Source organism: Bolinopsis microptera, chromosome 2 (assembly GCF_026151205.1).
Source record: "Bolinopsis microptera isolate Bmic1 chromosome 2, MBARI_Bmic_1.0, whole genome shotgun sequence".
Classification (NCBI taxonomy): Eukaryota; Metazoa; Ctenophora; class Tentaculata; order Lobata; family Bolinopsidae; genus Bolinopsis; species Bolinopsis microptera.
Window position 1 is genome coordinate 4,970,427 of NC_087073.1, and position 59,934 is coordinate 5,030,360.

General features: G+C 38.8%; 7 protein-coding genes across 11 annotated transcripts; 5 read left to right on the forward strand and 2 right to left on the reverse strand.

Annotated features, from left to right (window-relative positions):
- The first annotated feature begins 2,400 nt into the window (after nucleotides 1–2,400).
- LOC134826685 (peptidyl-prolyl cis-trans isomerase G-like) lies at nucleotides 2,401–14,388 on the forward strand. Of its 5 annotated transcripts, none has more exons than XM_063839157.1 (20): nucleotides 2,401–2,564; nucleotides 2,755–2,859; nucleotides 3,076–3,208; nucleotides 3,364–3,393; nucleotides 7,694–7,920; nucleotides 8,196–8,376; nucleotides 8,526–8,693; nucleotides 8,804–8,935; nucleotides 9,361–9,397; nucleotides 9,515–9,634; nucleotides 9,850–9,939; nucleotides 10,063–10,136; nucleotides 10,360–10,488; nucleotides 10,620–11,060; nucleotides 11,185–11,469; nucleotides 11,719–11,774; nucleotides 12,704–12,754; nucleotides 13,039–13,095; nucleotides 13,270–13,398; nucleotides 13,725–14,388. In XM_063839157.1, the coding sequence occupies exons 1-20, from the start codon at nucleotides 2,402–2,404 to the stop codon at nucleotides 13,778–13,780; spliced, it is 2,664 nt and encodes an 887-aa protein (XP_063695227.1). In that variant the 5' UTR covers nucleotide 2,401; the 3' UTR covers nucleotides 13,781–14,388. The 5 variants fall into 5 exon arrangements, with proteins under 5 accessions (XP_063695227.1, XP_063695229.1, XP_063695230.1 ...); XM_063839159.1 differs by having other exon boundaries at nucleotides 2,402–2,558; XM_063839160.1 differs by lacking the exon at nucleotides 13,039–13,095 and having other exon boundaries at nucleotides 2,402–2,558.
- A 6,705-nt stretch (nucleotides 14,389–21,093) lies between these two features.
- Nucleotides 21,094–22,573, reverse strand: LOC134811818 (uncharacterized). Its single transcript, XM_063818909.1, has 3 exons — nucleotides 22,469–22,573; nucleotides 21,548–21,753; nucleotides 21,094–21,433 (listed from the first exon to the last, which is right to left on the reverse strand). The coding sequence occupies exons 2-3, from the start codon at nucleotides 21,748–21,750 to the stop codon at nucleotides 21,262–21,264; spliced, it is 375 nt and encodes a 124-aa protein (XP_063674979.1). The 5' UTR covers nucleotides 21,751–21,753; nucleotides 22,469–22,573; the 3' UTR covers nucleotides 21,094–21,261.
- A 2,423-nt stretch (nucleotides 22,574–24,996) lies between these two features.
- LOC134811375 (uncharacterized) lies at nucleotides 24,997–26,339 on the reverse strand. The gene is made up of 4 exons (XM_063818168.1): nucleotides 26,215–26,339; nucleotides 25,795–26,027; nucleotides 25,512–25,595; nucleotides 24,997–25,352 (listed from the first exon to the last, which is right to left on the reverse strand). Exons 1-4 carry the CDS (start codon nucleotides 26,298–26,300, stop codon nucleotides 25,087–25,089), a joined length of 669 nt encoding a protein of 222 aa, XP_063674238.1. The 5' UTR covers nucleotides 26,301–26,339; the 3' UTR covers nucleotides 24,997–25,086.
- Nucleotides 26,340–33,232: 6,893 nt separating this feature from the next.
- On the forward strand, nucleotides 33,233–34,899 carry LOC134811072 (uncharacterized). Its single transcript, XM_063817785.1, has 4 exons — nucleotides 33,233–33,508; nucleotides 33,697–33,929; nucleotides 34,122–34,201; nucleotides 34,368–34,899. The coding sequence occupies exons 1-4, from the start codon at nucleotides 33,423–33,425 to the stop codon at nucleotides 34,632–34,634; spliced, it is 666 nt and encodes a 221-aa protein (XP_063673855.1). The 5' UTR covers nucleotides 33,233–33,422; the 3' UTR covers nucleotides 34,635–34,899.
- Nucleotides 34,900–34,959: 60 nt separating this feature from the next.
- LOC134826716 (mucin-2-like) lies at nucleotides 34,960–37,605 on the forward strand. The gene is made up of 3 exons (XM_063839206.1): nucleotides 34,960–34,970; nucleotides 35,441–35,787; nucleotides 35,909–37,605. Exons 1-3 carry the CDS (start codon nucleotides 34,960–34,962, stop codon nucleotides 37,603–37,605), a joined length of 2,055 nt encoding a protein of 684 aa, XP_063695276.1.
- Nucleotides 37,606–51,978: 14,373 nt separating this feature from the next.
- On the forward strand, nucleotides 51,979–57,338 carry LOC134826717 (zinc finger protein ZFMSA12A-like). The gene is made up of 4 exons (XM_063839207.1): nucleotides 51,979–51,988; nucleotides 55,739–55,965; nucleotides 56,719–56,830; nucleotides 57,145–57,338. The coding sequence occupies exons 1-4, from the start codon at nucleotides 51,979–51,981 to the stop codon at nucleotides 57,336–57,338; spliced, it is 543 nt and encodes a 180-aa protein (XP_063695277.1).
- Nucleotides 53,476–59,176, forward strand: LOC134826560 (zinc finger protein 629-like). The gene is made up of 6 exons (XM_063838972.1): nucleotides 53,476–53,662; nucleotides 55,739–55,965; nucleotides 56,719–56,830; nucleotides 57,145–57,334; nucleotides 57,518–57,610; nucleotides 57,780–59,176. Exons 5-6 carry the CDS (start codon nucleotides 57,529–57,531, stop codon nucleotides 58,790–58,792), a joined length of 1,095 nt encoding a protein of 364 aa, XP_063695042.1. The 5' UTR covers nucleotides 53,476–53,662; nucleotides 55,739–55,965; nucleotides 56,719–56,830; nucleotides 57,145–57,334; nucleotides 57,518–57,528; the 3' UTR covers nucleotides 58,793–59,176.
- The last annotated feature ends 758 nt before the right edge of the window (nucleotides 59,177–59,934 follow it).

Genomic DNA, 59,934 nt, shown 5'->3' on the forward strand with positions numbered 1-59,934 from the left:
ATATCATCATAATTCTAAAAGCAGAGGACACCATCCAGTTGCCCAAAACTTTTGGCTATGGTCCCAATACTATAAAACCTTAGATATGGCCTCAATGTGGTTAAAACATGTTTATTTTGGACCTTCGGTCAACAGAAGCACAAATTAACCATTATTCAGCAACCTCCGAACTTTTGGTGCCTTATTTTGCTTTGATATTTGATTATGAGACAAAGCTGAAGGATAACAAGTGATTTTAATGATGATGCAACAGAATGTGTGGCCGTATGGCGGTTAAAACGACCAAAAACACTGATTTTAGACCTTGATTAACCATGCTGGACGCAACAAAGGACTCAGCAATGTTTCTGGTCATATAAATGAGCTGGTAGTTATATCTAAATAGTGCAGCATGGCCAGCTAAAGCTTTACAAAGCTAATATGTGCTCTAAAAATGGTTAATTAGTGCAAATATAGGGTATTTTTGAGACATTTTAACCACCTTAGCTGCACATTGATCGGAATGCATGAACTTCGGGTCAATTATGCATTTGCCAACAAATATGCACTCAATTGGATAGCAAACCATTATCTGAAGTTCAAATTGTGGTTAATTTTCATTTTAATAGATGCCTTGTTCAACAGCCTAGCAAGTCATATAGCCCTTTTAACCACTTTTACGACAACATTTCTTGATAACTTTTATCAAAACCCTTCAAATGTCCTTTGTTGACCAGAAAAAGTTGACTAAAATCATTAATAATGTTTTGATTGGTGGTTAACAAAAATTTTTGACGTTTTACATATTTTTAAATTTAAATTTGTTTTCCTTAATGAGTGTGCTTCGTAGCAGATCCAACCTGAATCGTGTTCTGACATGATTCCTGACCTGACTCCAGATATTGTGAAGATTAGTGGGACAAGGCTTTCTCTGACTGAAGTAGTCCCTCATAGAAATCTTTCTTCTCCTTCTCACCCTCACTATAGATCTTATTTAGTGGCTTTTAGGTATTTGAGTCACAATTAGGATGTGTGACCCCTTAAGAATGCCCTTTCAAAGGACAAAGGGTGCATACAGCCAAACTGTTGCAACGTCAAGACAGGCTTCATCAGTGGCGTAACAAAGGGCCCCCCTGATCCCGTCATCTTAGGGGGGCGCCAAATCGTTGTTTGAATGTGGGACAATTTTGAAAAACTTAACTCAAGTTCTAGTAAAACTGGACAAATTAGTTTTAGAGGATACGCCGGTAAAATCTCTCAAAAGGGTGTTTCAGGAGCTAAACATGCAGTTTTGCTATGCTAGTACCTTAGACCTTAGTTGAATTTTTCAAAATTGTTTCTTCTTTCTTTTCTTTCATTTTTCGCCCTACTACTTGAATTGTGTATTCTAAAACTGTATGTATGTACATCAAAGCAGTATTATAATACTTCTTTCCTTTAGAAGGTAGACTGGAAAAAAATAACTACCAAATCATCCTGCATCTACTTAAAAGAATTTCGAACAACAACTTCACTAAGATCGTCAGTTTCTGGTTGGGCATCCGTGTTTAACTGTGTAGAATTATTGGTCACCTGACTTGATAAGCTGATTTTTGATGGTCATACCATACTAGCATTGTGTGTTCAGGGTAGAAAGATCCTGCTAAAGAGGATTCTGTGATATAACAGGCCTCTTCTTTTCATTTGTTGGTGATGTGAGAACAAGCTCTACTTCATCGCAATACGACACACTAATGGGGTAAACCAGATACTTGGCATGTTATTTGAGAGGCTACATATACTGGGATCTAACGTGCAATTTCGTCTCCCCCAAGGAGCCTGGTATAGAGAATTACTATACAGAAATTTTACTTTACGATTTAACACGAAGACAAGTCTAGCAAAAATAATTACCATTTATATTGGGTTCCTTTTCTTTCTGAAGAAACCCTTCAAGTTCAAAGTTCAAACCCTTTTGTAACCATTGATACAAAGGCCACAATCTTTTGCCAGCACTCCAATATCCACCTTGAAGCTGCATTTTATATCCTTGAACTACACAATATAAATTAAAGCATATTTTAGTGTAGACTTTTTGTCACAACAGGACTGCAACCTATAGTAGCAACTATAAACAGAACCCCTAATGTCTGCGCTAACACTTTTCTTCTAGTCCTAATATGAGCCTTGTCTCTAAAAACTTAACTGACCTAGCGTTTCGGTGTGTGCAAAAGCTTTCAGGCACGCGAATTCCTTGCCCCGTTAGTTACCTGTCCTTCCAAAACCAAACTAGCAGTCAAGGACAAAAAGTCATACACCAAATGGGCATTATATTTTATGAATTGTTTTACATCTTTTTATTCTGTAAAATGTGCTAAAATTAAATTTCTTGTTTCATTGAATTTCTTGTTTCATTGAGTGGTAAAATTGTATCACTTACCTAATGGAATTTCTTAAAACTAGGGACAGGATGCCTACCAAGCTCCCTCGATGTTTCTTCACAGTCAATATAGACGGCATGCCACTAGGCACCGTCATATTCGAACTGTGTGCTGACATATGCCCAAAGACCTGCGAGAACTTCATGTGCCTTTGTACAGGTGATCGTGAGTTTAGATTTTATAATTTTCAGAGATGACCGTATCCATCGTAAAAACGTTCCATGAAAGCCCAGCAGTTTTGTATTAACTATTTCCCTATTTTAAATCGGTAATCGGTAACTTGTAAAGTTTGGCTTCTGTCTATAATTGTATCAATTAGTACACAATTTCTATATTTATAATCTTTATTTTTCAGGAGAAAAAGGGCATGGCAGTCAAGGAAAACCACTTTCTTACAAAGGCTCCAGTTTTCATAGAATTGTAAAAAACTTCATGATCCAGGGAGGCGATTTCACTCATGGTAAAAACAGGAAAATTAGTTGACAACTTATTGTTGAAACAATTATCGAAAACAAATTTGTTAAAACAATTATCTGAAAACTAATTACCGTTATGAGACAGTATTCGACAATTATTGTAATCATACAAATTGAGATAATCATGTTAATTATACATATATAATGGTATAATTTTCAATTAACATTATTCCCGACCAGTAATTAAGTCTCTATTCCAGGCACTGGAGTTGGTGGAGAGAGTATTTTTGGAGGTGTTTTTCCTGACGAAAACTTCATCTTGAAGCACGATCAGAAGTATTTGTTGTCCATGGCAAATAGGGGCCCTAACACTAACGGATCCCAATTCTTCATGTTAGTTATCTTTTTAAGTGTTGTAATCCACTGTTTTACTACTTGTTACTTTTAAGTTTATTCATTTGAATTGATTAAATTATAATCAGTTGTAAACATTACACTTACTGTATATTTTTATTTTAATTAGAGTTTTTAACTTCTCTGCTCTTCAGAACGACCGCTGTCTGCCCTCATCTAGACAAGTGAGCGACAATTTTAATTAAATACAAAATATAATTATGTTTCAACACATGATATAGTAAATAATAAAACTGTGTACCTAAAATATTATGTTACGGTAATGAATTCAAACCAAAAATCTTGTGAGTAATGAACTGGAGTGGCTGGATGTATAACGACCAACTGTTGTTCAAAAAGCAGAACCTAAAAACGAATTGAAGATTAGTTTTCAATTCATTCATCAATGTGATATCAAATTGATATGTTCGCTCCTGTCTTTGTTATCTTTAACACCGTTTGTTCTGGTTTGGGACTTGGAAATTTCACAAGTTGAAAGATGTGGTATATACTCAGCTTACTTATAGGTTGACTCATATTTTTTGGCCAATTTTATCTAATGTCAATGAACGTAAATTTGGCCGAAGTAAGGAAAATTTAACTCTCTTTACCAAAGTTTAATTTTCACTGAAATGTACATTAAAGAAAAGGTGTTTCACTATGATTGAAAATGTTTTCCAATTTTCGTTTGATTGTTTTGCCACAATCTGGAGTTAACATTCCAACGCATTAACACACAGTTTGAGCGGCCTTTCATGATTCGACACCACGCTCATTCCGCAAAAGCATTTTAATTGCGGTGATTTATTAATTTTATCATTGTGATTAAAATGATCTAGCTTTTTGCATTGGGCTCCCGAAACTTAGAATAGAATCTCGAACACCAACAGACCAAGTATAGGGTAAACTATCCTAATTTCACGCGGTGTTCGAGCTGAAGTAATTTTAGAGTGACCATTAGATCCTCAGAACTTACAACCGTCCAATGATAGCCCACATGAGAGTTGAGACAATGAAATCCACCCTAATAAGGTGCACTATGGCACATGCATAATTTTCAAAATAATATATGTGTTAAACGGAACGCGCGAAATTCATTATGAAGCCGAAAGCAAATACAGTTCAGCACGCTTTGCTTGCGCGCGCCATGCATTGCGCTGCATTATATTTATTAAATTACATATTGCATTGCGCTGAGCTGCATCGAATCCATCATTATGCATCGTTATATGCATGTATGAGTTCGCTGTTTTTATGCGCTGCATATCACTGCATACACACGTGCAATTACATGCACTTATACATGCATAAACTGTAGATCTACTGTGCGTCTGCGCAGGTTATTCGCAAATTTTTGTTATATCGATTTGGCATCTGCAATCTCGGAGCAAACGGGTGACGGGGTGACTAGAGGCATTTTCTAAAGCCGCTTTCAGAAATTCTGTTTCCATGTTAAGTAGTCTAGTCTACCCTTATTTCTTCATAATTTGAGATAGTTTGAATTTTCAACTTTGAAAGTAAATCAATAGACAATATCATTACAATTGCTACATTTAAAAGCTTCATATCTCCACGAATACTTCTGAAAATATCTAGTTTAATATTTGCATGTTGATTATATCATTTATCCAATGAAACATGATAATTGCAGTCCAAAAGCACGAGTGTGTAAGTGATAATTAGATATAGGATAATCTTGAACTCAATCAATGTGTAAGGGGCCATCTACTTAGGACGTCCGCCAAAATAGCAGATTTCCAGACCACCCCCCCCCCTCTCCCTGTCCGGGTGTGTCCGAATTTTCAAAACCATCCCCCCCCCCCCCCCCCCCCCCAGACGTCCGGATTTCCAGCTACTTTTAAAAGTACAAATAAAACCAACTCAAATTCATTGTTAATAAAATGTGTAGTTACTTAAAATAGACAATAAAACATTTAGTGTCGAACAAGTTTAGCACAGTTACACTTAGGTACATTTAAATACTCGTTCAAAATACAGGGATCTAAACTTACAGAGTAATTAGTGTCAAAGAGTTGTAATAAATGGGACTTTTTCGTTAATTCTGCCAAAATTTCCGGACGTCCGGATTTTCAGAAACCACCCCTGTCCGGATTTGTCCGAAATTCCAAAACCACCCCTCCTCCCTATTTGCCGGAGTCCGGACGTCCTAAGTAGATGTCCCCTAACACCTCCAGGCTCCATCACAAGAACAATCTAAACAATTTATTCCCTTTGAATAAATATTACATGTAATTACATATCTATTTCAACTCCAACACAAATTGAACAGCGTGTATATAATCAAACAGACACACGATTTCCCGATAAGATAGAGTTTTCTTAAAATTAAATTCACATATAAACGTTCCTGCTGGCTATGTCTTATTTATTGTGTCACGGTTGCATCGTTATCTTCCGCAATTCCACTTAAAATGACACATACGCTAGTCCTTGTTCTTCCCAACTTTGTCCGCAGAGGTCCTAGGATCAATTTTTCAACGAACTCTCCAAAGCTCTTTAACGATATCATGTAGATAAAGAAGTTAGACATGCCGTTGAGGAAGGGAATGAAGAAGGCAAACCTGGTATAAAACACGAAGAAGAATCCTTGTGTGTTCCTGTTCATATTCGGGTAGAATTTTGTAATAATGGTCTGGTTTAGTGCGTGAGGTCCGAAGGAGAGGAGGTAAGCTAATCCTATGTAGATAGAAGTAAAAGCGCCTTGCACCGTAACAGTTCCTCTCTTCCTGTGAATGAAAATCAGCAGAGCAATCGTGGTGACGAAGACGATGAAGCTAGGGATAACTATAATGCAAGCCACGAGCAGAGGGTGAACCCACCTCCAAACAGGAGCTCTGTGGAAAAAGTGACATCTGTATAACCTGTAATCGAACGTGACACTGGTTTTGTCAACGCAAAGCTGTACTATGGGAATAATACAGGCAATGACCCAAATTACAACAGCAATACAGTTAGCCGCCCTTTTACTCCAGTCAATGGACCAAAAAGGAAAAGCAAGGCACGCCAGCTTACTCATGTGCAGGGCACAGATGAGAAGCAAAGCTGAAGTGAACACCAGAGGGTAGAGATAGTGTTGAATGTAGCAGAACATGTCACCGAATACCCATTTGTCTGCAATCAGAGACACAAGAGTAGGTAGGATGGTGCTGAGTGCCATCAGGATGTCACTCACCGCAATGTTCTGTATCAGAGTCACACTCACTTTATCCAGTGTTATTGCTTTGTACCGGACGGTGGCCAGCAGAATGAACAAGTTCCCGATCAGATTAACAGTGAGAGCTAGGGAGGACCAAGTGATTAGTACATACCTTTCAGCTTTAGTCTTACAGGCGTAAAGAGTGTGGTTCGAGAGAGAAGTGGCTATCACTTATATCGGTTGATCTCAGCAAAAATAATAGTAAATAATGGTGATTTCAGCCATTTTTATACGGTGCCAATATCCATCGTTCGTAAAGATATTTAATTTGTCTGAAAATGAATTTATAGTAGTTCTGCCGAACAATTTGCGTAACATAATGACAAATTAGATAGATTTCAGTCTACTCAAATCAGTCAAAATTGCTCAAAGTATAATAGGTTTGGGTACCCCCAGTTTGAAGTAAATTAGTCAAATCACTAATAGGATGAAAAATGCTCTTAACAATTTATATTAAATGTGCTTTATCGAGTCTCTGACCTATATTTTGATGGAAGAGACTGTAACGCGTTACATGACACGGTCTCTGGTCATAGCTTATAGAATATAGATCATATTACATAACGTGATGCGTGACGCGAGTAAAACCCCGATTTACCGCGGAGTTTGGGAAAAGTTCCGAAAAGGAAATGGCCGCGGTAAATCGAGGTTTGCGGCAAATCGGGGTGCAGTATATCGGGGTTTTACTGTAGTAGGGTGTAGTATGGAGAATGTTCTAGTAAATCAGAAATTACAAATATTGGGAGTATTAACCAAATGTATTCACTCAAACTTCTTGAACAGATGATTCCATAGTTTTCTTCATAGCTTTTGACAGCTCAGAGGCGTTAATCTGAGAGTTGGGGTTGCTGCTGTGAAAACTGCACCGGGAGGAAACGAAACTGCAGTTTACTTATAGTTGCCTAGCTCTTTAGGTTTTGCCCTTACCAATGCTACAAATACAGCTACTACTTAGATCTATAATTAATTGTGTTTCATTTGTTCGCAATCTGACCACTTTTGTATAATAATATACAGTTTCAATTCTGCTTGGTTTCGCTTCTGTTTTTTTGTAAGTTTATATATACGTGTTGTATATGCAATTTTTAGTTTAATCTTCAGAAGGAGTAGTTTCTTGAGCAAATAACAGATGTTCAAATGAGTTCAGTTTTTGGTTCTTAGATTACCGGCGTAGAAAGAGCAAAGAAGTGGCAGATCATATCTTTTAAAACTTTTTCCGGATAAAACAAATAATCTTTCAAGCTATGTTTAATACTTTTTCCTTTCAGCTCACATGTAGTGTTCGGTCACGTGATCGAAGGAGAAAGGTATTTGGACCAGATAGAGCTAATGGGGGTAGATACGGAGCACAAACCGTTTGCAGATATCCGTATAGCAGACTGTGGAATGGTTTCAGGATACGGTAGAGAGGAGAGTCCTGTATCTCTGCCAGTAGTGGTGGTGCCTGCCCCGGTTGCTCTACCGATCCCGTCACTTGCACCTCCAGTTGCTACTGGTTTGTTTGTTTAGTAGCGATTTCGGTTTTGTTTTAAATAAGCTATGCAATGGTGATCTTATGAAATATAACCTGTTTGGGGGCCAGTAACACGGTCGTTTAAGTGCCCCCACCCCCCCCCCCCTGTTCAACTATTGAACAGAGTAACAGATCTTGCCGTAATCAAAACACGAATTAACGCCAACTTCGTAACCTAAACTATCTATCAAATGCCTTTTATTTAATTAAGTGGATATCGAGATATTCGCTAGAAATTTACGTTAAATATTTTTCAGTCGCTCCGTCCATTCCTTTGCTGCACGAAGCAACTCCTGCTGCAATAGAGGTTGTTAAAGACGATAAGAAGAAGAAGAAAAAGAAGAAGAAGAAGAAAAGTTCGAGTGATGAAAGCGATAGCTCGAGCAGTGGCAGTGATAGTTCCGATAGTGATGATAGTTCAGATGACTCCAGTGATAGGTTGAATTTCATGTCGTAAATAGATGAAAACAATAATTATTCTTTTCTTTGTTGTTCTGGATTCTCAAATTTCGAGATATTACTGCTCAATTGTGAAACTTCCAAATCCTATTTTTAAAATAATTATTGATGATCAATATTATTTTCAGTGATAGTGGTAATAAAAAACTCAAGACGAAGAAAAAGAAATTGCTTCGAATTAAAAAGAAGTTGGATAAAATGGCCAAGAAAAAGAAGCTGAAGAAGTCACGCGCGAAAAAGTTAAAACGAGTTGAAGAGAAGATAAAGAAGATTGACAAAATCTTGACTGGGGAAAAGTATGTCACCGACTGACGCGGACAGATTAGCTGTGATAAACGCTTTGCGTTATTATAATATGTTCCAACTTTTCTTCTATCAATTTTATTAAACTAATTTAACTTTCTAGGCTGACGTCAGAGAACGATTCAGAACAGGAAGAAATGAAGAAATCGTATCTTTATCGCAGTAGTTTAACTCCTCCTCCGAGGAAGATTAAGAAACCAAAGAAAGAAAAAGTGGAAAAGAAAAAAGAGGAGAAGTAATTAGAATTACTTGTTTCATGTTGTTAGAATAGGTCATTGATATTTGGCCTATCAAACTTGATTAAGTTCCATGCAGCATGGCTGACGGTTGTTGCAAATTTAATGCCTTAATAGAGAAGTTCACCTGTCAGAATGTTTTTGTTATGATTTTATGGGGTGTTATCGCCATTTTCAATTTTATCCGAGAAATTCTAGATGTATTCTATAGTAATATAACGATGACCCTCTCCACACCTCGCCGTGTGAATAGAATGAAATACTGTCGATCAATTGCTTTCGAGTTTATTACGTGCACCTATAAGTATATAGTGTATATCAGCTATTAAGAAGTTTTGGTTGCGTTTCTATTAGGAAAAGTCTCTGAATCGGTTGATTCTAACTTATACTTTCAAACATACAACTCAATTCCACATTTTTTCAGGTTTTTGGACGACGAATTCTTTGCAAAGCGTGGAAAGGTAAATTAAACTCTTTTGGCCTTGTATACAAATAATGTAGCAACTCTCGTTAAAACTAGACACGTGGTTTTAGTTCTGTTAACAGTTCTGAGTTGTGCTCATATTCCATTTTTCCAGGTAGCTGGAGCGTTTATGGCTCCCATTAGTCAGCTACACGGTCTGGGAGTTGAAGAGTTCTCCCAGACTGGCCCTACTGATAACATCACTGCCATCGTTAACAGAACTAAAACCAACGTGGTAGGAACCGATCTAATCACTACTAATTATGTACTTACTAATTGAGAAGAATGGAAATTTATCATTGACCGTGTAACTGATTTGTCGTTTTGTGTGGCAGGAGATCTTTAACTGTTAGATTCATACAATCCCGTACAATTTTATTATATTCAACAATCATGTATTCTGGGAATTAGAGAAGATAACACACCATGTAGCCCGGTTTTTGTTTACAGGGTCCCGGGGTTGGAGGTCTTGCGAAGGCGAAGAAACTCGGTGTGAACCAAGTAGTTATACCGACTCCCAAAGCCGGAAACATTATTGTGGTTCGTTATTTTCACTCCTCGGTTATATTGCCTGATTCATCTCGTTTATTCACCTTTACTAATATAATATAACTGTGCTGTCACCTGTAATCGACTAGATGTTAATATTCATTTACATTTTAGAATCCTGCTGAAGATCAGACAGATGAAGTCAAGCCAGCAAAAAAGAAAACTTCGAAGAAAAAGGCATCCAAAAAGTATGTAAAAGCACTGAATCTGATAAGATAACTATCAGTTAAAAGGGGCCGGGGTCTTCCTGAAAATTATCTCAACATTGACTTAAGATTGATTAATTGCTAGCAATTACATTACAATTAGATCTTGTCAATCTTCGCCACGACGATCTCAAAGCAAGGCGGTAACCCAACGGGGAATGCCCCAAGCTCACAATTCTACTAGTTCTAAGAATCTGTCCCTCAGAACAGAGAATTCGTCCTCTGAAAGCTCCGATCCAAGCTCATCAGAATCAGAATCACAGTCTAGCGAGGAGGAGAAACCTAAAAAGAAAAAGAAGAAAATAACCCCGAAAGAGGAGATTAAACCTAAACGGTATTTTACTCAATGATTTAAAAGATTAGGGAACAACCTCGATAAGTTATTTTATCTGATAATACGTATAGAATCATTTATAGCTGAAATATTACTTTTATTTTTTCGATCGCTTAAATAAAATGTTTTAGAACTTCGTCAAAAGCGAGAAAATCGAGTTCTAAGTCCAGAAAGAAAGAAGAAACACCTCCACCTCCCGTTAAAAAGATACGCAAAGTTAGCCCTGTTAAAGTGAAAGCCAAATCAGTCAGTAAATCTCCGAGCGCATCAAGTAGTCAATCCAGGTCAAACACAAGGTCGAAGAGCCGATCAAAGTCACCATCTCCGGCAAAACATGATAGGAAGCCGAGAGGTTCTGGACGGCAGAGGAAAGATCGAGATCGCAAGAAGAGATCAAGGAGTAGGAGCAGGAGCAAAAGTAAGAGCAGGAGCAGGAGCAGAAGCAGGAGTAGAAGCAGAGACAGGAGGAGAAGGAGGTCTCCATCAGGATCCAGACGAAGACATGATGGTGGGCGCAGCAAGAGACGGTCTAGGTCCAGGAGTTCCAGCTCCAGCGGATCAGATGATGACAAGTAAATTTAACATTCTTGGGGTAGTTCATTGAATAAAGGTCTTTTTTATTGTGAATCAACTATACCTTATTCTAAAACTTTTAATTCAGTAACTTTTAAATTGGTAATTTTGCTTCGTCTTCAGATATTCGGGGATTATGCGGTCACGTGGCCGAGGACAAGGCCGAGGACAGGGCCGTGGACAAGGTCGAGGACAGGGCCGAGGACAGTGGAGGGGTCGCGGTAGAGGAGGCGGGGGCTATAACCCTAACTACCGGAAGTGGGATTCAAATTACAAACCCAAGCCCCGTTTGTACAACTCAGGGAATTCACACTCAGGGTTCGCTCCCCGAAGTGTTTGGGACAAGAGTAAGAAGGATGATGACAGGAGATCTAGGAGTCCTAGCCGAAATGATGCCGACAGTAAAATGTATGATTTGAATTATTCTTTACTGCATCACAAAAATTATGTCAATAATTTAAGCATGTGTAATTTTTATTGATGTGTGAAAATTCGATTGGTTTCTATTCTTTCACAATTAGAGATATCAACTTTTGCATTAAATCTTAAATCAAATTTTTATTGTTTTTGACTCGTACGGCAATATTTCTTGGACACGAGTTTATTGTTTATAAAGGCCCTTCCATGGCTGTTATTAACGACAGTACCATTCATCAGGAGTTCAGATCAGAATGAGAGAAGGAATGAGGACAGAAAGCAAGGAGATAACCAAAGTAAGATCCTGCCTGTAGATGACAGTTGCATTTGCTTTGGTTGAATCTTTGAATTTGTTGTATTTTATTAGGGTCCCCACTTCCCATAGGATATCAATAATTTAAAACTAACACACCTAAATCAGATAGCCCTTCTTACGAATGCAGTCAGGTTATTTTATACAGATTGTATCGAGATATCATGTGGTACCTGGTTGCAACTCATAGAAACTAGGCAAAATAGAGTCATACTCTATTGGCCTGCAACTTCGGCAGAGCTATTGATTCCAACCTTCTGAAGAACGTCTTGAAGAATGAGAGAAGCCAAACATTGCGAACGGAGATTGACGTAGTTTTGTTATGTGTTTTAATATCCGCTTTGTTTTTTATTTTGATGATCCATTTTGTTTATAATATCATTCTGTAAAAAGATCTCATCCAAATTTTCACGCCTCAAAGTGTATTAATGTGTTTTTATATCGGCCCAAAAATGTCTTATATTGTACAAATATATATCTCATGATGGGCTTTCTAAACTTTGATATTATCACATAAAAAGTTAAAAATAATTGTTGACAATCTGAGAGTAGAGTGTAGACGGCTATAATTATAAAAACTGAGAATCACTCAGTCACTTCAAAGTTTTACCTTCGTGATCACCGTCACATTCGTGATAAATAATAACCAATTCGGAAATTGACGGCATCTTACACTCATAGATTTAGTTGGCTCATTTTTTATTCAGGTTCTATTCGAGAAAGGGTCCGGCTCAACGTTGTCAATAATTTCATTGGATGTTTAACAAAATGTTTTTAAAAATGTTAAATTGTCCGATTTTCCCCCCAAAATTGACAAGAATTTCCTTAATTTTGTTGATATTATATTATTTATAAACACATTATTGGAACGAATTTGATTTAAAGCACCAAATTAACACCTTTCCATTTCAGCCTCCTACATGGACGATGCTTCTATTCGGAAACCTGTCAGATCTAAAGCAGGTTCGTGGTCTCGGTTTAGGTTGCTATCTGGCGGACGGCGGTTATTATTTGTTTTTAGGTGTGATTCGTCACGTGTCTACGAGCCTATCAATGTTTTCGCGTGTATCAGGCTTTGCATCTGGTTAAATACCTTATCAATATGACTTGTTCACGTTACAGGCTACTGGCCCCGTCTTTGAGTAATCTCCATCTCCACTATGCGCTTCAATTAAATATGGCCCTATTCATTGTAATCTCACTAATTAGCCTAATCAGCATGTACTAATTAGCCTGCCCGTTTGTAGATGACGGGGTGGAAGTATCATGGAACAAGTATAAGAGTGTTCGTCTTGCTCACGCAGGTGAATTGTTACCTTCATATTATCTTGAATCTAGTGGAGATGGAGTTTAAATTTAAGAAAGCATCGGCATTAAATAAATCACTTAAAATTGTTGAAATTAATAGGTTTAATAGCTTACATTTAAAGCTTACATTTACATTATAGCACACATCTCTAACTTATCTCCGTTGCCAGGCATGAGGAGCAAATGGTCAGAAGATGAGGAAGACAAGGTTAAAATATCAGCGGGAAATGGAGCTAAGAAACGTTCTGATAGCAACACCCAGGAGTTCCCTTATCCAAACGCTGTTGAACCGAAAGACGGTAAAAATTGTTATTTTTATATGCTTGTTGAGATTTATTTGCATGTTTGTAAAAATCAGTTTTGCGCTTTGAATCAAGTCTGTAGTACGAGCATTCATGAAAAGGCCAAGCATTGTATTCGTTAAACCGCAAGCTCTCCATGAAGAAGTTTGTAACTGTATTTTTATTCCAATTATTTATAACAGTTATTGCTTACTAGCATAGTTAAACTGTAGACTGTAGACGCCTGTCAAATTAATGTTATCGGCAGCAATAAACGTCGGTAATGGCGGGAAAGTAAGAAATTTGTTTTGACACGTGACGTCCTACATTCATAATCTTTTCAGGAAAATCAGATGCCTTACTGACAGAGTATAACAGTCCTAAAATAGATTTCTCTTGACGAAGAATTCAGTTCTAAGGATTTCATCACAAGAGCAAGACTCGACCAACAGTGGAATGCGTCACAGACTTTTTATTTATTTCTATTTCGTCGGAAGCTGAACAATTTGTGGAATGTCACGAATTTTTGACAGAATTTATTGTTTGAAGCTGCGAGAACATATTTGTAACATCCACAATTCCACACTTAATACACATTAAATAGGAGACTTCTGCTCCGATTGTTTTGCGCCGTTAAAGTTAAACTTCAATCAACGATTGATTTTCGCTTGTTTTGGTTAAAAGGGGATAGTTGTAACTTCTTCTTACTTTGACCGTTGATTTAAAAGGGTATCTTATTAATTTATACATGTTTAACTAAATTATTACTATAGCTACCAACACCAAGACATCGTCGTGTTTTTGAATTTTGTGTTCACGTTAACCCCTGCCGTTACTACATATAAATATAATATGCGTATGAGTAATGAGATTCGATGAATTTTAGTGGATTTCGATCCATTGAGACGTTTACTCTTTAATTATCTCCTTCGCACCACTCCTATAGTATTACCTTGAATGATAATTGTAATTTGGAAGCGAGATTTTTCATTTTATCAAACTTTTTAATTCTCGATTTTCTTTTGTCAATGTCTTATCGTGGGAGCTGTTCACTTTAATTCACACCGTTAAGGATTTGGCACGAAAAAACGAACTTTTACAGTTTCATTCCTTGTGAAATGTGAAGAACTCAATTTAAAAAACGTTTACAAATGCTGTAAGTAAACTATTAAGAGACAATAAAGAATCAAATTTACAAAAACTGACCGCATTTTGCGTTCTTCGACTTAAACTTAAAGTCATACATAGAACTAGACGAATCATGTGATAGACGTTTAAAAAGTTCTACAAATTGGTCAATTTCTATTGCTGTAAAAGTACACGTGTGCTGTAATAGTACACGTGTGCTTCAACAGTCGTACAGTGCATGTGTGACGATAATTGGCGGGTTTTAAAACATGAGATGAAGATGTTGAGAGGCATAAAAACTATAAACGCTGTTGGCCCATAAAAACTCATGCTTCATAGTCATTAAAAATTCACGAAAGCTATGGCAATTTTTGTCCAAGTTTTACAACTGTCCCATTTATCGTCAATAATATCAGTATCACTGATAATACCCCTCCATACTCGAGCGTGCTAAATCACTCTACAGTCGATCTTCGAAATTGTTCTAAAAGGGTCCCCGACAGTTGAAACCAACTTCAATAGATTTATTTTCGGACGCTGATTCCGAATCACCCCCCATGACTAAGGGTTAAAATGCTCCCCTGACGAGATATTAGCGAAAAACTGTTTTGATCACGTGATATGACCGTATAAGGAAGTTAGTCTAATTTCTCGATAGGGTTAGGGTTTCAGCATATGCTTTTGTTAAGGTCAAGGATTGGGTTAGGGTTAGGGTTGGGATCAGATTAAAGGGTTAGGGTTTCGAATACTAATAGTCGTTCAGGACCAGCTAGAGAACGGGTTGAAAAAGTCAGGTGACAGTCGAGTGTAGAGTGATTAATCATCATCCCTCCATACTGCCTCTGGCAAGCCAAAGTTCGTATACCAGTAGCAATAGTATAGTATAGCCACGATCACTGATTGTCGGTATTTCCTGTAGGATTATTCGGGACAACTACAACATTCCCGGCATAACCTGTGTGCATATTCAATCTTATTCTGTCATAAGTACATTATCAGGTGCTAAAGTTCAAATGTTGGGTAATTGGTGGCCTGGAGGATGTTTCAGTTTATCCACCTTCATGAAAAGTTTACAAACCCTTTGTTCCACCATGATATCCCTGGCAGTATTTGCCATACTCAACCGTCTGTGTTCCTCAGGGTAAGGTTCAGTGACCGTGTTATTTCTGTTTTGTCTCAGGACGGACCAGAACCCGTTCTTTATAACACTGGTGTTGATACGATGTGAGGACCTGGGGTGACGGCCCGCTGACCTACTCATCTTGCTTGAGGAAATGTCGCCTCTCTTGTCGGACACTGTGCTGCAACTGCTGGCTCCAGCTGACCCTGGCTTTGGTCTGAGTTTCCCTGAAAAGGGTCTGTACAGTTCCTCCTCTTCGGACTCTGAGTCGGAGTGCAGTGAGTTTGATTCTATGGACATTTTGTTGAGCCGTTTGCCAAGCCATGCGTCCTTGATGTGAGGTGATTTCCTGAGTTTTGTTGGCCTGGGTCGCTTGTTCCTCATGTCATTGTCAGCCGAACTCTGGAGTGCACTGGACGGAGCTGACCGGATCCTGAAATGAAGTTTTGTTAAAAACTTGGAAAGCTTTGGGAAAAGGGGTTCATGAAATTGTGTCTTAAGCATGAGCAGAAGTCAAATAAAATTGAAATAAATCTGGCATTTAAAACCTTCTTAATTGTCTAATATTAATTTCGACACATTTTCCATAAATATAATTTACACTACTAAATATTACTCATTATTGCAAAATTTATCAACGGCAGCTATAGAAATACTCCAGAACAACCGGACTTTTGAATTTGGTAGTTTTTTATAGTATAAACATAGCCTGCAAGTGGAAATAATGTTCCACTAAACGAAGTATTTTGTAACCCGCTTAAAAATTCCGTTGACTGAAACAGAGATAATCCGTAATACTTGGCTGTTAGAGATGATAAAAATGCGAACCATTGGCATATTATGCACTAATTGCAGTTGCACTTGCTGAACCCTCGAGAATACGTATATTCAGCTTCAGAATTCAGAGCCCAAAAGTGCACAATTTATGATTTATAAAATCTACGTACAAGTTTTTTTGTATTATTTCCAAATTTCCAAGCATCCTAATAGAGCAAACAATTTGTTTTTGATGGCACAATAAAAAATCAAACGCTTATTAATTCAGCAACAACGAATAAACGAGGCTAACACTTACAGCTAATAATCCATAAAAGTGTGCTTCAACAATAAAGATAACATAAAAAGAGTAAAAGTTCGTTTCACGTTTCCATACAATTTAAAATTGATAAAATACGATCGTCCACATAGTATTTCACTTTTATTTCACGCACGTATCTCACAGAGATTTATAAAAAACGTAAATATTACGTTTCTCTCTCCTTAGTTACCTGGTAATTGCTCTACATTTGGTCATCGCTGATTGGTTGACGTTTCTAGTTCCTTCTGGAGACAGCTTTCTCTGCTCATCGTGCAGAACACTCGTGGTTTTGTAGTCTAGGATAAAACCCATAGCCTCTTTGTATCTGATAACAAAGGGGCGTTTAAATTTATGTCCACTGATCACAGAAAAGGGGTCTGGAAGTGGTTGGGAAAAGGAAAATGTTAAGTATCGGGACAGTAGACCCTTGAAACTTTATGTCTGTAAATGGTAAAAAAGTAAATTTCCAGTTTTGAAATTGAGGGATCATTTACTTTACTCGCCTTCTGTCAAGATGATTCATCTCCTTATCATTCTCTTTAGGATTCCTTGTCTTGATGAACTCTTTCTCTCGGTTAATCGAAATCTGTACTCGTTTGTTCTAAGAAAATTGTACAATTTATAAGTCTGTCACTGGTTTAAAAAAATCTAATCTCCATCTTGATTAGAGAATCAACCTGTTAATTCCCAAAATGATCCCATCCACAAACCCATTAAAAGCTAACCCCTTACTTGGTTATTGAGGTAGGTAAGTTTTCTTTCCAGAAGTTTTTCCTCCTTCCTGTTGCTGAACCTCGCTCCTCGCCTGCTATCATCTAACTCTCTGAGTCTCACGCCTGTTCCTGACCTGTGGTCTACCACTGTGCCGTGTGAAGACATCCTGGTAACAACAACTATGCAGTGTAATATTGGTATGGTGGTATCAATGGGACCTGATATTAAATACACATAATATTAATATGTAATAGAACTTTGACCACATTAAGTTATATGTTTAAGTTGGAGCCGTAGTATGTGACCACTAAAAATTGCACATGCGCTGATCTGAGCATGTTTTGAAAATTCAAAGCTATGACCGATCAAAGCGGATGTAATGATAAAATAATCTGACCAGCAACGGTTTTTAATGGAGCTGTCGAAGAAAACATCATTTAAAACCTATATATTTTAAACCTTGAAGTATGAGTCAACAGATTTTGCTTCAAGTTCATAAGCAACATTATAAAATACCGCAAATTCAGGTGTCGAGGTATCATCAAAGTGTGTAATTGATATCACAGCAGCTGCAAGGATTGCATCACAACAAAATTAGCAATTCATTAGAATTGTGCTACTGTCAACTATATATTATATATGTTTCCTTTTGCATTTGACCTCATAAAATTTGCAATTGACAACAATAAATGTTATGCAGAAATTGCATAACATCATATTCATGTTATGCTGACTAAAAGTAAACGGAATCTGATGACGTTATTTGTGTGTTGTGATGACATTGACAAAGCAAACGGCAAATAATTGCAAGAAATCGCAGAGGACACAACACAAAGTCAGAAAGATCATTTCCACAGAAAGAGTCGTGATCCCTCGTAAAACCACCGCATCTGTGACCACCAACAATTTTAATCTTTCATTGCTTTAAATTCATGGCACCTCAAGAACGCATAGTGGTCAAAAGATTGGATATTCATATTGCTATCAACGTTTATGGCGGTCAACTATAAAACGGCAGAACGAATAATTTTAGTAGGCACATCATTTAAATTATAGACAAAAATCGTTTAACTTTTGTTTACTGTCTGGCTCGACAAAGCAATTGAAAGTGGATCAAAGTTCGGCGGTAATATTATCAAAACTAAACTATCCCTCCTTTTTTATAAAACAATCCCTCCTTGTTACTCCTAACCTAGTTCACAGAATTTAAATTCGTCGGAAAACAGCCAAACCATTTTCGTGACTAATAATAATGCGGAGCAATACGTCTGAATACGATCTGAGGTTTTGCATTAGATTGACTCAGCAATTTCTGGTTGACTAAATCGGCAACATGACCGCTGAGTTACGACCGCTGAGTTGGTAAACTCAGACAACCACAGACCACTCACAAGCTGGTCACTGACACTACTGCGTCATGGAAACGAACTTGCAGAGTGCTGTCTGTTTGGTTACCATGGCGATATGTTAAGTAACCATGGTGGTCATACTAATAGGTCCTTGCTAAATGTTTATTTTTCCCGTAAAAACTTTCATTAGTTGATTGGATGGAGGGACTGTGTTTACTATAACTAAGCCAGTTTGTAACGTCACCACCACAATCGTCACCTAGTTTTGTTACTATAGAGATACAGAAACTGATTAAATTTTTGAGGATTTCACACGGTACGTCATAGACATAACAACGAGTCTTGGTTATAATCATATGGACCAAGTTGCACCGTGCTTCGCTTCATTGTATCTCACAATTTGACGACTATTGGTTGCGTCATCAGTATGATTTTATACTCAGGATTAGCGGTACGACGTATTTACTTTAAGTTAAATATATTTAAGTATTATTCATGGCCATGCCGAAGACATAAGTAAGGACTAAGAATGACGAAGAGTCAGGAGGCCCAACTGCATACCAACCTTGGAATTATAAATATAAGTATAACATCGCAGTGCCAGTTGATCAGTATACAAAATTACTAGAGAAGTCCTAGTCCCTGACTAATTGTAATTCAAGTCAACTCCTCAAATAGGACTACAGTCTGATGCTGATATTATATCTCTAATTATTTTATGTGAACATTTTAAGATTTACTTTAGTACAGTTAGATCAGAGTAAATAATATCTGAATTCTGACATGACTCATTCTATGTTTTTGTTTTTAAGTCGTTCCATAAATATTGTTGGTGAAACTTAAAAGGATAAACAACTTTTTCTGTTATAAAACATATGCTTGTTATATCAAGACTAAACAAATTCAGTTAAAACTAAAATGACGTGATCGTTTATTTCACACCCGAAATTCACAAACATCCGAGCTAAAAACAAACACGTAACAAAGCATGAAAGTACAGCATGAAAGTACACCTGAACTGTGAAGCTACCACTACCAGCAATTAGCAAACTTCTTGTTCGTCATTTAAAAAATCATTAAAATATTTTAAACGTTGCACGTGCCAGGTCTCAAGCATCTCAGAAAAGAAAGACGACTAGTAAAACGTGCTTCAACTGCAGACTCCTCAAGCTTCTACGTCACGTGACCTCTTCTAGAGTGTTGAGCCGCCTTTCATATCAACAGAGCATAATAATCCAAAATGGTAACATGTTATTTCGTGAATTTCGTCGTGCGCCTCATCGTATAGGTTGGAATCAAATGAAAACTTGAAACTGCAGTGGATGATTTTGTTTAATTTATCAAGGTGTGTTATTTTTAATAATCAATGATATTATCTAAAGTCAAACACCAGATTCAATGTCTGTGATGTCGAGTGAACATTGCATGTAACAAGCACTGCATTGAAATAACTATATTTAACTGTGAACAATTATATAAAACTAGCAGGAACCTGTCTAACCCTAAACTACTAAAGTGCAGTGGTACCAAGAGACAACAATATTTATTTATTTTGCGATTTTGATACCACTTTGGGGTTTAAATTTTGGGACCTAACGTTTTTGTTCCTTGGTAAGTTTTCATTTCTTCATAGTTAGCACCTAAAGTCCTACTTTCCAGGTAGTTGGGGGGCTGGTTGTGATCGCCTACATTGGCATCATCAGGCTTTATTTACATAAACATTCAACATTCAACATCACTATCACTATATTCAAAGGTAACAATATAAAAGTAGATCTAGATGACCGACGCGACAACAGAGTTTGGTACAATGCATTATTTAGCCAAACGTGTTTGTACAATTGAAGAGACGACGAGATTAACGAGAAGGTATATTATTGATTATAGATCAGGGCCACCGTAAGCAGGCAGCAACCAATACAATCGACCCCCTCCACAACTACCACAGACGTGAGCCACAAGACGTGGCTGCTGAAGTATTGATTACTAACTGCGCGCAGCACACGTGCACTTACTAGTAGTCTGTTCACGTGACTCAACTGATTTGTAATTCTACTAATTTCATGTCACCTGACCAGCTACTTTGTTATAGTTATACTTATAGAAACGCCACGTTTACTTGTTACTAGCTGTCATCCCCGATATGTGTATGTGCATATTGTGCAGAGCTATTGAAAATTCTTCAATCTTCATGAGTAACCTTTATTTTTGGCGAAAGTTTGGCAACTGAAAAGTGATAGACAAGAATGAAAAGGTTGTTAAACTTTAAATTAAATGCAATATTAATGAATTTCAAAATTAAATATTCGTGAATTGAAACTTTTCGCAATTCAGTGGCCATCACCTCTCCTCATTTTTCTTCTCTTCCCTCAATTATTCTGATTCTTAACTCTCATAATTATGCCTTCTGGACGAGTAGAACTTGAAGGTGATAGGCCACATGTCATTATTTTTGTCGTAGAGTTAGCAGTTTTTTTTCAAACTTTTGGTAGTCATGACACCGACATGGACATATCCATACCCCTCTGTCCGAACTTGTCGCTGAAGATGTTCTGAAACTCGATGTCAATATCTTCTCTGTCACTCTTAGTCTTGATCTTTCTTGGTCTTCTTTGCCTCGGGACGACGCGTTTCTTCTTTCCTTTCTTCCCTTTCTTGTTGTCCCTGCAAATCCGTTGGTTCACATTTCAGGGTAAGGGGTACCAAACTCCTAAGATATTCTAACGAATTCAAAGCAAATAAGAAGAAAAAATGTACCACTTTTTTGCATCTACTCACTTGCAAACACAGTAAATTCCGATAAAGATGAGGATGAATGCCCCCAGAAGAATGTAATACACGTAATGAGTAAGAATATTTCGGATAACTTGTTGATCCGTTAACTGCTCGGTAACTGTTTTCTGGCTGATGGTGACGATATCTTTATTAGGTGGTTCGGCTGCTAACTCCTCGTATTCTTGGAGTGACCGGTATATTCTCATGGTCTGAGGATAGCTTCTGGTTAAAGTGATGCAAGATGGTGGATTTGGAATGTTTTATATTTATCAAACTAAAAGTAAATCTTAAAATCCTGTGAATGTTCGTTTATTGTTGATAGTTAAGGTAACCGGTCAGAATCGCCAAGCCGGCAATAAACTTTGAAGTTTCATGCTCCATTACTTTTTGAAAATCACCGATCCAAAATGTGAAAATGCACAGCTGCCTTCTGGATAAATAAACTGACCGTCGAAAACTCAAAAAAACAGGATTTACCAAAAGAAACAGCTAATTTAATAACTATGGAATGAGAAGTAACATGACTCAAGAAACGTAAAACTAGAGAGTAGACTAGAAGGAAGAGAATTTGTCGCTGAAGCGATAAAAGTGCTTCCTATAGATATATTAATATTATACACGAATACAACACGCCTGAAATTAGAGATGATCTCGTTGTAGGAAAGTAAACACGCGTCTAAGTAATTGTTAAGGTTGCAAAAATGCAGCAAAATATTCATAGGTTAATGATAATGCATGTTCTAGATTTATAAGTCACGGTGACTAATCGGCTGCTAATTTAAAACAGGAACTTCAAATCTTAAAGAAAGGTGTAAGACTGAGATGCATAATTTTTTACAATTCTGAATTCCTCAATTAGGACTATAGCACACTACGAAACCTTCAGGATCACACACAAAATGAACAATAGAAGTAATAGCATACCTAAACGGACTGGAGAGCTCTCCCTCTCTCTCTCTCTCTCTCTCTCTCTCTCTCTTTACACCGTACAATGTAATGCTATAAGAACTCCAGCTGCTAGATCTAAGGGAGGATCATGTTACATACGAACCCGCTGTCACGAACACACACATATATATGATACTCCATTATTAGTTATTACACCCCTAACAATGGTTGTGATAGGATCCTGTTTCAGCTGCTGTCTCTCGCCCGTCCAATTCCATTTCTGATCGACCACGTCTCATCTGATCAGGACATTGGCAAAACGAGACTCCTTATTGTTCCTGAAACGGGATCTATATGTTAGTGTGATCATGTTGCTAAAAGTAAAACGGGTTCTAATTCTATGAATAACTCATAAAAAACGGGTCCTTTGTACAATATTGCACTCTTGGTCTTCTTCATGACTAATGTGAACAGTAACACTTTTCGGGATCACTGTGCTTGAAGTGCACCCTAGTGCTCACACTGTGCTCAGTGCACACTGTACACTATACCTACAGTAATTACAGGTACCGGATATTTTGCCCCTTTACATTACGAATATCTTAATCTTTTATCTTACAGTGCACATTTGCTGACAATATACGCAGCGACCGGTATGTTTCCACAGTATTAAGCGACATCGCAGCTGTATGTAATACCTTGTCCGTTCAAAACAGCATCAACCGTCAGAACTGACATTTTACTGTTACTGGCAAGATCGAAAGTACCCTCGACAATCTTAAAGTCGTACCTCCTGACCAGACTAACTGTGCCATTTGCACTTGTATTGGTTCGTCAAGAGTTCTATATAATTTATAGCCCCAAGTAAATTTAGCTGCACTTGGATACTTGTAAGGACGGTAACCGTGATCTGATGTTAAATATCCGTACCGTTACACTGTGTCGATTCTCCGTATTTGTTTGAGGCTCCACTCTAGCTAAAACTAAAACTAAACGAAGAAGGAAAAACACATTTTCAAGCAAACAAGGTAGGGATATTATACAGGGCCTGTAGACCAGTTACGACACGAGAGTTTTACGAGGTCTGAGTTCTGACTCTGAGTCACTGACTTGACGACAGTCCAATTGTTTTAAGAGTGATTCATGGTGAAGCTTTAAGAATTGCATTAAACTTTAATCACAATATTAATCATGCAGTTTCAATCACAACGACCGGAATCCGGATTCGGTCTTATTCTAGGAATATTTTTGGGTTATCGTGTCATGCGCGAATTGGAGTATGGACCATGGAATGATAACTACAGTTGCAGCTAATTGAACAATTAAGAGACAGTACTTTTAGGGACGTCGGGGTAAATATACCGACATAATGGTAAATATATTAACGGCTGTTCGGAACGGTGCCAGTAAATATCACCTTTAGCGGGGTGTTAGTTTTTTAGAACTTTATGGCCATGGTTTAAATTATTTTGAAACCTGATCAGAAGGACCGAGATGAAATAAAACGTGTGACTGCAAATCAATACCGTTGGGAATACAGAAAAAAAAATTCTTAATAATAGAATAGAAATGTTTTTGGTCGTCATAAACAGAAACAGTACTCAAATTAAAGTAAAAAAGCGTTCTTCTTTGGAGGTTAATAGAAATATAATTGACTGGAGCTGGTTGAGTCTTGTAACGAATCTCAGTTCAGTAACGGACTGAATAAATATCAAAGCAACCCTAGTTTTAAAGCACTCCAGCTAGTCCGTGGAAACCTGAACATCTTCACCGCCCAAAACTTGGGACTTTTGTTATCAACTTATAGTGTTTTATCTTAATTGCCTTAAGTTTTTTTGATAACATGCATAAAACGTAGTACCAAAAACGTTACATTAACCTTTAACAGCTAACTCATTTCCAACGTTGGTGATGTATAAAGGTTTAATAAACTTGTAAACAACGTTACAAACCCAAGGCCAACGTTGCAAAGTGTAAATTCCAACCTTAATACAACGTTTATCCAACGAGCTTTGCCGGCTGGGAATTGCAGGTGCAAAATTAGGGGGCTAATGGACGATGGCTTGCGAAGTGCAAAAAATATGAATTATGCATTAGTCCGACTGACTATTACATGAACTTGAATTAAACTTAAGCCTCTTCAGGGAGAATAGCCTTGGCGAAGGTTCACACTAGTACCTCGCATGTTGGATATAAAGAAGCAATCTCACGACTTGAAAAGTTGAGTCCAGAAAATTGTCTTGTCCTGGTGGGTGATTTATCAATAACGATAGCACAGCTGTTAGTGTTATCTAAATTAATATTTATTTAATATTGCTCCGTTTCCACACAGTCTACATATGTTTCACTTTTTATTCAATCCTTTATCGATTAAGATAAGAAATAAAACTCGGAAAGTTTCTAAGTTGTTCCTACAGGAAACAAACAAAATTTAATATCCATTATTTTATAATTATAAACCATTTTAAATTATTTTTAATCATTCAATGTTTGAAAATTCATAAATTTATCAAACCGTGTGCCAAATAAATCCCGAAACCGCAGGCTTTAAAATGAAATTTAACGTTCGGTTTAATAAATAAACAGATCTTAAAGAAGTCGGAAAATCGTAAACGTCCCATTAATAGACATTATGTTCATCTGTGAAAATGTTTCTATCCATGAAATCCATTCATGACTCCAATCACAAAGTCGTCATCATCAGCGTAACACATCATGTCACCCCCGCCGAAGGGTCTCACAAAACCACCAACTGCCCTCTTTCCCGGGTATCCTGCTTCCCATTTGTCGATCCTGTAGTGTATGGTGAAGTACTTGTCTACGGAAGCCTCTTTCGTAGGGAACTGGATAGCTCCGAAAAGCTCTGGGCAGCTTGATGATGCGTGGCTTTCGATATTCCAAGTGACTGCGAAGGAGCCTACTACCCTGAAATATAATTTCATTTTAAGAGACGATTGTATTTGTACATGTAATGAATCGAAGTTCTGTCAACGAATAATTAGGTGATAAAAATGTGTAAAAATTGAGATGAAAAGAACGGTTAATTACAGGACCATTGGACCAATTTGAGACCCAATACTTACTCCGATGTTGAGATGAAAGACGCTCTTAGTAAAACGTTGGCTTCCACATCCAGGGACATCTATGTAGAAATCTTCAGCACCTTAGAGTTAGAGGGGCCGAGAGTTTCATGTCAGTCATTATATTTATTATAAAATCTTCGTTTATTTTGGAAGATGGAATGCAGGAGCAAGGTCTACGAATAAATGTAATTTAAAAAAATAGATAGATATTTAATAAATGAAAAAACCTGCTACTTCAAGTAGCATGTTTTCAATTTTGCAGATATTTTAACGTATTACCTCGAAGTGCACTGACGTGAAGTCCACCGGGTGCAACCTGGAAGAGGTTTGTTATTCCAATGTATACTGAATCAGCCAAGAAGAACTGGAGGTTCCCCTGTAAGAACATGCCCGTATACTGGGGTGTGCTCCCCCAGGCAATGTTCATGGTCGGTTGGAAGTTCTCCCCCATGCGGTACGCCAGATCGGAACGGTGCCAGTAAATACCATCTTTGTTGGCAGTGTCGGTGAAGCTGAAGATTTTATATTTAGTTTTTTATGTGTTAGCTCGCGTAATCTTAAAATTTGGCACACCAAAATAAACTTGGTACTCAAAATAAAATTAACACTGTTAATAGTGGAAAATTTTGTTAATCGCTTTATTGATATTATTTTAAAATTTCGTCGCCCTAAAGAAAAAGAAGCTACTTTGCACTGGACCTAGGTGTGAACCAGCTGGTTGAAGCTTGAGAGATCCCCAGGAGCAATGTCACCAGAGCTATCAGTCGAATACAACTTATTGCCATGGTTTAGATTATTTTGAAACCTGATCAGAAGGACCGAGGTGAGATAAGACGTGTGGTTACAATAACGTTGGGAATAAAGAACTAAATCTTAATAATCGAATAGAAATGTTTTTGCGGTCGTTATAAACAGCAAAAGTACTTAAATTAAAGAAAAAAAGCGTCCTCTTTTTTAGGTTAATAGAAATATTGTTGATTGGAGCTGGTTGAGTCTTGTAACAAATCTCAGCTCAGTAACGGACTGAATAAATATCAGAGCAACCTTAGTTTTAAAGCACTCCAGCTAGTCCGTGGAAACCTGTGTGGTACATCTTCACCGCCCAAAATTTGGTACTTTCTTCGTCGACTAGTGTGTTATCTTAATTACATTGCAGGTGAGAAATTAGGGAGGCTAATGGACAATGGCGTGCAAAATGCAGATAATACATAATTATGGTTACATTAGTCCCACTATGACATGAACTTAAATTAAACTTCAACTCCTTCAGGGAGAATAGCCTTTGCAAAGGTTTTATTCGCAGTACCTCGTTTGTTGGTTATAAAGAAGCAATCTCACGAGTGGAGTCCAGAAAATTCGTTTAAAATATAATTGTTTTTCCCTGATGGAAACAGCTGTTATCTTTATTAACTTAACAAATTCTGCGCAGGTAATTAAAATTATAGCACTGCAAAAATATTTTTACCAAGATGAATTAATTCCGAAATTTGAAATGGCATTATTTCAAATATTATGTTATACGTATTCAACGATCTCAATTTAAAATTCGAACAATTATCTTCGGATATTTGTATTACAATAATTAGGCATGAATTTCCAAACATCGCGATCGGTTAAAATTTCCTGCTCAACATCTCAGCAATTATTGTAATGTAAATTGGCACTCTCATCGTCCAAAATAATTATCTAAACATCTGCGGTCGTAAAATAATTGAAATTTAATCACCGAAATCGACCCTTCCTTGCATTTTGTCTCTACAGCTCAAGCTTTACTATTTACTGTCTATACTAGTATGCTAATTATCTCAAGATGTGTGTTTGTGTATTCGTTCGTTCGCGTGTAATTTCTGAACGGCTTAATGAAGAAAACAGTAAGAGTTACGGGGCTGGTTTTTTCGGTATAGTGCCAACAAAACTCTGACCAAGCCAATTGATTGAGGTTTTTTAAATCAGCCGGTGGTAAGTGGTTTAATTGATCATTTTGTGACCCAAATGTGATACTAAAGTGTCTCACGCACTCTCGCTCTCTCCCACTCTAGGCTCTCTCTGCCCCCCCCCCCCCCCCCCCATACATAACAGATTTGCGATAAAATTATGTAATTTGTCAGTGGACCTCAAGATTGGCTATCAAATATTACTATAAGATATACAGGGTGAGTTGAAAATAGTGTGTGGAAAGTAAATGGCTCTAATTTTTTTGACAAATGAAATTTCCACTTAATTTTTGCATATTTAGGTAATGAAAATATATACTTTTTATAATAATACAATTAAAATACTTAATAATTAATAATTTGCTCAACCCATCGTCCTTTATTAGTAGGACATATTGATAACGTGTAAGACAATTGTCTATAGCCGACTTGACTGTATTATGGGGGCAGGGGGGTCTTCATGGAAATTTTCTCAAAATCTACTTTTTAGTCAGTTGTTTCTGATAGAGGGGAGTTATATCTATCAGATGCTTTTGATGCCGTGGAAAAATATCGTTCCTAGCCGAAATTATTGCCGGTCAAAGGTCAGCGCGTGTGTGGTAATTGTATTGCGCGAGCGATTTTTGATCGCGTGCCCTGAAAATCGAGTCTAAAAATCTATTTTCTCCTACATTTTTTGAGCAATCACCCTGAAACTTTCAGTATATGTTCTAAGGATCATTTAGAAGAGATGAGCCAGACAGAATTTTGAGATAGGCCTTTAAAAAAATTTTATTCGATTTTGAAAATCTTGGACCTCGTTTTTTGATGATTTTTTGAGGTCCACGATTTTCAAAATCGAATAAAAATTTTTAAAAGACCTATCTCAAAATTTTGTCTTGCTCATCTCTTTTAAATGATCCCTAGAACATATCCTGAAAGTTTCAGGGTGATTGCTTTAAAAATGTAGGAGAATATAGATTTTTAGACTCGATTTTCAGGGCACACGATTTGAGAACCCCATTAGGACGAATTTAAGATTTTTTGGAAAACTGCCAAAAATCAACCAAATTATGAGTTAGAATCAAATGAGAGGCAAAAATGAAATATGTAAAGTTTATGAACTGATAGCAATTCACCTTTCAAAATTTGCTCCTTCATAAAAAAAATGATCGATTTTTACTTTCCACACACTATTTTCAACTCACCCTGTATTTGGTTTATCAGCTCTGTATAAGTTGATGAATAATAATCTTAACCATAATTTGTGGTGTCTTTAAGCTCTATGATAAACTCTTGCTACCTCCGAGTAGTGACTAGGGACAGTGTTTTCAGTGTGTATTATATTGTGCTATGGAGTTCTCAAATTCTACATAATTCTCAGATTCGTGTGAACAATGAGCATGTTCAGAGAACATGGATCTATTTCAAATAATGGGTCAAATCACGGCAGTTTCTGTGTGCAATTTGAGTCACGTGCCATCATTCAGCAGTCACGTGTTTCTCATTATGTCACGTGACTCTTAGCTGGAAAGGAATGCAGTGAGGCGAGGTTGTATGTACAATGGGTTCAATAATCAATATCTCCAAATAAGTGATAATGGAGGAATTTTAATTTCTTTGCTCTCTAATGTAAGTCTTTAGGGCACCGAATTATTTGTGACACTCGCTAAATGACTTGTCGAATTATCGAACGCTATTAGTCCTCAGAAACCCTATTAAAGAAGCTAAAACTACGTTGTTTAATCGGTTCTACAGTTAATTGTCTGCAATCTGTCGTTATACGAGCAGTGGGTTACCCAGGTGGTAGTTCAGAAAGATATAGCGTCTAAACCATCAATAATCAATATACCATGATTACGTACCCGTATTTGGTACATTGATCAAAAGCCACCCTACCACCAGCCAAATGATTGGTAGAATGTAACTATTGTTTTGGTGCAGTTGGTGCAAGTTTATTTAATGATAAATTAATCAATTTTAATAGCACTAAAGATTTAGCACGAACGATTTACTTAAGTATTATTGAAAATAAATGAGTTTCAGAAATTACTTTAGATTAAAGTTAAGTCTAACAATATAATAGTGTCACTATTCTCTCATAATATCCTGACCAACTCATTCACACTGTTCAGATGTTTCTCCATACTGCTCACAGTACTTTTCCTAATGACAGAGGAGAAGCGCTCTAGCCTTCATAAATCGTAAAAGTCTATTTTCTAAGATTGAAAGACATACGAAATCAGCCAAGTTGACGCCCCCAAAATTAGAAAACTCCGATGTTGGATATTTCGGGAGGTCAGGGCAGCAGTGAAGCTTGAAAATTTGGGGTCTAGGTCTGATGCTGGTAGTCAAATGATTCGTATCATTCGATAAGTGATGGGATTATGTGAGGTGTTAGTGCTATCCGCACGTACTACTCGTCCATTAACAGTACTCCTAGGTCGTGTGGCTGGCGACACCAGGCCGGCTACAACACCTCCAGCCACTCTGTGCTGGCTCCAACCATCCTCCCCTGGCTCCTCCCCTGGCTCCTGCCATCTCTACTCAGTAGCCAGGGATGCTCGGACACGACACACTCCAGTGAGGTGGACCATATGTCTACTTGAGCCAATAAGAGTAGATCTCCAACGAGAAACAGCCAATAAGAACAGAGGTAGGGGGACAGATGACCAATAGGAACCAGTTGCTGTTTGAGAATAGGTGCATGCTGGGAACTTTACTGGGCCGCTGTTATTCAACTGTTTCACACAAATCAAATCAAGTGTAATCATTAATGAAATCGAAGTATTAGCCTTAAATATGATTTGGAGCACGTTCTATTGCGATTGGAGCTTTTCCAGGCCTCGAGCCGGAGTTCTCTAGTTGGTATTAACTTTATCAGATTCGTTAGCGTTATTATATTTGGCACAATTCGTTAGACATGTTGGTGCCGGCAAGTGATTAACAACCGAGTTTTTGCTGGTTAACTAGCAGCCTCAAATGTGGAATGACATTGAATAGAGAGGATTATTGGATCAGCCAGGAGAGAAGTGAGGAAATGAATGTGCTTGAAATATGCTGTTTGATTGATTGGTTTATCTTTGAACCTACTGAGTTATGATGACGACATGGCTTCAGTACGAAGTCAAACTGATCATAAAATCCATGGATAATAATAGAAGTCGTAACTTTACTGGCCCTACGCTGAAGAGCAAGGTAGCAGCTAAACCGCTTCGGAGTTTTATATTAGCCTAATTGCTAGAGCTGTAATTGCTAGAGCTGTAATTGCAGAGAAGAATTCACTGGTTTGGAAACGCTGAAGTTCCAATACCATATAATTATAATAAGTGCTAGGAAAGCCCAGTCCCGATTAAAGTGAGGTACATGGTAGACTGACTACGCTGACACGCTGGTTTTACAGGTAAATATCAACATGTATTATTGAGGAGTTATTTATAGGGTCTCAAGTCTCAACTTCAAAATTTTTTTGATTTTTTGATTTGTATTCCATCCGTGACCTGAACCAGAAAAGCTGTGCTTCCCTACTAAATGTGGAATCGCTCAATCCAATCCCTCATTGACTCAAACAGGAGTGCTACCTGGGGACCTCAGGTTTTTCTGTTCATAAATTGAAGATGCGGCGGAATGACAAGCTGAGCGCCGCCCAGTAAACAGGAGTGGTATTACAGAACTTGAAAGAATGATGGATCAAAAAGAGAATAGTGGAGAGAATACGTATAAAATATTTGGATAATTTCAAATTTCGGAATTAATTCATCTTATTCTTGGTAAAAATATTGCTATGATTCTGATAACCTGTGTTGAATTTGTTGAGTTAATCAAGATAACAGCTGTGCTATCATTTGTACTGATCAATCAGGAAAAAACAAGATGTACCACACGGACTAGCTGGGGTGCTTTAAGCCAACAAATTATATATTAAACGAATTTTCTGGACTCCACTCGTGAGATCATTGCTCCTTTATAACCAACATGCGAGGTACTGTGAAACTGAACCTTCGCCAAGGCTATTCTCCCTAAAGAGGCTTAAGTTTAATTCAAGTTCATGTAATATTGTAATAGTCAGTCGGACAAATGCTATCATATTTTCTGCATTTCGCACCCCATTGTCCATTAGCCCCCTAATTTCTCACCTGCAATGTAATTAAGATAACACACTAATCGACGAAGAAAGTACCAAGTTTTGGGCGGTGAAGATGTACCACACAGGTTTTCACGGACTAGCCGGGGTGCCTTGAGCCAAAGGTTGCCTTAATATTGATTAAGTCTGTTACTGAACTGAGAATCGTTACAAGACAAAAAACATTTCTATTCTATAATTAAAAGTTTTTTCCCTTCACATCCTGCAGTATTGTAGCCACACGTCTTATCTCACCTCGGTCCTTCTGATCAGGTTTCAAAATAATCTAAACCATGGCAATAAGTTGTATTCGCCTGACACTAATTATTAATAAAACAATTATTTATTTTTACGCCACTACCAAACAATTTTAATAATAACTAAATCAGTGGAGGCTTGAGGAGGTTTCAAGTGTCGAAGGCCACTGCTTAACTTTGGATTTGAGAGTGACCTGTGCTTAAACTGTCTCAACCATCCACTACGTCAATATACTTATTATATTTATATAGAAAATTTGGGAATATAATAATCTGAAATAATTCTAAAATTACTTATTGGTTTAATTTGGTGACACAGGAGAGCCTGCAGTCGAGTTTTAGTTTAGAATTTGATATCAAGTTTTAAATAGGTTGACCATGTTTCATGGCAGAGAGATATCATGTGTGCACTGTGCATAGCCGTTCGTTGACAAAACTTCGATTCATATACAATCGTCTCCATGATACTAAAATGAAATTATATTTAAGGGCAGTCGGTCCTTCGCAGTCACTTGGAATTTTGAAAGCCACGCATCATCAAGCTGCCCAGAGCTATTCGGAGCTATCCAGTTCCCTACGAAAGAGGCTTACGTAGACAAGTACTTCACCATACACTACAGGATCGACAAATGGGAAGCAGGATACCCGGGAAAGAGGGCAGTTGGTGGTTTTGTGAGACCCTTCGGCGGGGGTGACATGATGTGTTACGCTGATGATGACGACTTCGTGATTGGAGTCATGACAGAGTAGAAACATTTTCACAGATGAACATAATGTCTATTAATGGGACGTTTACGATTTTCCGACTTCTTTAAGATCTGTTTATTCATGGCTAATTATTGTAATAAAAATATCCGAAGATTGTTCGAATTCTAAAATGAGATCGTTGAATACGTATAGCATAATATTTGAAATAATTCCGTTTCAAATTTCGGAATTAATTCATATTGGTAAAAATATTTTTGCAGTGCTATAATTTTAATTACCTGCGCAGAATTTGTTAAGTTAATAAAGATAACAGCTGTTTCCATCAGGGAAAAACAATTATATTTTAAACAAATTTTCTGGACTTCACTCGTGAGACTGCTTCTTTATAACCAACAAACGAGGTACTGCGAATAGAACCTTTGCCAAGGCTATTCTCCCTGAAGGAGTTGAAGTTTAATTTAAGTTCATGTCATAGTGGGACTAATGTAATCATATTTTCTGTATTTGCACGCCATTGTCCATTAGCCCCCTAATTTCTCACCTGCAATGTAATTAAGATAACACACTAATCGACGAAGAAAGTACCAAGTTTTGGGCGGTGAAGATGTACCACACAGGTTTTCACGGACTAGCCGGGTGCTTTAAAACTAGGGTTGCTCTGATATTTATTCAGTCTGTTACTGAGTCGAGTTTCGTTACAAGACTCAGCCAGTCAACTTTATTTCTATTAACCTCAAAAAGGAGGACTCTTTTTTACTTTAATTTGAGTACTTTTTCTGTTTATAACGACCAAAAACATTTCTATTCGATTATTAAAAGATTTTGTACTTTATTCCCAACGTTATTGTAGCCACACATCTTATCTCAGCTCGGTCCTTCTGATCAGGTCCCAAAATAATCTAAACCATGGCAATAAGTTGTATTCGACTGATAGCTCTGGTGACATTGCTTCTGGGGATCTCTCAAGCTTCAACCAGCTGGTTCACACCTAGGTCCAGTACAAACTAGCTTCTTTTTCTTTAGGGCGACGAAAATTTAAAATAATATCAATAAAGCGATTAAACAAAATTTTCCACTATCAACAGTGTTAATTTTATTTTGAGTACCAAGTTTATTTTGGTGTGCCAAATTTGAAGATTACGTGAGCTAACACATAAAAAACTAAATATAAAATCTTCAGCTTCACCGACACTGCCAGCAAAGATGGTATTTACTGGCACCGTTCCGATCTGGCGTACCGCATGGGGGAGAACTTCCAACCGACCATGAACATTGCCTGGGGGAGCACACCCCAGTATACGGGCATGTTCTTACAGGGGAACCTCCAGTTCTTCACGGCTGATTTAGTATACATTGGAATAACAAACCTCTTCCAGGTTTCACCCGGTGGACTTCACGTCAGTGCACTTCGAGGTAATACGTTAAAATATCTGCAAAATTGAAAACATGCTACTTGAAGTAGCGGGTTTTTTCATTTATTAAATATCTATCTATTTTTTCAATTACATTTATTCATAGACCTTGCTCCTGCATTCCATCTTCCAAAATAAACGAAGATTTGATAATAAATATAATGACTGACATGAAACTCTCGGCCCCTCTAAGGTGCTGAAGATTTCTACATAGATGTCCCTGGATGTGGAAGCCAACGTTTTACTAAAAGCGTCTTTCATCTCAACATCGGAGTAAGTATTGGGTCTCAAATTGGTCCAATGGTCCTGTAATTAACCGTTCTTTTCATCTCAATTTTTACACATTTTTATCACCTAATTATTTGTTGACAGAACTTCGATTCATTACATGTACAAATACAATCGTCTCTTAAAAAGTTAAAATGAAATTATATTTCAGGGTGGTAGGTCCTTCGCAGTCACTTGGAATATCGAAAGCCACGCATCATCAAGCTGCCCAGAGCTTTTCGGAGCTATCCAGTTCCCTACGAAAGAGGCTTACGTAGACAAGTACTTCACCATACACTACAGGATCGACAAATGGGAAGCAGGATACCCGGGAAAGAGGGCAGTTGGTGGTTTTGTGAGACCCTTCGGCGGGGGTGACATGATGTGTTACGCTGATGATGACGACTTCGTGATTGGAGTCATGAATGGATTTTATTGATAGAAACATTTTCACAGATGAACATAATGTCTATTAATATTTAATGGGACGTTTACGATTTTCCGACTTCTTTAAGATCTGTTTATTAATCAAACCGAACGTTAAATTTCGTTTTAAAGCCTGCGGTTTCGGGATTTTGAAACTTGATTTGGCACACGGTTGATCAGATTATGAATTTTCAAAAATCGAATGATTAAAATTGTTTATAAAATCATGCATCATGGATATTACATTTTGTTTGTTACCTGTAGGAACAACTTAGAAACTTTCCGAGTTTTATTTCTTATCTTAATCGATGAAGGTTTGAATAATAAGTGAACCATATATGTTAACTGTGTACGGAGCAATATTAAATCAATATTTGTGCCAGAAAATTCTGGTTAGCTCTACTCAATGATCAATCAAACATTTTAACACCACAGTACCAACCACAGTACCAACCACAGTACCCACCACAGTACCAACTACAGTACCCACAACAGTACCCACTACAGTACCCACCACAGTATCCACCACAGTACCCACAACAGTACCCACCACAGTACCCACCACAGTACCCACAACAGTACCCACTACAGTACCCACCACAGTATCCACCACAGTACCAACCACAGTATCCACCACAGTACCAACCACAGTACCAACTACAGTACCCACTACAGTACCCACCACAGTATCCACCACAGTATCCACCACAGTACCAACCACAGTACCAACTACAGTACCCACTACAGTACCCACCACAGTATCCACCACAGTACCAACCACAGTATCCACCACAGTACCAACCACAGTATCCACCACAGTACCAACCACAGTACCCACCACAGTATCCACCACAGTACCAACCACAGTACCAACTACAGTACCCACTACAGTACCCACCACAGTATCCACCACAGTACCCACCACAGTACCCACCACAGTACCAACTACAGTATCCACCACAGTACCCACCACAGTACCCACCACAGTACCAACTACAGTACCCACTACAGTACCCACTACAGTACCAACTACAGTACCCACCACAGTACCAACTACAGTAACCACCACAGTACCCACCACAGTACCAACTACAGTACCCACCACAGTGCCCACCACAGTATCCACCACAGTACCAACTACAGTACCCACTACAGTACCCACTACAGTACCAACTACAGTACCCACCACAGTACCAACCACAGTATCCACCACAGTACCAACCACAGTACCCACCACAGTACCCACCACAGTACCCACCACAGTACCCACCACAGTACCCACCACAGTGCCCACCACAGAACCAACTACAGTACCCACAACAGTACCCACCACAGTACCCACCACAGTACCAACTACAGTACCCACAACAGTACCCACCACAGTACCCACCACAGTACCAACTACAGTACCCACCACAGTACCAACTACAGTACCCACAACAGTACCCACTACAGTACCCACCACAGTATCCACCACAGTACCAACCACAGTACCCACCACAGTATCCACCACAGTACCAACCACAGTACCCACCACAGTATCCACCACAGTACCAACCACAGTACCAACTACAGTACCCACTACAGTACCCACTACAGTACCAACCACAGTACCCACTACAGTACCCACAACAGTACCCACCACAGTACCAACCACAGTACCAACCACAGTACCCACCACAGTACCCACCACAGTACCAACTACAGTAACCACAACAGTACCCACCACAGTACCAACTACAGTAACCACAACAGTACCCACCACAGTACCCACCACAGTATCCACCACAGTACCAACCACAGTACCCACCACAGTACCCACCACAGTACCCACCACAGTACCCACCACAGTACCCACCACAGTACCCACCACAGTGCCCACCACAGTACCAACTACAGTATCCACCACAGTACCAACCACAGTACCCACCACAGTGCCCACCACAGTACCCACCACAGTACCCACCACAGTACCCACTACAGTACCCACCACAGTACCCACCACAGTACCCACCACAGTATCCACCACAGTACCAACCACAGTACCCACCACAGTATCCACCACAGTACCAACCACAGTACCAACTACAGTACCCACTACAGTACCCACCACAGTATCCACCACAGTACCCACCACAGTACCCACCACAGTACCCACCACAGTACCAACTACAGTACCCACCACAGTACCCACCACAGTACCCACCACAGTACCAACTACAGTACCCACTACAGTACCCACCACAGTATCCACCACAGTACCAACCACAGTACCCACCACAGTACCCACCACAGTACCCACCACAGTACCCACCACAGTGCCCACCACAGTACCAACTACAGTACCCACAACAGTACCCACTACAGTACCCACCACAGTATCCACCACAGTACCAACCACAGTACCCACCACAGTATCTACCACAGTACCAACCACAGTACCCACCACAGTATCCACCACAGTACCAACCACAGTACCAACTACAGTACCCACTACAGTACCCACCACAGTATCCACCACAGTACCCACCACAGTACCCACCACAGTACCCACCACAGTACCAACTACAGTACCCACCACAGTACCCACCACAGTACCAACTACAGTACCCACTACAGTACCCACTACAGTACCCACCACAGTATCCACCACAGTACCCACCACAGTACCCACTACAGTACCCACCACAGTACCCACCACAGTACCCACCACAGTACCAACCACAGTACCCACCACAGTACCCACCACAGTACCCACCACAGTACCCACCACAGTACCCACCATAGTACCCACTACAGTACCCACTACAGTACCCACCACAGTACCAACCACAGTACCCACCACGAGGATACCTCTATCTCATTCTCCCATGTCACGTGACAGTGAGTCCCCACGTCTCCTAGTCTGTGCTGAGAAGAGTTCTCACAATTACCACCAGGTCCCTAGCTGGTCTAGCTGGTTCACTGACTCCACACCAACATAATTGTAGTTGTTAGTCAGTTTACTGGTCCTGATTAGCCATCACGGACAAGAGTGCTCTCCCAGCCCCCAGCCAACGGGACCAATCTGACCGCTTGTCCGAGAAGAAAACCACCACGTGACCCACAACGTGCGAACCACGTGGAGAATACAAACAGCTGCACTTGAATAAACCTTGCTCATTTGTAAAGAAAAGCGTTCCCCTCAGCACCTGTTACTCTCATTAGGGAGCTGATTAACGATCGCCTAATCCCCGATTAGAGCTATTTAATAAACCTTGCCCGCTAAGCCTGTGATTGGTGCTTTGAACAATAAAACTCCGAGGACAGAGGGACCCCAGGGGCTCTCTAACCAGCCAACATTTAATAACTTAGCAGAGCACTTTACTGAGTAATTACTACGCAGTTTGTATTTAGACGTCACGTGGGGGAGCCCCGCATTGTGGCGGTGATTGAAGTGCACTGTCACGTGATCGTTTCGAGACCACGTGACCCGCAATCAACTCCCACGTGGGCAATGTGCACGTTCCTAAAGACCCGCTCTGTGGTGATTGGCTCCTCCTAAAGGCCAGCCTCACACTGATTGGTTGCCCCGGGACTTGTAATAAGTGCTAATGGAGATTGATTTCGGAGTAAGTCCACGTGGTTGGAGGTCACGAGGTCATGGTAAGGGTCTCGTGACGGAGCCAGCCGGCGGGGAGGGAGAGCAGATCAGAATACTAACTCACTTTACACATGCCATCGTACGTTTCCTGCAGCTTTCGATATAGATGTGCTGTCGTGTGCTTTCCGTAACCAAATAAACATGTCAGGATATGGTTGCATGGGTTCCACCTATTAAATTACAATAACATTGTCCGCATCTGCTTTCTGCTTATCAAAAACCCTGTCTTGTGCTCTTTCTGTTTCACTTAACGCTCCCTTCTTTGCTTCACATAACATAGTTGACCCCTCCTTTAAATTGATAGAACCTATCAGAACCTGTCTTGTGTTTCCTCTTACACGTAGACGCCATGTCGTGCGAACTGCGAAGGCATGCCACTCGGAAACTGTTTTTAATATCATGTTCTCAGCATGGGACGACACGATCAGGCATGTGTTTCCTTATCATGCACGTGCACAAAATGACAGCTATTGTTTGCACGTGTATATATTGTGCACTGTCAGCTTCTTCCTGATTTGGCACGTGCACTCCTAAACGCTTGCTTTCTCAATTATGACATGTTCCTTCTAACATCATCTTTACAGTTCTCTGTTCTTAGATTGTACCTTGATATCTTAGTGGGACTGTCCCCCAGTTTGTCTGTCTGTCTAGATATTTCTCAATTCTCACCCTTTGGTTGTTGGTTAAGGGTCTACCAATCGTCAGCCTGCATGTCTGCCTGCATGTCCGACTGACTATCCATTCGACTATCTGCCTGCCCTCCAATGATCCACTTGCCTCACTGCCTATACAGATCTGTCTGTGTCTGCGTCTTTATCTATGTTTCCGCCTACTTGTACCTTTACCCGCCTGTTTGCCATTCGTCCAGTGTTCCAGTTTGTTTGTCTGTTTGTTTGTCTGTTTGTCTGTCCGTCTGTTAGTGTTTGGCTGCCTGTTTGTCTGTCTATTTGTGGCTGCACAACAAATTCTGATGTTTGATTTTTCAGTGACCAACGGACTACGGAACGGTTACACAGCGCACTCACAGACTGGCCAGGAAAACAGAATAAGTTGCCGTTGTTATCAGCAGTGAAGATGAGTAGTTTCTAGTAGTGAGGAGAACGACGATTACGCTTCAGTGCGAGTTTATGCTACGATGATTAGTGATTACAATCAGTTGGAATTAAATGAGACGATTATCGAATGAGACGGTTATTTAAATGAGACGTTTTTTTTTCTGGGCAAATGTAGAACAAATTAGATATCGGTTTACGTTTGTATAATCTTCAGAGTTTAGATACTTTAAAGCTTTTTTAGTACAAATTTTATGATTTTTCTAAGGAAAATTAACAGTATACTTCAACTTTGTTTATTCTATAAATTCTGTTACATTTAATGTTCAGTGTTAATTTTGATTGATGATGATAGTTATTATATTTGGATGCCGAAAGAAAAGAATTTTATTTTTGTCAAGTCTAAGAGAGAAAAATCCAGTAGTAATGCTTATAACCATGGCCAAGACAACACTTTTGTTATATTTGTCAGACTTAAGTCGAACATCAAAATAGTACTTAAAAGCAGAACGAGTAATGCATAGTATCAATGGGATAGGTCTGGACAAATGTTTGAGCACGTGCCAAATAACTTCAAATTCAAATTTCGAGATGATCCAAATGCATAAGGTATGTAACAACACTTCCCAGACAACACAAGTTATGAATAAAAAGTGATGATCACGTAAATCTGATAGATAAGGGTTTTGAGGTTTGTGAGATGTTGGGGTATAATGTAGGGGTATCCGTAAAGGTTTTGGGTTATCAGAAGTGGTCGTGCGATCACGTGCCTGCCTATAAGTATAACGCGACACTGACAGCGATTGATCTTAAATATGTTTCTGTCGGGGCCGCGCGTTTCAGGCCATGCAAGTGCAACGTCACGCGTGTTATCTGGCTGGAGTGATTCATCATATATGATCATCCATAAATTTTAGGGTTAGAATTAGGGTTCAACTTGGCTGTTAATAATACTAATAGACTGAACTGGCGCGAGCTACTTAATTTTTCGCCAATATTTGTACTCATGTCTGTCTGTTAATAGTAGATGATAGAATATAGTCATATAGAACTAGAAGGACATCCTGGCCCTGCGTAGGGGTTTAATTTTATCTTTATACAGTTACACACGATGGGTGATATTTTGCGCCTACTTTATACGCCTTTCCTTGCACTGGGCCGCGGCTAAGGTCTACCACAGGGATGGTTCATGGTAGCTATGCCAGTATAGTGTCCAATGAACCTCAACCACACAAAGGAAGAATTGAGATTAAAAAACCAAACAATGATATCTACAAGTACAGTAATACTAATAGTAATATGATATGGGGGTCAGGCATCGAGCAGCATATCTAGTCTCAGTTCTTCCTGAACTGAAACAAGGAGGGAAGGGGGACTGCCTCTCTACTGTGCACTGAAGTAAGCCTTACGCTTGCATGCTATATATGAAGTGTACTACCCTAAAAAACCCTAAACCACGAGAAACGATAAAATAATCAATACTACTAAATACAAGTCCGGTTTTATAAGCACCACATTATTATTATCATTGGGCACACCACTACCAGGACCCATCTATCAACCAATGCCTCGGATCTGGATAACATGACTTGATGTGCATTGTGCAACGGTCTACGCCTTACATCTACAGTAGGTCTTTCCGGACAGTCAAACTTTAATGCAAGCGATCGCATTGAATGTGGTAAACTCATAGAATTAGAGGCAGTCCAGCTTGTGCAGTTTTAGAGTCAAATCATGATCGATGAAAAATTTTTAAATCGCGACGCCAATTGCTTATTTTTTAGTTACTAGTTGATACGTTACTTTGCGTCCAAATTTGACGGAAATCCCCGTTATCGACATCGTAACACTTTTTGATGCACTTTAAGTTTAAGCACGATATTGATAACATGCAGTTTGGTTTTACCATGAAAACACTGTCTTAGTAAAGTCATGACAGTGAAACGTACTGATATTGATAGTTTTAAAGTAAACCTTTCTTTCCTGAGGCTTGAAGTTGCACCTTTTCAAAAATGTGCACTTAAGCCTAAGGTGGAGGTCAACCACAGGGAACTATCTGCAACATAAACTCAGTTCATTTGTCAGACGCTGCCTGACCCATTATCACCTCGTATAGCCGGGCCGGAGAAGAGGGTACATACCGTACTGTACCGTACTGTACCGTACTGTACCGTACAGTACGGTACGGTACCGTACCGTACTGTACCGTACTGTACCGTACTGTACCGTACTGTACCGTACTGTACCGTACTGTACCGTACTGTACCGTACTGTACCGTACTGTACCGTACCGTACTGTACCGTACTGTACCGTACCGTACCGTACCGTACCGTACCGTACCGTACCGTACCGTACCGTACCGTACCGTACTGTACCGTACCGTACTGTACCGTACTGTACCGTACTGTACCGTACTGTACCGTACTGTACCGTACTGTACCGTACTGTACCGTACTGTACCGTACTGTACCGTACTGTACCGTACTGTACCGTACTGTACCGTACTGTACTGTACCGTACTGTACCGTACTGTACCGTACTGTACCGTACTGTACCGTACTGTACCGTAATGTACCGTACTGTACCGTACTGTACCGTACTGTACCGTACTGTACCGTACTGTACCGTACTGTACCGTACTGTACCGTACTGTACCGTACTGTACCGTACTGTACCGTACTGTACCGTACTGTACCGTACTGTACCGTACTGTACCGTACTGTACCGTACTGTACCGTACTGTACCGTACTGTACCGTACTGTACCGTACTGTACCGTACTGTACCGTACTGTACCGTACTGTACCGTACTGTACCGTACTGTACCGTACTGTTGTACATACCGTACAACAGTTCATGAGTTTATGTTACGGTATGAAAAATGTATGTCACGACACTGAACACTTTTATTGGAAAAGTATGACCAGGAATAGTCATCATCATTAATTTCACTTTTCAGCAGAGCCAAAATTAACCTTGGTGTTTTAAGTTTAACTTAAGCTAGTTCACAAGTTCAACTCACATGAGCGTGCGAATAATCTGGATGGGCATGTGGAGGTCAGCACGCTGAGTCAAGTTTAACTGACGGTCCACATTGACAATATTTTCTTTGTGAGATTCCGAGTTTCCATGGTTAGCTCTGACATATCTTTTAATTGACTTAAACTTGCACTCGATTGTGTAAAAAACGTCAATAAATTGGCATGGCATGAGCTGAGGTGTAAAGAGGTGCTTTGAGCGGCGTTACTTTTAAGTAGACTAAAAGCCTGTTATAAATTTACCTGGACGTCTGTAATTACGTGGACGGATGTGACCAAATCGTTTCAAATACCATGGAAATGATAAACAACCACAAGCAGATTAATGACCTAAATACGGGTAGCGATTAAACGGGCGGTGCCATTGCTTCAGCATTTGTGAGCGCCTTCAGCTCCGCCGAGGGGCGGAAAGTTGGCGGTATGTTCGTGACGTAGGTTAGGGGTGAGGTTATGGTGGCAGCGTAGTAAATGCCGTGGTAGCATATAGTGGCGTCGATATAGTTACTGCTAAACCTGTGAAACGCATCGATAACCATTTTAAATCTAACAATTATCAAAAACTCGTCCATGTCATCATGTCAGTTATGCAGTTAATAACTTCGTAGTTTTCCCTGCTCCTTGAAGTAAATTAAACCCCTATGCTAAACTCTATGTTATACGTATTGCGTGTTTATTTGCAAAAAATTGGTCCCTTCATTTGATAGCGTGACGGTCACCACATAACCCATATGGAGGTCGCCGCATGAACATTGGTTGGCTGCCTTCACAATTACAAAAAACGCATGCTGATCACTATATGAATTGCATGGCAGTCACTATGACCAAACATGCCACATGGCAAACATCATGATGACCACTATATTATATTTATATTGATCACTACATCAACCGTATCGCTGACCATACGCTTTTCAACACAAATGGATGAAATAATTCTGCTCCAATCACGATTCAGGCAAATTCTCTTAGTCTTAAAGGTAAAATACGTTCACTTTTATTGTATCTGTTCCGGGTCTTCCTTCGTTCTTCATAAAAACCCATTCAAATATCAGTTCAAGTACGAATTTTGAATACAATCTTCTAATTCTATTTGTTGGGCGTGGAAATATGAAATATAAGTAACTTCAGTTTGATCCATTTTATAAGCTAAAATCCAAAACTAAAACCCTTAAAACGTCCGATCACCAAATAATAATTAAAGGATCATAAGGATATCTGCGCACTCTGGAGATCGGTAACCACTTCGACAATTACAGCTATGTACATTGTACAGTCTGTTATAAGTATAATCATTAATTAAAACTTACATCGTAATGATGTTGAAATTTTATTCGCATGCGTGAGGGAACCGGAAATTGAAAAGATATAATTATGATCATTAATTTATTATGTTTTTTCAATTTCCGGTTCCCTCACGCATGCAACTAAGCGTACTTCTGCAATCTGCAGGTTCCAACTTGGCACTCGTCAGTGCGTTTCAGTGCTTCCACTAAGTTCCAGTACCCTTGCTTATAGTCATACTGCACTGGTTAGATTGATTCTTGTTAGGTATGTGATAATGTATGCTTGCAGATTTTACTCTTTCCTGAGTACACACCTTATCAACCGCCAAAAAACCAAAAAAACATGCTGATTGCTAATTGCTTAATGAGAGCAATTAAAAAAGACAGGAAACGACACAAGGAACGTGAGAAACATGATTTTTGAACTGTCTTTTCTTCTGCAGAAGTTAAATCTTGGTTAAGTCCACAGCATGGAATTAAAAACTAAATGATGTATTAAAATTATTGACGAAATAGCCTGTTCAAATGTTTGCCTGTTTGGTTAAATTGACCGCTGATCTTTGAAAAGATGGCCACTAAGCAGCAATGAGAACGTAAACTTATATATATATATATGTTAGCTTTTTTTAATTTTTTTAATAGTCGACAGAAATTGTGACCGGAAATCCATAAATTAGGGAACTGTTCAAAATACACACGCACGCAAATATTAGAAAATAGTTTAAAATATTAAATGGACGAGATATGTTTACTGATTGTATCTTCCGTTAATAAAACACTTATACGATGTCATATACATTATACAGGTACATAATTTGCCTGGTGGAAAATGTTAGGTCATATCCTATGTGGCCATTTATTTGCATCAATTGTTATCGATGTATTTTTGGACGCTGATTCTGAATCACCCCAATGACGTAGGGTAAAAATGCCTTCCTGAGGAGTTATAATAGGCAAAAAACTGGTTTGGTCTCGTGACAGGCTAGTAAAACGCAAATTCGATTGTTTAGGGCTAGGGTTGTGGTTAAGGTTATAGTTAGCTTCGGGGTTGGGGTTCCGGTTAGGGTTTATGTAAAACTGTTTTTTTTCGGCTACAAAACCGTCACGTGACACTCTGTGGGCTAGCGAAATGATATGAGCCAATTGCTATAATAATTAATATGTAGTTTAATGATATTGATAATACGGTGAAATCACGCGCCAGCAATTTCAAATTTTTCATAGTTACATTGTAACATTATTTTATTTAAGTCAGTTTATCTATGTCCATGTCAATAATGATTTTTGTTCGTTGTTTCAGTATTTATTACTCTTATAGTGAGGATTTTCTATCGTCTTGTAAAAAAGAAGCTAAACATTTAATCGAGCTACTTAATTTGTACCATTGAATTTAACCTGGCTTGTGCTCAGTTTATGTTTCGGAGCAATTAAAGATTGTACTTGACTTCTAACATAAATTTAACGGGTGATACTCGTAAAATATTTGTTCCAATTATATCAGGACCGTCGACGAGTCCAACTCGGCGCGCGTCCTGGTAGTGGTATTATAGGTTGTAAACCTACAAACATAAATATATTGCTTATGGACGCGTTTTTAAGTCTTGTTGCCATCCGAAATTCTGCGTAAATTGCGGCTTTGGTTGTAATGTATAACTATAACATATAATCCTCGGGTCATGTCAAAAATTTAACATTATTACCATTTTGAGAAGCAGAAAACGGCGAAAAAGTTACAACAATATGTTGTCTGTGGCCAAGAATTAAAAAGATTTCTATAAAAAGATAATGTCAAATATCGACGATCCTAAAGCTCTAAAGTCTACACTCTACATAGGCAAGATTAAAACTAAAAGGTAAGTTGAAATGTCTGTCAAATCTATTAGGATCGCGATCGAGTGTGAACGTTAAATTAACTGTACCAACCATTATAATTCAGTTACCTACTTCTCACAGTGCAGAAACCAAAGGAAAATATCGCAAAAAATTCCCCCATCTTTCGCCATTATCCATGCCGAAAAATGAAAATTTCCGCTGTTTTTGCCAATTATAGCGATAACTTCACCCTTCTTTCTAGCAATGCAGGGCGCAACGAGACATACAAGTACCACTCTGCTACTGTTCACAGTGCTCCTGCCAGCTGCCCTGACAGACTACACTCCTCACAAACTTGAGTACTGCCAGAACTTCGTGGAGCTCAAGAGACGAGGGATTGATCGTGTCAACATGTGCCCGGGAGTTAACAGGATCTGCTGTGCTCACTGGGTTACCGGCGCTAAACCACATAATGGAAGGTACAAGAACTCGACCGTAAGATTTCAGAAAATCACTTTGACTTTAGTCTCAAGTTCCGACATTACCGTATAAACTGGTGGCCCTCTCTTCATCGCTTGTCCCTTAAAATTTCAACATGTAATTACCACTCTACATTCTACAATCTTTCATCACTCAAAATATCAAAACTTGATTATAAGACTGATCACTTAAAAACACTCTACTGCGCGCGCTTCTGACTCATTTCCTCACCCCCTCCCGTCCCCAGTGCGGTAGGTGAAGATCATAAGATGGATGTGAAAGCGTACTGCTGCAACGATGACACGAAGTGCTGCCGTGGTAAGTGCTGTAATAAAGACTCCTACTGCTGCAGCCAGCACTCTCTCGAGCTCGACGCCCCGCACGTCTGCTGTCCCTCCAGCAGTCACTGCTGCAACAATTCCCGCGGAGAGATGGTCTGCTGTCCGGAGTTGGTCAAACAGATATGGATTGTTATTGCTATTATATTGTTGGTTTATACTGCTGCTAAGATTTCAAGGGCTCTGAAGGTGTATTGTAATATGGTCCCGTTTGAGGATGACAATATAAAGCTTTTAGATGAAGATGAAGTTAGGAAAATGAAATATTGTTTCTTTGGGTGTGATACTCAAGCTTTGAAACAGGGTAAATATGATAAGATTTTGTCACTTTGATTGATGACAGAAAAATATGGGGATTTGGTTGGTGTCGTTTACTTACAAATAACTGTTTCATAGCATATATTCGGTTGTATGTATTGGTATAAATTAGATATCACTATATTGATGATTATCAAATTATGTATTTTAGTTTTGCTTTCAATAGATCACAATGCTGGCAAGCATTACCGTCGCCCTTATATTCACAACACTATTTACCCCCTATACGATTATATCCCCTTTATTGTTTTCCAGGCATTAAGACTCATCGAAAGTAGTTCAGCAGGTACATTTAAGTTCAAAACATTCTAATTCAATGTTGAAGATGACAGGAATAAGAAATAGTTGTATGGAGGTTTTTAAGAAATTTGCGCAAAATACGCGCCAGCATGTTATACGAAATTAGGTAAAAAACCCAAAATCGCCATATTCAGGTGCCTTAAAAACCATGTTAAAATTGAGTTAGAGATCTGAAACTTTGCAGGGCGTCTAGACCTTGTCCAAATCGACTGTAAAAAAAATGTCATGTTTCAGGAGTATCGGGAAGTGGGTTTTCTGGAACCCCTGTTTTACAACAGATTGTCGTGAAGATATATATGTATGTATAGACGCTTTTTGCAGTCAATTGTAGCCTACATTTAAGTGTCCGTAGATTCAAAAGTATAAACGATACAGTCATTTCGAACCACAGGTTTTAAAGATAATTGTTTAAGCTTTAGTTTACATTGTATTGAAAAATAATTTAACGTCATCATCATCACTTGATGACGTCATCAAGTTAAGTGTTTTTAAAACTTGACTTTTGACAAAGTAACAACTTTTTTAATCGATTTTACACTATTAAGGAGTAATTTTACTCAAAATCTGAGGACATTTTCATCTTAGATAATTGTTCAAGCATTCCGAAAATCTACCGGAATAGTTTCCTACCTTGCTCCTTCATAAAGATATTTGCTATTGAAGTTAGTGCTTTTTTGAAGAATAATTTTATAAAAACACAAAAGTTGTGAATTAGTATTCTCTGGTGTTGGGCCATCCCTTGGGTTGTGGAGCTCAATTTTGCTTCTTAAAGGTGTAAATTGTGTTATAGGCTAGTTTTAAAGTTAAAAATCGAAAAGTTGCACACGTGGGGACACGCCCAAATTCATTTAAAATCGCTAAAATCGCTAAAAATTTTGATTTTCACGATTTTTATCAACTTTGGAGTCCCGCTGTGATCCAAGTTCTTTTTGAAATCTTCTGAAACTTTGCATGCTTATCAAACTATATATTAAATACCACTATGCAAAAATTTACGGTGATTCAATATTGTATGCGCACGCGACGTCCGCTCAAAGTTTGCACGTGCGAAAGGTGAGAAATTTGCTCATTCGTGATTTCGAATATATTCTGCTTTCCACGATATTTAAATGGCATTATATATGAATTTAATGCCAACTTGAATGAGTAAAAAGTGCCATATTCAGTCGGTTATCGACAGAAATACCTAACTAAACACAAGGAAACGTTTTCAAAGGCAGAATTTCGAAATCGTCGAAATTACCTCCTTGTTAATGAAGTTTCGACTAGCTGTGTAAATTATCCTGACATTATAATCAAAAAGAGATGATATTTGACCAAAACCCATAATCATGGGTAGAGTGTACCGCTGCCAGTGTCTCTCTTTTCCAAACAAAAGGAAATGATATTAATTTGAGGAACAGTCCGCTAATGCAAATTGATACCGAGAATGAAATCGGTCGCTCGCTTTTTCCATTCGATCACGGCTTACGAATTGTAATAAAGCTTATTGATTTGAAAAAGCGAGCGACCGATTTCATTCTCGGTATCAATTTGCATTAGCGGACTGTTCCTCAAATTAATATCATTTCCTTTTGTTTGGAAAAGAGAGACACTGGCAGCGGTACACTCTACCCATGATTATGGGTTTTGGTCAAATTATGACATAAGTATTACTTGATCTTTTAAATCTAATTGCTGTCATAAAATGTAAATTAGTACGACGATAAATATTCCAATATTAACAGTCTAAAATATGTAAACAATGTCAGCCCTGTATGCTCAGGAGAGTGTTACTACTTTTGATATCTCAGTATCTGTGAACCATGCAGAATTGTAGCCTTCTTAGTCCAAATGGTACGACGAAGAAAAATCTCGGTAATATTTAAGCTGAAACCATTCTATGAGTAGGCTACACAGAGGTGTAACAAAGGGCCCCTACCCGCTGATCTGTTATGCGGGGGGGGTCTATGTTCTAGAATTTCAGGCCTCTTTGTACGAGAAACGGTTCAATTTGACTGACTTTTTACTATGTAATATCACGCCCAACTTAGCGTTCGGTCGAAGCTGGAAAAAATTATTGGGTGGGTACCAAAAAACTGACTGGCCGGGGGGGGGGGGGCAAAAAAATACCTGACTTTTAAACAATATCTTAGGTCGCTCTTTTCTACATACTGTATATAAAGTATGAATTCTGTGTAAAAAAGTTAATACAAAATATTTCATTCTTTACTTAAAAAGTTTCTTACCATTTTCAGTTAAGCTGGAACATTCTGTGAAAAATAGACTTTTTACCTGAATAATACCATAAAGTTCGCAGACTAGTTTATTATTCAATGCATATCTTCGCAATTCTGTTCTACTGAATCTAGTTTTCTAACAAACATTTACATTCCTAGATTTTTAATTTTATTACTATCTGGATATCAACAACAACCAACATAATGGTGACCAACTGACCACTGACCATAACCCTGATGATTGTTAAATAATTGAATTTGTGGAAACGGCGGTTGGTTATGAAAATAACACATAATTTGGTGCTTTCCATGAACTGTCTCTGGACACCCATAGGCTAAAACTGTTAACACAGTGCGAGGTGTGGTAGTCAGAAATATGATAATAAACGTGACAAATCTTTTGAGCGGTATATTATAATTACTTCAAATTTAGCACAGAGAGCAGGAACAAAACCTCGGGGTCTTGGGATGGTCAGAGTAATTGTGATTTAATTGAATCTCACAGTAAAGAATGAACGTATTTAGGCCCCTGAGGTGTTGTTAAATTAGCAGCACTAGAATTATTATGATATTGAGACTAGGAGCCCTCTAAAGTCAACTACTCTAGAAATGAGCAGGTATGGGGGCTGCCAAGCCTGAGGGAGAGGGAATGGAGCTGCACTCAGCACTGCAGTCCTGATTCCATTACAAGTGCACAGGACCTGCCCCCAGGCCCATTGGAAATCAAATTTCATGACATTAAAATTAGTTGTTTGTATCTGGGCTACCTGGTGTTCGGTAAGTCTCATGAGTCCGATCTCCCGCTGGCGGGCGGACCTTTTGCTGACTGCTCTAAACCCAACTAATCAACCACTTGTCCCGATCTCACAGCCGAGCCGCCTCTTTTGCTAAAATAACAAACGTGTCCCCCTTTCACAGCACATATCCTTGATTGGATGAACGGTTTCGGTAAAATCAAAGCCACGGCTGATACAACTCTCCCAAGTAAACATGGTTAAATTAGTATGATGAATTAAAATGTCCTTTTCTCAAGTAGGTAGCCGGTAGCTAAATCTCATTTGTGGCGGGGCCGATCCCCGGAATACCCAGCACAATAACTTTAGGGCATCATGGAGAGCAGCCTGCCCTGCATCATTACTCCCAGCAACTCGTAATTGATGAAATTGAAGTTAGGTCACTACCCAAATTTCTATTCATGCTAAACGTTTAGAGGGAGAGCTGGTGAGTGAGAGAGAGCGGGAGGAGGAGGAGTTTGAAACAGAGTGAGTGAGAGCTGAGTAGGCATCAGGCAATTAGTGAGCATCCTCCCCACTCGGCTAGCACCTCAGTCGCCCCTGAGGGAGCTGTCAGAACCATTAGGAGTAGAACTCTCCCACAGGGCTAGAATCCATGAATACACATTCTGAGTGAGTGAACAGTCAACCAGGTGAGAGGAGGAAGTGCTACAGAGTATCCAGCCCTGACAAACAATAGATCAGTAATCATTACCATGGAAACGTGCCCAGTAATTGTTTGAGAGCACTTGTTCTGGAGCCGTATCGTGGGATCTGGGGCCACCTGACAGGAGCCAACTCCCACAGTTCCCGACCTGCCCCCACTACCTGACCACCGGACTGATTTTTAGCCGTACGTCCCCCCCCCCCCCCCCCCCCGCGTCCTCCTCCTTCTTACGTATCTCTCTTCTGACAACAGGTCTCCTCTCCTTTTTCTTCGTCACCTTTTAATCCTATTTTTCCAGTTCACACACATACACTTTCTCAACACCTTGATTCTCCTCCTTCAATTCTGCTTCCCAAAATTTCCCCATCTTTTTAATTCTAGCGGGACGCTCTTCTCTTCTCTACCGCCAACTAACTTTAAGGAAAACTAAACTTGGTTACTTGGCACACGAAACCGAATAAGATTTTAAAACAGCACTTGTACCTATCAATGGTGGTTGAGTTTATTCTTGAAATCATCTCACAATCAGATTTCCTTCGAGACTAATCTCAGAACGAAATGTTCACAACTTGTTGAATATTCCGTAGGTCGCGACGTCTGGCAAGAGAAAGATGAGTACCCCAAACTGTGATGTGAGTACGGGTTGAAGAGAGGTGTAGTGAATGTTCAGAGAAAAAATAATGGGTCAGACGAGTGATTCAGTGGTGCTGACTGGCACCTTTAACAAAATATGTGTAGTGTGTACCACTGGCTCGTGTAGAGTTGGCCACATTTTATTTATACTTTTATAATGTACTTTCAAGGAAAAAAGTAAAGCAGGTTAGCGAGGCGGTATTGCTTGTTAGACTTAGAGCCACCCATATTTACTCTCATCATCACCAAAAACTTTAAACTTCGATCTGACATTAAGAAACAGTCAATAATTACTAAATTCACCAGTCTGCCTCAATATTACCGTAGCAACTACCAAGTGGCAAAGTCTGATAAAAATCACATTTATTCAGAAAAAGGAAACTCTATTACTCTAAGAGTTTCAGCCATCAAGGAGCCCAATTTTGAAAATTTGTCGCCGGAATTGACGCCTTATTTACAGACCACCCCCACTGCCTCTTGCACAAACCACTCTCTGATCAAAGACACCTCGCCCACAGACCAGTCACTACATCTTCGGCGATTATACTCGAATTAAACGGGGATGGAAATAAACAGTAGATAAATTTCAAGATAACGCACTGATAGTTTCAGTGTTTCACGGAATTCTCTTATCAGCAAATTATCATAGGGTCTGACTTCCTAGATTTGAGAGATAAACCCAGCTTATTTTCGCTAGATTTATTTGTAGGCATATACTCATTTTTAAATTTAGGTTTTGGCAACTGTTACAACTTTCTCTGTTCACTGCTCAGATTTCTATTTGTGCTCCGATTCGTAAAGATGACCAAAGGTGAGTTAGCCTTACATTTTCGGCTTGACTTCCAAATATAAAACAAGGCTATCAGGTTATAAGGAAAACTGTTCGAGTAAGCTTTCATTTTTTGCTAATACATTTTCATACCCACAACCACTTTACTAGTACCGAAAGGTCAGAAAAATTGGTCTTTAAATATTTAAGGAGGAAGTTTATAGTCAGTAGGTACTTTGTTCAGGCGCAAATAGCGCCTCACCTAATTTAGAATGACTCTGCCAATTTTAATTTTAATCCAATCCTATGATCAAATTACGGGCAAATTAAATTAAGGCTCGAACCTGAACACGATATTCCAGACGAACATCGACAATCGACTTTCGTCTACACTTTTACAGCATTAGTCCTGAAAAGATATTATTATAGAGAGAAATTACATAGGAATAAAATCTGTTTCGGACATAAAACAGGGTGGCCCGAAAGTCATTGTGCACTTGCGTAGTCCTTGGCTCGAGAACAAATTCAATTGAACTATCCAAATGCCATATTCCCAAGTTACCTCCCACTCCTTTTGCTGATGTAATTCTGGGTTTCAGCCCATACCACTGTAATCTTGCGTGATACAATCGTTTAGGGAGAAAAAGCACAATAGCGTCAGTCGAATCGAGCGTTTCTGAAAACAAAGAACTTGTGAGAATTCTGATATCGACCTTCACAGAAACTGAAAGAATTCCAACAATTTTCTTTGGCTTATTTTCATGATACAATCGGAAGTGAAATATGGGTAGGTGCTGCTTTTCATTGTAATACATTGCTAAGGAACTAGTGGTCAGACTTTAGCTGAAGTGCCTTAGTTTGGTTCGTTAGTTAGCGACAGACTGCCGAGTTAAGGCACTTTGTGTCTGCACAAAGACCGACACACAACCGTCTTCACGTCAACGGAAATTATTACTCCCACTATGTCCACAAATTACGGCACTTCTTCGGAAAATGAACTTAGAATTAATAGCTTTCCCCTGGAAAGCTGGGGCCCAAAAACCGTGCCTTTTAGGGGTTTACTGCTGTAATCTTTTTATTTAAAAAACCCTCTGAAATTTTGCCCTTTCGTGCCCTTTTGGGGAAATTTATTTTTAGGTGAAGTTTTTGCAGGAAAATTCGAAATTTTTTCCGAAAAACGGTTTTTTCGAAAAAACTGGCTAATGAACAAAACACCATCCATATGAACATCTATTGCGAGGGAGAGAAACACTAAACAGAAAAAATCGGAATGAGAGCGCAGTTTGAGGAGCGGGGTGAACGAGAGGACCAATACGAGCCGCTTTTGGGAAAGAGTACACCCTATCACGCATTTCGAAAGCAGCAGTATCGAGTAGACATTGCGTACTTCTCACGTGAGCGCCTTTCCCCAACCCCTTTAATTCCCCAAACTCCCTTTCCCTCTTTGGACAGCATTCCAGTGTCCCTTTTTACCTGAAAGTTACAACTGACAAACGTTTAACGACCACGGGCGCCCAGTCCTACTCCCCCGTGACATCTTTAAAACTTTTTTTGGGGAAAACCGGGGCCCACCCTGACTTTATTTTCTTACTTGAACATTTTAAGATCGTTTCTTGTCGACTTTTGCCCTTAAAAATTTGTAAACATCCCGGAAACAAAAGGGTATACGACACTTTTTGAAATGAACATTTTCCCCTAAAAAATCCAAAGGAAAAGGTACACATCTCTACTTTAAATTTTTTAAAAGTTATTTCACAATGCACCAACACACATCAATATCAATACAGCTATATTTTACTGCAGTACCCGCATGATTCAGCGAGGCTTTTACTGTACCGATTTCAAAATAAAACCTTATTTTTTGTACAAACTTCAGCCTTATGCAAAGTGACAAAAAATGAATAAGCTAAATACAAATTATTTAATCGTATGCCTGCAGCAAGGCAACAACTACAACTTCAACTTAATCTTTGCGATCATACGTGCATCAGCAAATATTTTCTTCTTTGATCCAATATTTTTTATCAGGCCTTGCAACATTTTGCTTCAGCTAATAGTAACTTCACATCCTTCCTAATTCCCAACCTTATTTGTAATTTTAATCCCCAATATCTGCTTTAAAAAAGCTAACGCCTGCAAATTTTCAAATACAATTTTCTCTAAACAATCTTTCCAATCCTAGAAATGTGTCAGAAAAATATGTTTATACAGATCCATGTTAAGTTTGAATGCAGAAGTCTTCTAAACTTCCAATTTTATTTATAACGGCTATCATCTGAATTTTCCAGCTCAACCTATCATAGGAATAAATTCTACAAATAATCTCCTAAACACAGCAGCAATTTTAAAGCAAGTAAATAATAATTTTTAAAATTTCAAATTGTGGAAACCTCGTTTTTTCGGGCCAAAAAATTTTTCAGGGTTTTTTAAAAGGTTTCTCATCTCAAAAAATTTTTCCCTCCCCTTTTTAATTTAAAATTTCCCAAATCAGAATCCCTGAAAATAAATTCAATTTTCCTTTGTTTTTTAAAAACTTTAAAAATGATATGCGAACCATAACACGGCGGTTTTAAAAAAATTTTGAAACCCTTTCTTTGAGCCCAAAAATTTAAATATTTCATACTAAAAAAATTTTTTCCAAGGGTTTTTTAAATGAATCAAAAAATTTTTTGGAAAGGGAAATTGGCCCAAAAAAAGGAAACCTTTTGGGACCCTGCGCCCTTTTGCCAATTCTATATTAAAATTCGAGTACATTTTAAACTGTTCAATACTGATTTTTTAAAAATTCATATTTCCTGGCTTATTTTTTAAATATATTTAACCCCATTTTAAAACTTAGGCCTGAAAAATTTAGTCACGATCGAGGACAAAAACTGTGGAGGGAACAGTGGCAGTGAATAAAATAGCGCCCTTAGGCTAGCGAATAGGTATTCCCGCCATTGACCATCATGCGCTAGTTTGCTCAATTTTCTCCACCTTTGTTTAAAACGCTTCGATCTCTCGTGTATGCTATGATTTTAGGTGAGTTTTGTTGATTTCTGCTGGGCCGTCCCACTCGAATGTTTCACGGTAAATTCTGCAACTGCAAGGCAGGAAAATGGGCCCAAATCGCTTGTCGTTTGAAAATAGGCAAATTTGTCTGTCTTCTGGCCATAATCAAATTTAAAATTGTTGACCCAATATAAGCCATCTTTCCCAATTAAAAGAAAAATTATGCCAGTTGGGAATATGGGCCTTATTTGTTTGTAATTCGACAATTAGCAATTTTACCGGGTTTTTGTAGACATGATATTTTCAATTGTTTCGATATTAGCTAAATTTTTGGCGGTCTTAGTGATACTGAGAGAATTTGAACTAGGAGCTTAATTCTAGGTGTTTCTAAAATTTTCCTTCAAGTTGCAGCGATAAATTTTTCGAATGTACGCAGAATTTATTTGAAAGATAGTTGATTCATTATTTGTGCCACGAAATCTACAAAAATTAAGCCAGGAGTGTTGATAAGATCATAATTTGCCCAATTAAAATAAATTTAAATATTATCAAAATTATTCAAAATTTTAACCTGATAGCAAATTATGATTCAACGTAATTTATAAAAAGAATGCAAAAAATATTTCCAGCCATAGGATAAGATTTTTCATCCTCACACCTAGCTTTATGCACAATCCATCTCAATCACACATAAAATTGTGATATATTTCAGTTGCTTGATTTTTGTCTTCCTCGCTCCAGTCTGACATTTCCCCCAATTTTGACACCTAGTGACCGTATTATAATATTATCCTGTTTCAGAAAAACGTTTCCTGTGTAACGTGTGCTGCAAACAGTTCCAGCACAAAGGAAATCTAAACTCTCACATGAGGTCGCACACTGGGGAACGTCCTTACAGTTGCGATGTTTGCGAGAAAAGGTTCTCAACTTCTGGAATACTCAAAACACACATGAGGACACACACCGGGGAGAAACCTTATCTCTGCGATACTTGCGGCAAACGCTTCTCTCACATCGGCATTCTTAAGGTGAGATTTTGTCTTGTCACCGAGCATTTGTTATAGTTGATTTATTTTCTTATAATTTTTTTGATTTTTAGTCTAGTCGTTCGCCCTTTGTTTTTTGTTCTGCTCGAATTTGCAATCTTTTTGCTTTGGTTTCCTCGAAATGAGTGTAGATTATTATTCGCTTCCCTGGACACTCTTACATATTGATATCTGCTCTCCCGAAAATAGTAGCAATTTGCTTTTGGATTTACTTGGCTTAAAATAGGCAAATTTATCAGATTGAATTTCCTACTTTGTTGATTTGCTTTGCTTGAAATTGGGAACATTATTTATTTACCATTTGATTCAGATATCTGCCATATCACCTTAAAACATGGCACAAATAATATCCTGGAGGGGGATTATTTAAAACATAAAAGTGATTCAAAAAGTTTGTTTAGCAGGAGCTTTCAAAATTCATTTGTAAATCGTCTTTAGCTGTATCGCCGTAATTATTCCTTGAATTTTCTCACGAAATTTTATTTTAAATTTCGGCAACGGCTTTGAATATACTGAATCACACATTTGGCTTAAATTTCATTTTCTGTTCTTTTTCGTTCATATCTTTTTTATTTACAGTTGCTGGAGGTAAATTTGTATTTACTCAGCATGATATTTATCAGCGTAGCCCTCAGAAGTTTTGACAATTTTTTTGTACGGCCCAGTTTGCTTATCCCTATTTTTCGTTCCGATATTTTATTTTTAAATATTTTCTAACGTAGTGTTCATTTTCAGAATCACATGCTGACACACTCTGGTGAGCGACCACACAGATGCCCGATACCAGACTGCGGTAAAGACTACAGCCGGGCTGCTAACCTCAAAATCCACATGAGATCACACACAGGTCAGTTTTTAGCCTAGCCTCCCTAATTTTAGCGTCAAAATTTCTCGGTGACGACTCCTCGCACGCCATGTGCTGAAAATATGAACTTTGTTGCGATTTTGCGGAGGAGTTTACGCGGGAACCCTTAGGGCGAGTCGTTTGTACTCAGGGTCAATTCTTCGCTCATTAAGAAGTCTCTAAATAACTGCTCCGGGGTTGAGCGGTCATTGCATCCACGAATAGTAATTCTATTAGGTCAGCACATCAGTTCAACCTGCTCTGTTCCTTTCAACGCGCCAAAACTCGCACATTTTATTTACCAAATATTTTTTCAGGTGAACGTCCATTCCGATGTGAATACCCGAAGTGTGACTGGACTTTCGTATCGAATGCTGATCTGAAAGTGCACATGAGAACACATTCAGGAGCTAAATCCTTCACCTGTAACGTGGAGAACTGCAAGAAAGAGTTCCTTTACAACCAGGACCTCAAAAACCATATCCTCTCGCACAAAGAAATCAATATGTAAGTATTGCGCACTGATTTATTGCGCCTCGCAACCTAGTCACGTACGGTTTTATTTTCCGTTTTTGTAAAGATAGTTTATATATTTTTAAAACAGTGTTTATTTGATCATTTTCAATCAATTCATTATTAAACAAGCGCCGATTTGTCATAATATCCCGACTAAACAGCCATTATCTTCAGGTCTATAACCGATGACTGCAACTTCCCAAGACCCCCAGATTATCAAAACTATACCCGAAAGAGCTGCCAACTACGACTGGATTTCGCTTGAAAGTAAGTTCTAAAACTAAACTAGTCCATTGAAACTCAGTAATTTAATAATATGCCCAATTTTCAACAGAAAGAAAAGAACCCCATTGTTCTATGTAAGACTTTCGTAAATCTTAATATTGTAAAAGAAATGTACGTTCTGATCCGATTTCTAACCAATCACTATCTTCAGGTGAATTCAAGAAGATTGAATCCTTTGGAGACTGTCAGAAATCCCACTCTGGACTAAAACCCTACTCCTGTTCGATCTGCTCTCACAGCTTCTCGACACTGTCGAAACTGAAGCAGCACATTAAAGAGCACGACACAGTGAGCGAAACCCGACCTTACAAATGCACTGACTGCTCCAGAAAGTTCTCTCAGCCCCGCAACATTCACAGACACATGGTGCTGTCTCACGGCAAGCCGGAGACTACTGGACCCTTCACTTTAGCTCTGATGTCACCGGAGAGGATACCCTTCACTGACAAGAACTGTCAAGGAGAGCGAGGCAGGAAGCGACCACTGGAAGAGCTCCATAAGTCTGCCTTCACCCCGGTCGCCAAGTCTCCCAATACTTCTCCTGACGGAAAGCTGACCCCACCCGCCAAGGTGTGTCGTAATGGTAACCCCACCAAACTGTTCATCACCAACGTGAAGAGTCTGCGAGAGGAGAACCCGTTCCCAGACATCACACCACTTGACTCACCGGACTCCGGAAAACTAAAGATAAAAGAAGAGAAGAAGTCGCCCCGTCACCACCCCTACACCAAACCTTCTCCAACGAAGACCAGTTCTAGACAACCCCCTAGACTGGCTCCTAAACCTCCGCAATACGCCATAGTGCAGGCTGTAAACCTCCCTACTCTACACGCCTTCAATGTCAAGATAGAGAGACAAACCAGCTCTCCTCCAGCAGCAGTAACCAGCGCCCCACATGTAGCAGTCCCAAAGTCTCGACCAGTAACCAGCTCACACACAGCAGTCTCCACTGCCCAACCCTCTCCTCCAGCCAGGATTCACACTCCGGAGACCCTGCATTCGATCACAATGGTGGATCAGATCAGGTACGCCGCTGTGATGACGTCATTCGACCACTTAGTGCAAGGGTATCTAGCTCACAGGACCTACCAGTCTCTAAAGTGCTTCTACAAGTGCCTGACGACTGCTAAACAGTCCGTGGAGTTAGGGACAATGCCATGGTGAGTGCAACACATACCTGTACCACTTGCTACAGTGGTTACAACGACAATGTGATCAACAGCTGATGAGACGAGATGTGCTAGTCCTGCCCTGTCTGCAGCACAGGTTACTCAACACGAAGAAAGAAGATTGAAGAAAGAAGACACAATTTGAAGAAAAGAAGAGAAGAAAGTAAAGAATAAAGCTGATATGTTTATACGCAATTTACCACCGTTTTGTACCATGATATTTTATGAAAGAGCACATGTTTTGTACTCTGATATTACGTACTCGGGTTTATTGGACACTCATCATTTGTTTTATACATTTTTATTCGGGCGGATCGCTTCAAGAGCTATATTGTACATATTAATTATCATTTATTATACTCCTTTTTAATTTATCAACAAAATATTCGAATTGTCTTTCTCTTGTTACAGACCCTGAACACTCCAAACTGTCTGAAGTAAAACGCCCAACTCAAATTCAAGTGTGATATAATAGACCAAGCAAAAAGTTCCCCGCAAAATATGTCTTCATAATGAGCCCTTATCTGATAACGTGCCCTTATATCTTAATTCCTCTGCATTGTCTAACAAAATTTCTCCCAATAAAACCTTCATGTCAGTACAATCTTTACTGTTGCAAACAAACATTCTCCCACAATCACCCAGAAGACCAATGTCTCGAGAGTTTCTGATTTTGCCCTAAATTTAAGAAATAAGAAGGAATCCTCCAGTCTGACAACACTGCAGTGATGATGGATCGTCTAAATATTACGTAATATAATTGGCAGAGAGTTAGGAAATGCTTACACCATGAGTGTTATTTCTACATAAGATATGTGTAAAGTGGCTGAGGGAGTTTGAGTTTAATGTGGACAAATTCTGGCTTACGCAATGACAGATTCATAATGCTCCTAAAACTGTGACAAAAATTGGACCAACCGTACCCAATATTGGAATAAACTATAAAAATAAGGAACCTACAAAACGGTCAAACTAACTCCTTCTGATGCCCGTAACTTGCTACACCGCTGCCCAATTATAAATTTTATGGAGGTTACCCGATTTCCCAAAATTTACTCCTTTTTTGGTTCATCGTTCCTACTATCACGCTCTTTGTAAAATTGGACTAAATCGTCATCCATATGAGAAAGAAAGAAC

Coding starts and splice junctions, on each gene's coding strand:
- LOC134811375 (XM_063818168.1), bottom strand. CDS start 26,300: ATGGCAATAAGTTGTATTCGACTGATAGCTCTGGTGACATTGCTCCTG. Junction 26,028..26,214: donor ACCAGCTGGTTCACACCTAG/GTCCAGTGCAAA, acceptor TAAAATCTTCAG/CTTCACCGACACTGCCAACA. Junction 25,596..25,794: donor TCACGTCAGTGCACTTCGAG/GTAATACGTTAA, acceptor TCTAACTCTAAG/GTGCTGAAGATTTCTACATA.
- LOC134826685 (XM_063839157.1), top strand. CDS start 2,402: ATGGAATTTCTTAAAACTAGGGACAGGATGCCTACCAAGCTCCCTCGA. Junction 8,936..9,360: donor GAAAAGAAAAAAGAGGAGAA/GTAATTAGAATT, acceptor ACATTTTTTCAG/GTTTTTGGACGACGAATTCT. Junction 12,755..13,038: donor ACCTGTCAGATCTAAAGCAG/GTTCGTGGTCTC, acceptor GCCCGTTTGTAG/ATGACGGGGTGGAAGTATCA.
- LOC134826716 (XM_063839206.1), top strand. Junction 35,788..35,908: donor CCACTACAGTACCCACTACA/GTACCAACTACA, acceptor TACCCACCACAG/TGCCCACCACAGAACCAACT.
- LOC134811072 (XM_063817785.1), top strand. CDS start 33,423: ATGGCAATAAGTTGTATTCGACTGATAGCTCTGGTGACATTGCTTCTG. Junction 33,509..33,696: donor ACCAGCTGGTTCACACCTAG/GTCCAGTACAAA, acceptor TAAAATCTTCAG/CTTCACCGACACTGCCAGCA. Junction 34,202..34,367: donor TCTTTCATCTCAACATCGGA/GTAAGTATTGGG, acceptor ATTATATTTCAG/GGTGGTAGGTCCTTCGCAGT.
- LOC134826717 (XM_063839207.1), top strand. Junction 55,966..56,718: donor CTCACATCGGCATTCTTAAG/GTGAGATTTTGT, acceptor GTTCATTTTCAG/AATCACATGCTGACACACTC. Junction 56,831..57,144: donor CCACATGAGATCACACACAG/GTCAGTTTTTAG, acceptor ATATTTTTTCAG/GTGAACGTCCATTCCGATGT.
- LOC134826560 (XM_063838972.1), top strand. CDS start 57,529: ATGACTGCAACTTCCCAAGACCCCCAGATTATCAAAACTATACCCGAA. Junction 57,611..57,779: donor CGACTGGATTTCGCTTGAAA/GTAAGTTCTAAA, acceptor CACTATCTTCAG/GTGAATTCAAGAAGATTGAA.
- LOC134811818 (XM_063818909.1), bottom strand. CDS start 21,750: ATGAGAATATACCGGTCACTCCAAGAATACGAGGAGTTAGCAGCCGAA. Junction 21,434..21,547: donor GGAATTTACTGTGTTTGCAA/GTGAGTAGATGC, acceptor ACGGATTTGCAG/GGACAACAAGAAAGGGAAGA.